The sequence below is a fragment of the Solanum pennellii genome, chromosome 4, assembly GCF_001406875.1.
Source record: "Solanum pennellii chromosome 4, SPENNV200".
Classification (NCBI taxonomy): Eukaryota; Viridiplantae; Streptophyta; class Magnoliopsida; order Solanales; family Solanaceae; genus Solanum; species Solanum pennellii.
Genome location: NC_028640.1, coordinates 33,527,037 through 33,599,125, shown reverse-complemented (window position 1 = coordinate 33,599,125; position 72,089 = coordinate 33,527,037).

Sequence of the window (72,089 nt, the reverse complement as noted above, 5' to 3'; positions counted from 1 at the left end):
AACATGGATGCTATCAAATTTTTCTTTTATGAACTTTGGAACATTCATATTATCTTCACGGTAATGTTAGTCAATACATGCCAAAGATATAAGGTCATGCAATTCATACTTTATGCAAAACTCTTATTCATGAACAAGCTTACTAAAAATCCAATAGATTCAAGTTCAAGCCAAAATAAAATGTCAATGGTAGAAAATATCTACAACCTTACTACTCCATCACCATCCCCCATATAGGGTAAACCCACTTAGGAGCAACTTAACCCCACCTTAAGAGGATCTTAACTAAACAACCTTGGTTTTCATCACTTAAAAGTCAATACAGCGTTAGAAGGAATTTATAGTAAGTTATCATAGGAACACAAAGGTATTCTGAACTTTATCACATATTTAATTTATCCCCAATTACTAAATTAGGTCATTTAATTTAGCCACATAATGTTTTCATACAATACAATAGACGCCAAGGTCATACATCATCAGGGGAAACAATATAAGAGACTTAGTATTAAGGACTGTCTTTTCTTTCAACATTAATGTAAGGTAACTTCTAGGTCAATCAAACCCACATCATCACCCTACAAAGATAAGAGTACTACCTTCAACTCCAGGGAAACACCAATTCCACAACATAAAGGGACTCACAACACAATAATTAGTTGGAAACAATTCTACGACTCATCATGCCATAAGACTCTCATTCTTCATTCCAAATAGAAAAATCTCCTCTTTACATTCATTATCATTTTCATATACATTAATCCTATAAACATTTAAACATCTAATAAAATAACAATTTAGTTGATTTCCCAAAAAAATTACAGTGAACTGCCGCTCATTACATTGAGCATGTTTTTTGAATTCCATAAATGCAACATTTACGCAATTGATAGGAAAAGCATGACAATATGAGATACAAAATATTACAAACTAATCCTACAAAAGCATGTATACAATCATCACACCTAGGATCAACTCTATGCAAAGGACTCCAATCTATACTAGGCAACTTATCATAGACCACATAGAATCAAAGGGAAACATTGAACATCTTTAACTACATAATCTTAGGGTCGCATGCTTCCATAAGTAGTGACTAAGTATTTCAAGTTCAATTCGTGGAATAGGCTACCATCATGCAAAACCATTTAGGAGAACATCATTCCAAAAGAACTCATTTTATACATAATAACTTCAAGCATAGTTTAACTATATCATGACATAAATTTCTCAATATAACATGCTATTTCACATAAACTTCATATATAGCCATAATTGGCATCACATAATTAAAACATACAAAAATTCACCTTTACACATACTCATTCAAACCATAAAACCAAGATAAGTATATAAACTCACCTTTTCTCCCTCAAGCATAGAAAACAATCTCATCCATGCAATCATATCTAAAAAAGCACCAGACAAGAAAACATAAGAGAGAGATCTTATAGAGTTCGGTTCTATGGCACTATATGAGAATGATGAAGAAGGGAAACTCTATCATCCTATAGCCTTTCGTACCATTTGATATGTCGCGACTCACCACAAATGATACAAGACCCCGCCATCTATTATATAGTAATCACAAAAAGCAAGCCCTATCTACTAGACGTGGCAATATGAGACTTCTTGGACCCTAAACCACTTTTAAAACCTCGTTGTCTGATTCCACATTTTGAACAACATGGGAGCACCCCCTAGAAGTAACATGGCGTACTTGACCTCTCGAAGGTCTTTTACAAGCCGATAGTTGTCATTCATCGCATCGACATACTAAATTTAATGGAAATTTAAAACTTGCCAGATCTCCTAATATGATAGAAACTTTACTTCATATACATATAAAGTATAAATCATAAGACATAGATAGACTCTAAGTCTCATTGCCATCTTAGACTCAACAACATTATAATACATTAGAGACACATCCCATAAAACACAAACATAACTACAATATATAAATCTTTACAGTAAACCATAATATAGTAAATCCGTGTACTTAAGATTCCGTTCCCTGAGCTTGGGAATCACATATCAAGCTCCATAATCATATAGACATCCTTTAACCATCCATAACCTAAATTTTTTGTGAAAAATATATAAGAATGGGATTAGTACATGAATGCATGAAGTATGATAACCATACAAAAACATGTATTTAAAAGGGATATATTTTTGAAATCATATTTCATGCCTTTTTGACAAAATCTTTATAAAACCTTTAAACAATAGAATGATATACTTCATATAAGCATAATCAAAGGCCAAACATCATAGAAAATCACATATAGAATTTATGTCCCATTTGAGGTCAGTTTATAGTGAGCTCATTCTTCTTAACAGTGAAGTCATTCTTTTATTTCATTAGCCTCCCAAGTAACCTTTTAGTGATATTTGGTGCAATGCATCACATTATGACAACAAGGAAAAGCATACATACTACTTACACAAGCCAATACATATCATCATAGAAGTATAGTACAACATAGACATAGTTAAGTCAAGACCTTCTTCATATAGTCAACAAGATCAATATCATGCATAAAGAATCTCTCATGCACATCTTCATAACAAGTAGACAATTACTATAATGTCATGCTTAAAGAACACATACATTGTGACATGCATTAGAAAACCTTCCTAGAACTCCGTAACGAGCTACTTGTGCAATGTCTAGATGGGTTTATTACTTCCACCTATCCTATGTAACCTCCCTTATGTCATTCTATTTAGGGTCCTAGTCATTACTTCCATTGTCCATTTTACTTTAGGCAAAGTATAGCCTTAACCGACATACACCATGTGATGCTAAACGTTGAACTTGGTGTCATATAAACCCACACCGAAAGGAGGTGGTCTACAGGCCAAAGTAGAATCAAATGTGACATATCTAGGTGGATTCACTAGCTAGTATCCTATGGTGGCAACATAGTAATGGAACTTTAAGGTACATGTGAAAACCCTCTTTATGTAAAGATTAGGCATTGTAATTATTAACTTATGGAAACCCTATATATGCCAATTGAGCTATTGTGGTTATCAACCTCATGAGATTTAGGGTGACCTACCTTCCTACCATAGGAAGGGACACACAATCATATTCATGTTCAGTTAGTGCTAAGCGAAGTTCCATTCATTGAAAACCTTTATTATATTTCTACTTTATAAAACATATATTTAGGAGTCATCCTTGCTTAACTCATAGGTCATAGAGTAAATTTCATCAACCTAACTCATGTAAAGAATCCCGTCACATGAACATAGCATATGTAAAGCATCATCTAGTTTAGGGTAGCCATTCCATGCCCCTCTCTTGACTAGGTCTTCATACACGTGTGTGTGCATACATATATGTGAGCAAACTATTCACATGACATATTACTACACACATGTTCATACATACCTATTCATACATATAGAAACCAAAACTAGAACTATCCTATCAAGGTACACATGTGCAACGCATTAGCAAAGTCCCATAACCTTGCCACCATACTAGAACACCTATCAAGTCATCCAAGCTAAGGAAAAACATATCATGCTTGCATAAATATCACCTTAACATGCATAGTAGTAGACACTAGTGATTATGAGAACTACCTTTCATTTATACACCATGACCTATACTACTTGTAATATGCATGTAAAGTGAGTATATGTATAAATTGGTAAACTTGATCACATAATGTCTATCAACAATCTGTTGAGGCAGTCATCCTCATAGACAATAATACTCTTTACAGCATAAACCACACAACACACAATAGCATAGGAGACAATCCAACTTCATATTACACTTAGTAATCCTAACTTGTGCTATTCATGATTTAACATAAGGGTACATAGGTAATGGATTATTAACCATTATTATCTTATCGATGGAAGAAACTATAATTTACCCTAACATGAATATACACATGCTTATACAATAGCAATACAACCTAGATTACAACTAGAATAGGAAAGTATGAATAAACTTCTCATAGTATCATCATAAGCACATATTTATATGATCATCAATTTTCCTTCAAGTCTATGGTCAACACATATATATTGATGATAAATTAAACATCACCACCATAAGTGGACCATACCACACAATGACATACAATCTTCATCAACTACATTAATATAGAAGAGTAGAGAGGAAGAGTAGACCTTACTAATTCTTCAACCCTTTTGACCAACATTGGTCAATACACCCTTTCATCAATAATACATATATAGGGAAGTAGATAATGTACTTTAATCATACATGAAGTCATGTATAAGATACAATAAGGTCATAATACAACTAGTAAAATATATTAACATACTATAAGTTAGAATAATATAGACCATTACCCAATTTCACTTACATGGATTATATATCATATTTCATTAATCTAATATATCAAAGGCAATAGCTAATCACACACTTAGTCATAACAAAATCATTCTTTAAGAACTTCAAGATCAAACTTCCAACATATGCATTAGGCTTATTAATTTTCAATATTATAGAGGAATTAGCAATTACTATCGATTCCCTAAGGCCTTGATCATCAAGCGTATATTACCAATAAAATAAATGTTACGAAGTAGCACCATAAATCTTTACGAAAAAGGAATCATTCTTTATCTACCAACAATTCGAGATCACATCACATACATAGTACTAAAAATCGATAAACTAGAAGATAAAGAATGAGATAGTCTACATCCTGTATCGATCATAGGATCACTCTATGAATAGGTCAATTCTTAGATCAACTCCGATCAATTCTTATTAAACTTAACCATACATGATTAATAACTACAATTTAATCATAATATAAACTATAAACAGTATCTATGATCATCATCACGTAATCGACTTCAACATTTAATCATAAAAAGGCAATGTTAGAGTAAATTTCTAGAGTACTAAGTTAGGCATGTTCAATCCTACATACATTGATCCACATGGATCCTTCAACATCAATTCAATATTAATTCACGTAAATAACAGTAGATATAGATGATTGAACATAAGAAAATCACAATTCAACCATTAAAAAGCCATTATCACAAAGCTGCTAGGCTAAATTGATTTGAGGAAGGAGCATGAATTCATCATGCAATTAGAGTTAAATAACTTTCAAACCACTGTTTTGACTTCAATTCATCATTATTTAATCATTCAAAACATTTTTAGAAAGAAACCATGGCTAGATTGAAGAAGAAGAACTTTGATCATGAAACCTTCTTTGAAACTTGAGATTAATTCTCCATGTGAAAGGTTACTTAGAGATGAAGGATTACCATATATTTTTATAGTTGAAATCCTCCAAAAATTTCTGATTAAATCATGACAATCCAATCTCCGAGCTGTTCTTGAGCTTCAATAACAGTGGAGGTCCAGATAGAATATTTTTGGAGGGAAAGTTTCAGTTTGTGTTAGTTGGTTTGGGAATGGGCATATCACGTTTTTGATCACTTAAATACACCCTAAATCATGTTACGTCAGGTTAGCACATGGGGTGAATTTTCCATTCACCCCTTTAATGAAACAGTCCACAAGCAACAGGTTACAGGCCACCATTGACGAAACCATCTATTTGTCATTGGTCAGTCGACATGCGGTGCATTGGCTTCCGTCGATTGGTCCTTGGAAAATTTTTGGCTTGACAACTGCCCAATATAAGTACAAATAAACGATACCTCACCTCGGTCCGTTGGTTGAACAACAGGCCGTCGTTTGGTTCGTCTATTGACACTACCTAGGCAGTGTCTTGACCAGCCTTGGGTCCTTATTGTGGGGCCACTGCGGGGCCCTCTATAATTCATACCCAAACATTTCCAACCTAAATAAAACTCTTAACAATATCAAGACCTCCCACAAGAGTTTCAACAAAATCAAACACCTTTAACTCGTCCAAATAGGCTAGGCCCCATCAAGATACACTTTGAGCATCTTAAGGGCTATCTTTCGAACGCCTTGGACGTTCTTGGTCGTTTGAACTCCAAACTTCTATAAAATCCATGTAATATCTATAAAAATCATTATAAATCATTTTAATACTTACACATGGACAAATGAGGGATATAGGCGAGTAGTCGTCGAACGTTTTAATCATCCCTTGACGTTGGACTTCCAAATCCCTTCAAACTTTAAACACTGCCTCTAAAGCATATTAGAAGTAATTTTATGAACTTAGAACCTTAAAAAAAACGTGTTAGGATATAGACACCCTATCTAATTTTAAGGTCTTATATTCTTTGTGTGATTTATATGAAATGGATGAACTAAGTCTCCTAAAAGAATGTACTACTTAGGGTAGGTGGTGGTATGGGATGATATCTATCAATTGAACTGAGTAGACCTTCCTAAATAGGAGTCTTGGTGTGTTCTAACATGTTTTCTAAATGAAGTTAGATAACTTAAGGTATAATTTGAAGGAAGTATCTTAAAATTAAGTTAAGGAAGTATGTTAAAACTATGTTTTATGTGATGAATTTAGGAGTGATTAATGTAGGGTGCTTAAAAGGGAATCATCAAGGAGCACTAAGTGGTATTAGTAGTATGGGATTCTACTCTCACATTGTAGTTTCTGCAATTTATAGGTCCTATTGGAGAAGGGTACTTACATGAAATCCTTCTTGCATTAATTTCTTTAAAATATCTATCCAAGAGTATGGATTTGTTCTCCTGGTTGAAATAAGTCTATGGTAGGTAGTATTGTGGATCGCTTTGGTGTGTAATGAAGGGGTTTTATAGGCGGTCCCTTCTTGTCTCACCTTAGGGAATCTTAGGATAACATGGTTAGTGAAACCTCATGGTAAATGAGTTCACTATGCTTGGGAGAGAATGATCATCGTAATGTTATTCACTGCCTTCACTATTAGATCTCCTAATGTTACTGTAAAGCGTGTTTTTCTTCTAAAATTTTGACTACTTTATGTGCTAAATGATGATTCTTATGCTATATAAAATCCTAAATAATGAAGGTTTTATAAATTTGGCATGAAAGCTTATTTTACTAAAATATCCTTTTTGCATATTTTTGCGTATGTCATACATAGTACATTGTTTTTGTACTAGCCACATACTTTTATATACTTAGTAAGGATAGGTTGTAGGCGTTTGAAGACTAGAAGACAAAGCTTGGGAATTATCCTCTCAATATTAAGTATGTCCTCTTATATTTGACGACATAGTTCTATTTCTTATTTTCTATTCGAAAGACTTATTATGCATTTTTCATTTAATGTAAAGGGTCGTGTCCCTAAGATATTTATATCGTGTCTTTAAGTTGGCTTGTCAATCTTTAGATTTTACGAAAGATGTTCTCTTTATTAATTTATTTTGTGAAATGTTCTAATTCCCACTACTTTTTATGTTTTATGAAATAAATGATAGATAAGTCTTGTACAAGAGCTACGAAAGGTCAAGTACGTAGTTTGTCCAACCCATGGGTTCTCCCAAACTTCTGTGGGGTACTTTCGTGTCGTTAAAAACATGGTATCACAGCATAAACTTATGGGAAAAAATTAGGGTCTAAAAGTCTCACAAGGCACGTCTATTAGAGTCTTCATCATTTGTTTGAGTCGCGACACAGCCATGGATTAGAGGCTATAGGAATATATAGTTTAACATTCTTCATTACTCTTGAATCGTAACATAGAACTTAACTCCAAAAGATATCTCTCTTATGTTCCCTTGTCCAGTGGTTCTCTAGGTGTGATTGCTTGGAAAGGGAGATTTTTCTAAGTTTAAGGGAGAAAAAAGTGAGTTTTTATGATTATGATGGTTTTGTGGCAAGAAGTGTAGATGTAAAGATTAGATTTGAGAATTGTGATGTGATGCCATTTATGGCTATGTGTAAATTATAAGTTTGATGTATTATGATGTGAATTTTTATGATTGTGTAGTTCTAAGCATGGTAGAATTTATAATGGTTTAATGAAGTCCTTTTTTTAAAAATGACATATCTTATAGTTGTGTGCAATGATAGTACAAGATCTAAGGTGTATGTTTGAGAAATGTTAAACGAATGTGGTAATGTTGTTAGAAAGAAAGAGTTTCTATTCCATTATTTTATATATAAGGTGCCAAGGGTTGAATCAGGTTATGTTTAAGAGAGTTTATCTAAGATTGAATACTAAGAGGAATGGGTTATGCATGACTTCTGAGGTATATGTTTAGTCTTAATTAGCATGAGTTGAGGGTAGTGTGAGTTCTACCTTGTGAGAGGTATGATGGTTCTTTGAAGAATGAGGCCTTGAAGATGGCTTTACCCTAAGTGGGGGAGATGAGTTGAATAGAAAGGTAGTTAGTATCCTTATCTTTTCTTCTATCCTTAATCAATCTTGACACAAAAAATCCTTTATAGTTTGGTAATGGTTAAGTGTCATGCATATTAGTATGAGTTGCATTTCTCTATGTATGAGTGCCTTTGAAGGTGTAAGGTTTTGTATGATCTTGATGATATCATAATTACATTAGGAAGATTGGTAGTCAACCTATATTTCTCATGATAAGGTGTATATAATGATATTGCTTAATTTCTTCAAATTTGTGTATCATGTTATAATGTAATATAGTATGATATTGTCTCTCATGTGGTCATGCCTTCATGATAAAATTGCTTGAAATATGAACTAATTGATTTTCAGCTTATTTCACTGTTAAGTTGTTGCTTTCACTGTAATGGAGTTCAAAATTTGAGAAGTTGCATTCTTCATGAACTATGGTTTCAATGTGTTTAACAATGATGTTTATGAGAAATGTTTAATATTGGATAAGGTAGTTCCTCCATAAAATGAAGAATCACATATGTGCTTGAATTTGGAAGTATCCTTCAAAGGTTGTCTGTGTTGCAAAAGTGCTTATATTTGTGTAATTCTGTTCCTTGAAAATTTTGCGCATTGATCATGAATGTTTGAGAATTGATTTTGTCTGTTATGTTCTGCTAGTAAGTCATTGATGTTCTTAAAGGAGTTTAGTGTCCAAGTGGGGGAGAATGTAACACCCTAATATGAACTAAGGTGAACTAGAGCATCGTGAATATTTCTTGAGTAATTTTGTGTTAGAATAACATACATTGATGTTCTTAGGAAGTGAGTGAAGTTTGGAGGTCAAACATACGAGAATGTCCGTGACGTTCAGAAGGTGTGACTTAGATAGTGTTCATGTGTCTTGATGTGTTTGAGTGAGTTTTCCATGTTCGTTTTAATCAAAAGTGATGTTGCATGATCCTAAGACCTAGATGAATATTCTAAGGGGTTTAACGTCCGAGTAAGACCCCATCTAGGACCCACGAGGGGCCCTAGAAGAGGACCCCAGCATTTGGCAAGTAGCTGCCAAGCAATAACCAAACGATTGCCACAAGGGACGGATCGTTGGTCGAACGACGCCCCATTGACCTTGGGCTTCGATTTCCCATTCATGGTAGGCTATCCTGAATCAGAAAGAAACTAAGTCTCCATCGAGAAACCCCCACCAACGGATCTTTGATGGGTAGACGGTCCGTCTGAGTGGACTCGTCGACGGTGCCTGTGAAACCGACATTCTTCTGCCAAGGCTTGGGGTGTTTGGTAAATTCAACCCAAGTCTTTTATGAACCTTGGGAGTTATTTTAGGGTTTATTAGGTATATTAAAATATTTTGAACCCTAAGACCAAATTTTTGACCTTATTTCCTAAAACCCACAATCCCTATGTCTTAAAACTCTCTCTCAAGTCTCCATGGAAGCTAGAAGTCAAGGAGGGATAGAACGGACTGTTTGTGGTCAAGTTCTTCATCAATAAAATTTGGGTTTTATTCTATGTGAGGTATGGTTGTCTTCCTTGAACTCACTTCCGTTCAAGGATCCCCTTTCTAATAGATTTGAAAAAGAGTTTTCCAACCCTAACTTATTCTTTCTTTGGCTCTAAGTATGGGTCTTGCATGAAAATGTTTTAAAGGATTCAAATATATTATTTCTAATGTTAGTTGTTAATATTAATGCTAAAACTTCACTGAAACTATGCAATTTCTTTTTATCAACTTTTGACTTAAGAAATGGGTTTAATGAACATGATTTGATGATGTTAGAGTTAGAGTTTCCTTATGGTTATATTGTGACTTAGATAGTTCCCTAAGGGTTAGTTTATGAATTATTTTTGAGGAATAGAATTTAGGTGGTAAAAGCCTGGATTAATGGAAACTTGGTTATTTTTTTTAACTCTTATTTTGAAGTGTGGTACTGTCAACTTTTGCTTGCAGTGTTTACTTGAAATATACGAATGAGAATCTACATATGTAGTATGAAGAGGAAATTAAGGCATAATATGTGAAGTATGATGAAAATGATATTGTTCTTGGTTATGTTCTTTTATGAAGCTTGTTGTGTGAAGTATGCTAGAGATAATGTCTAAAGGAACTTTATTAATATGTGAAGCATGATTAAATTTTGAAATATGATGAATGAAGATGCAATCATTTTTATAAGCCAATGTTATGAAAGTGATGATCTATTAGAAAAGTTTTCTCACATAGGTATTTGGGTTACAAATATGTAGGTTAATACTAAGTATTCCGTTTGAGTCATAGGGGATGATTGTGGGATCCTCAGTTCTGTCACTGAATGACAGAACGAGACCCTGATTACGGACCGTCATACCCACAACGAACCGTCATAGGGTCTGTTCCAACACTCCACTATTTATTTTCTCTAAGTTTCCACCAACAGACTCATGCGACGGACCGTCATTCTCACAACCGTCATGGTTTTCAGAGACCCTTGTCCTAAGGGTCTCCAGCTTTTTAAGTGTCCTCCGATGGACATCTACGATGGATTGTCATACCCTAGACAGTCCGTCCTGCACAACCGTTATGGTTGTAAGAGACCCTATTCCTAAGGTTCTACAACTTTTTCTAAGCGTCCTATGATGGACATCTAAGACGGACCGTCATTAACACGACGGTCCATCTTGCACAACCGTCATGGTTTTCAGTGACCCTTGTCCTAAGGTCTCCATTTTTTTCAACTGTCCTCTGAGGGACATCTACGACGAACCATCATTAACACGATGGTCGGTCCTGCACAACGGTCATGGTTTTCAGAGACCCTTTTCCTAAGAATCCCCATTTTTTTCCAAGTATCCTTTAACGGAAATCTACGATGTACCGTCATACCCTCAACGGTCCGTCCTGCACAATCATCATGACGGTCAGATACCCCTATCCTAAGGGTCTGTATAATTTTTCTATGTGCCTCATGATGGACATCGACAAAAGACTATCAATTTCATGAAGATCCATCCTTCTTATCCTTCATAACTATCAGAGTTTTTCCTTTAGGGGTCTCCACATACATGTCGTTGAAGTAAGACAAGACGGACCACATGACTGTTCGTCATCCTCACGACGAGCCATCACTTGGTACGCGTATTTCACTACTACTACATAGATGTCATTACCGCTTTCCTTTTATGTGTATTTTGTGTCATTTTTGCTTGTCTTGTTTGCTCCTTCTAGTACTAATATTGATTCTTTATAAGTTTCTCTAATGGCACCAAAAAAAGATCGAGTTTACGCACGTGGGTGTTCAAAGTTTGTCACCCCGTCTGCTTGACTGGTTATAGGCTTGGGTGATGAGCATGATCCCGAGTACGTGCCCCCAGGCACTGCCACTCCAGTACGACCGACACTTGCAACAAGAGCTACGTCCAAAAAGGTGGCATCCGGCGTAATCACTACCTCCCAGTCTGATGAGGATCACACACTGATCGACACACCTTCTGGGTCAGCTACACAAGAAGAAGGAGAGTATGGTTCCTTAGGAGTTTCGTAGTGAGAGGAAGACTTCGGGTCTGCAGAAGTCCCTACACCCACCACGGCTGCATAATCTGCGTCGTCTGATGAGGATGACAGTCCTGAATTCACTCCATGCTCACCGACTGGTGCTCTCGCCCTGGTTGCCGACCAGCCCAACCGCTGGTGTGTAAACGGGAAATACCAAGTGTATTCATATGCCAAGTTTCTAAATGATAAAGGTGTCATGGCACGGACCCTTACACTGGAGAGGCGGGTCCATACGGAAAGTCTCCCCACCATGCGAGATATCCACAATCTATTCACCAGACACCGGCTAGAGTGGACATCTCGTTCTTTGGGCCGCTATAATGAGGACGTTGTCCGAGAATTTTACGCCTCTTATGTGGATACTCTCCGATTACAGGTCGATAGACGGGATGCCCCCGCCAAATAGGACCCACTTGAGCACGTTAGATTACGTGGCATACTGGTCGTCATCTCCCTACCAGCCATCCGCCGGTATCTGTACGTGTAGGATATTGATGCCAACAGGACCCCTATCACTGCCGAGTTCAACTACCGGTGGCAAATTATTAAAGATGGCCAATTCTCGCGTGAGCCATCGCTAATAGAGGCCACCAAGAGCTGGATTGTCATGCACTTATCTATTGATGGAGAGGGTGCCGACTGGGTAACAGAGCCAAAGGGATCCATCAGGACAGCTAACTTTACCTTCACGGCTATGAACTTATGGTTGATTGTATGCCACTGCCTTTCCCCCACGGCTGTTGATACTATATTTATATGGGATCGCGCAGTTCTGAGGGCGGCGATGATAGACGGGTTTGAGGTGGACTTCGCTTGGCTTCTACAGGCGGTCATGCACGAGAGGGATTTCAAGGTCACCACTAATTACCCTTTTCCGTGCATGATATTTTCCTTATGCAGGTCCGCAGGTGTGCCCATATGGCACATTGATCGGCTCAAGACTCCGTTGGGTACTGTTGATATCGGCCTCATCGGGTATGAGGCCAATGAGTTTGCTCCATGTAGAGGGCCCCGTCCAGAGGTGCCTCCACTTGCTAAGAATCTGGATGACACTGTAGCACATGCTTGAACGGCTACGCAGGCTGCTTCTGAAACCATTGACACTACCCCTGTCGAGTCTATTTCGGGTAGTAGCACTTCCCCTAGCTCCTCTCGCTCAGCCCCTTTCCCCGCTCTTGTCCCACTTGCTAGGGTCAAGAAACTAGAGGCTCAGATAGTTACACTTTTGCATCAAATCCAGCGTTGGATGCAAAGGTCTATTGCTGAGGCGGAGGAGCGCATGGAGCGTAAAATGGCACAGCACACAGAGCGGAAGATTGCTTAGGTTCATCAGCACTTAGACGCTTTTGGGTTGTGGGTGCTAGCCCGGCAAGCCCCTCCGATGGACGTGTCGACCCTTCAAGCTGCGGTTGAGAGTCTGCGAGCAGATATTTATTCGATCCTTAAGGCTAGGGTGCCTAAGTTTGAGGCCCCTTCTGCAGAGAATGCTGAGGACACAGTGTTTGCTGCGTTATTCTGCACTTTTGAGATTACAGCATCTCCCCCTCGAGAGCATGAAAAGAGGCACAGGGGTCGTGAGGAGGATGAGGCTATGGCAAGGAAGAAAGAGCACCGTGAGATGAAGGATGCGAGGAGAGCCTCGATTGCTGATGAGGAAGCGCGTAGGATTAGGGTTGTAGAGTCAGCTGCTGGGGCATCTAGCTCAAGAAATGTGGAGTCAGCGGGAGGCACTACTGATAGTGTTGTTGCGGATGAGGACACAAGTAAGTGTGTCCAGACTACATATGTCATGGGTTCCGGGGAACCGGAACCACCAACTTGCTGATCACCAGCACTTTGCTCCCCATGTTTTCTTCACCTACCACTCTCGTATTTCAATTTTTTTATGCATTGGGGAAAATTGCATATATTTTTGTTGGGGGTGGGATAAATGGCAAGTGACTACTAGGGTGAAGTCTGAGTAGCCGAATTCACGATCTCTTTTGGGGTTTTCTTGTCTGTGTTCTTTTTCCCCAAGAGGCTGGTTGTTTTTATTGTTGAAGTGGCATGTCTATATCTTGTGTACATAGTATAACACTGACGCATGATGTCTAAAACAAAAATGATATCCTTATGTAATGAAAATGATGCATTGCTAGGCACAGTAATTGATAAATGTGTGGCTCTAAGCATGACATAGAGATACACCACTACATGACCCTAAGTCTAAGACTCGAACTAGGTGTCTGATAATCTGGTAGAGTAATGAGATGTAAAGTGAGTGTGAGGAAAATTTGAATAGTCCACTATTTGTACTGAGCTAGAACTTGCCTTGTTAGTCCTGATAAAAGTTATATGTAATAGACAATTATGAAAGGTTCATAGGCCCTTGTTCAATATAGCCAATTTTTAGCCTAATAATTAAAAAAAATAAAAATACCGAATGAAATTAATCCCTCTTTGATCCAAATGATTTGAGCTTAAAATAGACCTTTTTATTTCAACCCAACTGATCTTTTCAGGGAATAATGTGTTGGCCCTGGTCCCTCCTTGGACATGTGGACCTCATCTTATGCCAAAAGCATAAGTTGAGGGTGGCTAATGCAGTAAAATAACCTTTTCGTGGCCCTGCCCCAACTTTGGGTATTGTGTACTTTGACTCGTGGCAAAGCCATGAGGTAAGGGTGGCTATTATGAAGAATGCTCTGGAAAGTGGGGTTGAAAGAACAAAGAGATAGAATGAACAAAAGTAAAGTGACTCAAGAACCAGTTTAAAGAAAAGTGAAATAAAAAAATTAATAAATTCAAGCAACAAAAGAAAAGATTCACTTACACAAATGAAGAAAAAAGGGAAAATAGTAAGATGAAAGAATATAAGAAAAAGGGCGGTATAAAATGATAAAAAGGTAGGACGCTTAACCGATATGTCAAGGAGGGAAAAATGTTACTAAAGTATACCTAAATATACCCTACCTGACCTTGAGCCTATGTTAGAAGCTAAGAAAGTCCTATTGTGATCCTAAGAGTTGTATGGCGAACTTAAGCAGTGAAAATAAGGGCAAGCTTATGGCAATATATATGAATGAGTTGTGAATTTTTTCTGACAGTGAGTGTTGAAAAATAATCTTTATACTCAAACTGAAATCATTGTGTGAAAAATGAGGATGTTGTTTTGTAGTGAGGATACTAGTTACAATACCGGAAATATTAGCACCTCGGTAAGAAATTGAAGAGGATAGGTGTCAGTGCGTGGTGAGTCTATGTCATGGTCTGATTCCACATAATTCAAACCTAAATAGTAATAACATTCATAAACATGATGAGAATGATCGGGATTCATAGCCAAATGATTGCGAAAGCTAAAATATAGATACTCTTGCACAAAGATTTGTAGTGAGTCATAGTGCGTCGCTTGAGGACAAAGAACGATTTTAAATTGAGGGTGTTCATGTACCGATGGTTTCACGATATTTGTAATGCTTTTTCCATAACTTCAGTATTTGTCCAAAAGCTTTTTGGTATTGATTTTTATGTAAGCTTCTCATTATTTGCAAGTTATCTATCCAAAGATGAACGTGGCAGTTTTTGAGCAAGAAATGCAGAAGAGACCACCTACGAAACCCACAACGGTGCGTCGAGCTTGTGACGGTCCATAGTTGGCATCGTAGTGAAGTTGTTGAAGGAAGATGGGGAAGTCTGACCTAGTGTGGGATTACGGAAGTCCACAACGGACAGTCATAGGCACGACGGTCCGTCCTGCTGGTTCGTCGTGATGATCATAGAGTAGTCCAGTACCCAAATTGCAAGAAGTTAAAGTATTATGGAACGGAGACCTCAACGGACCGTCATGCTTGGAACGGTCCATCATAACTGTCCGTTGAGGGTAATGAAGACAGCAGAAGAAAAATTTGTGAAGTATGGGACGACGGAGGCCATGATGGCTAGTCGTGACTACGACGGTCCGTCACGATGTCCGTCGACCCATATGCATTTTGACAGATTTTCAGTAATTAGAATCCTTCTTTTATTAGGTTTTTGTTTTTATTATAAATTGTTCATAAAACCTCATTTTTGGGTTAGACTTTTCGATACTAGACTTTTGGATATGTTTTAGTTTTCTTGTTCAAGTATTGAAAGATTAATTTCAGTTATTGTTACACTTTTTCTGGAATTAATTGTTGGCGCATCTGTTGATTAATCAAGTGAATTTTTGGATTTTATTCTTTATCATTAAAGTAAGTGCATGAATTCTTATATTAAATATATGAATAGTGTGATTATGACTATGGGTAATTAAAGTCCATAACTAGGGTTGTGGGAACAATGGGTGAATAAAAAGGTAAAATCTAACCAAAATAGCAATTCTAGAATAGTGTCTTGCATATATTAATAATTTTTCGTTTAGATGTCTTTTTAACGGATGGCCAACATTAGAACTCGTCTTAATGCTACTTGTCGGACCAACGAGGTAGATGATAGGAAAAGAATTATCAACATAGATTTAGTGTACACTATCTAATAGGCTAGTGTCGATTGGTGCGAGGTAATAACATAGTCAAATATCGAATACAATGCTTAATATGAGGTAAAGGTAAGGGTTAGTATAGCAACACACGTAGCCGGACCAAGGTGCGAAGTGAAGTTTTGTAGATGCAAGACCAAGGAGTTAAAGATACATAACCTTTCACTTTACATGAAAGATAGTAGGAAAGAATTGTTATAGTTAGGATTATTAAGTTAGGAACATGTGGGGAACACTTAAGCCCTAGTTACTTTTATTAATTGATTAAGCTCCAAGATTTATATCTGTAGGCTGTTTATTTTAATTTAGTTAACTATTCTAATTAATTTAGATATAAAAATCCCCTTTTATTGCCTTTTGTTTTTTGGGAAAATAATTGACTACATAATAGTATTAATAGAATAAAGTTAAGTCTGAACTATTTTCCTCGTTGGAACGATCCCAACCTCATTAGTTGGGTTCTTTACATGATACGACCGCTTTACTTCTTATTTTTGAGAAGTAAGTTTGAGCGTATCACATACCGGTGACCACAACATTAATTTTGAACATTTATTCACGTATGACTTATGTATCAATATGCAATTTGGGAAGGGAACCCGATTTCAAACCTTGGACAACACTAAATTTTTTTATATTTTGGTTTGATCCAGACGACTTGGGGACCCAAGATCGAGCTCCAACGCCTTGATTTTATTATTCCTTAATTGAAGACCTCATAATACACAAACCCAAATAGCTCATCCTTCTCTCATCTTTCTCTCTCCCAAAGAAACATCGTTGAATACCAAGCTAGATGTGGGTTGTAGGGATGCAAAAGGTAAATTTTCTCCATAAAACTTCATCAATAAACAAGGTATGGGATTGCTTTAACCTTTAGGACTTCTTCCCAAAGAGGTTCCATCAAAATGATTTCAAAAACATGAAATTCAAATGGGTTTTCATCCAATACGAAATTGATCTTATGAATTGTTTTATTTTTGATTTATTTTGTATATTGTGAGTAAATTAACATGTATTATTACTCAATTATGTGATTTCTTGATGTATTGGTCTAGTTTGTAGAAGATGACTGATTCCCCTTAACCCTAGGTTGTGATCTTGAATTGAACTATCATGTATTGATGTAATTTTCTTGATTAATATGTGAATTACTAGCATATGATGTTATTGTACCAATTTCTTAATAGATTGATATTAATGGTAGTCCGACCATGCTAGTTCTTGAGTAATTTATCTAGGTGGTAAAGTAGATTTTGAACTTGATCTAAGTCTCTAATTCTAGGCTATGAACTAGTGATGCGTTGTTGTATAATGATTTTATTGGATTTGTTATCATGTTTGATACTATAGTGCGATGATATACACCCTTATTGGGTTAATTTGAGGTTTGATGCGAAGACCTTGATGATGGCATTGTGAAAGAGAAAGTCTTGTGATCTTAATTCCTTACTTCAATTTTGGTTACTTGTGATTAAGTGATGCTATTGTATTTGTAAAACTCAAGAAATTCCATTACTGAGACTACATATTAATCTATAAAATAATGTTAAAAATTATGTTTCCATACCTATAATAATGTAATAAGTTCATTTAGAAAAGGATAGAGCAAAAACAACAAAGAAAGTCTTTGACATCCGAAAATTAGCTAATTTGAACTAGTTGACGTCCCTATGATTGGTGGAGGTTTCGAAGTGTAAAATGAGGTACAAAATTTGAAAAAAGACCTTGTATAGGTAGTATGTAGTACAAAGGGTCCAAACGTCTTGTAACGACACCCCAAGGACCTTGACGTCCGGAAAATAGCTAATTTGAACTAGTTGACATCCCTATGTTTGGGAAGGTTTCGAAGTTTGACATGAGGTACAACATTTGCAAAAACACCGTGGATAGGAATTATGTATTACAAATGGTCCAAACGTCTGGTAACGACACCACAAGGACAACCCGAAGGGTCCTTGTGGAGGACCATAACATGGGTGAGCAGGCTTCCTAGCAGCCTTCACAGGGCGTTCTGCCTCAAGTTGCGAGGTGAAGCCTCGAGACGCGAGCTTAAAACGAACCACATTGTCTCAACAACAATTTTCAGAAAATGATAGGATTTGCCCCGCGACGCTCAACCACTTCCCAAAATTGTTAAAATCGTATCTTTGGCAATTTAACTTCATAAAAAGACCCATTTAAGTGCAGGATATTTTTGATATTTTATAGCACGAGTATATATATATTCTAGAGCAGTTAAGGACCACTTTTTACACCCTAAATCAGATTCAAACCAATTTCCCATCTCTCTCAAGAAACACTCTCTTTTTCAAAACTCCATTGAAGAACAAGAAGGGTTTAAGGAAGAAGATGAAGACTTCAAAGTTTTGATCCAAATATTAGTGGATTCTTCATCTTGAAGGTATGGGTTTTCACTCTTGGATTCCTTTCCCCAGGAGGTCCTTTCAAAGATACGTTTTTAAGAAATTCAACTGTAGGGTTTTTACTCTACATAATGGATTTTCTTCCTAACTATGAATATATTCTCGATGAAATGTAATTATTTTCTATGGTTAATTACGCATGTATTGTTGAGTGTTTGACTTATAATGATAAATTTTTCGTGTGAAGTATGTTTATTATAAATTTTATGGTTTCATATGGTGTATACCTACTACTGGATATAATGAAAACGTTGAGATTGGAACTAAGACTTGAATGAACTCTTAAATGACCCCTTCCCTTATCCTACATTACATATTGGTCTTGTATATGATTTTAATAGTGGTTCTTGGTTATGTTATTGATTATTTCACTATATTATGGTTATGAATGTGGTATGTTGAACGTAAATTCTTGAATAAGGAACTTGGAAGCGAGAGGTAAGTCTTTTGAAGTCGTGATTTCTGTACAATGTTTAGGTTAGACTATAAATCATGATGCTAGGTTATTGAAGTATTTATGATGTTTCTATGTGTATATGTTGGGATATGAACATTTTACTTGTGAGATCATGATAAGAAAACTATAAATGCAAGTTACGATATTCTTGTGTATGCTTTACACAAGATAATTATGTTATGTTAATCTAACAAAAGAAGGGTGAGAATTAAAGGAAATTCTAATCTAATCGCAGAGATATCACGATCATGCTTATACATGGAGTTAATCTCATATGACCTATGATATGTTTATGAAAATTGACAATGTAAGACACCAAGATGAGTTAGGGTGTCTAGAGCCTAACATGTGTGTCTTATGGTAATAAGGTCCTAAAATGTCTTATAATATTGTATATAGACAGTGTGTAAACTTTGAGGTGATTTGGAAGTCGAACATCAAGGGACCACCAAAACGGTCGATGACTAGTCACCTATGTGCCTCGTGGGTCTATGCATTTTTATAATTCTTTTTCATGATATTGTCAATATTTAAATTTGTGATAATTATTTCTAATGGTTTTATATGTAATTTCGAGAAGTTTGGAGGTCAAACTACCAAGAACATCCAAGTCATTCGAAAGATATCCCTTAAGAGCTCAATGTGTGTCTTGATGGGGCTTATCCTGTTTTGACTACTTGCAGATGTTTAGGTTAAACTTAATTGGAAGGGCTACAACTTCTTAAGGGTTGTATTTACGTTTGGAACGTTCGGGTACGACCTTTGAAGAGCCCCAAAACAAGGCCTCAAGGCTGGTCGAGACACTTCCTTCCAGTGTCAATCGACGGACCAAACGATGGCTCGTTGGTCAACCAACGGCCCTTTTGGTAAGGTCTCATCGACAGGAATTTACCTTGGGCAGGTCTCAATAATCAAATTTTCTATGTACCCAACGATGGAAGCAAGGAAAGGCCGGTTCTCTGACTTACGGCCAGTAGGCTGGTCCGTCGATGGTGGCCTACAATCTGTAGCCTGCGTTTATTTTAATAAAAGGGGTGAATGGGAAATTAACCCCACGTCCTAATATGACCCTGATAGGTTTATTCAGCTATTTTTTGGTGTATATAAGTCATCAAAAACGTGATCACCTTATTCTAGAATCCTCTTACACGATTGAAGCCTTTCCCTCCTAAAATATTTCCCTTCAAATCTCCATTATTTTTGAAGCTCAAGAACTGCATGGATATGGGTTTTATATGGATGAATCATCAACTTTTAGAGGTTTTTAACTAGACAAGGTTTTGGTGATCCTTCATCTCTAGTTACCCTTCCATCTAAAAAGTTAATCTCAAAATTTTTATAGAGAAAAAATATGATCAAGTGCTTCTTCTTCATTCTAGCCATGGGTTCTTTTTAAAATTGATTTTAAAATCATAATATGAACGTATTGATGGTTATTTACTGATTTTACGTTATTTTAAAACATATTGCATGATTAAACCATGCTCTTTCACAAACTTAATTTTAACCAATGTATGGCTTTGTGATCTTGATTTGTTATCATTGAATTATGATTCTATTACGTTGAAGTGGATATATCTACTGTCATTTACATGAACTGGTCATGGTTTTATGATGAAGGATCCATATGGATCCTTTTATGAATAGTTGAACATGCCTAGCTTAGTATTCTAAGAATTCACTGTAACATGGCTCTTTTTATGATTAAATAATGAACTCGATTGTGTTGTGGTTCTTTTATCTAATGTGTTAGGTTAATATTATGGAATTTGGATATGAATATTTTATGATAAAAATAAAGAAGTCTTTGTTTGAATTAATCTAGGTTCTTCTAGTCTATGGAGTTGCAACTTCTTATCATGACGTTAGGTTAGTTGTTATATGAATTGATCATGGTTAATGTCTATAGCTTCTGCCGATAACAAATTACGAGGATGAATTATATGTAATGAATACAATATGGGTCAATTCATGATTGTTTCAATAGGATTAACCTATATAAACATACGTTCCATGAACTGCTTATATGAAGCATTCTTGAGTCGACCTTAATGGCAATTGTAGTAGTGTCTCATCTAGACTATGAATTAATTAGCTATTTCCTAGAATGTACTTTATTTGTGAAATATGATCTATAATCCATATAAAAGAAATTGGATAATGTCTATGTTCTTCTATTTCCTAGTACATGTGAGATGCTTTGTATTATGTTATAGTATGATCTTGTGGTGACTTGTACATGGTTTCTTTTATGATTAAATTAAATTTAGATACTGTCCTATATATGAATTGTTGATGAACAAGGTGTTGAGAATTATGATCAAAGGGTGAGAAATTTGTAAGAATGCTGATCTCTTCTACTTTCCTTATAGTATTGTAGTTGATAAACCCTTGTATGGCATTGTGTGGTATGGTCCACTTATGGTGTCGGTGTTTACTTTATTGTAATTCTATATGTGTTGACCATGTCCGTGAAGGAAAATTGATGAATATATTAGCATATGCTTGTGATGCTACTATGTGAAGACTATAACTACTTTCCTATTCTAGTTGTTATCTAGGGTGTATGGCTATTGCATGAGCATGTATATATATCCTTGTTAGGGTAAAGTATAGGTTCTGGAATTGATGATTTAAAATATTTAATAATCCCTTACCTGTGTACCCTTATGTGAATGCATGAATAGCACAAGTTAGGAGTCCTAAGTGTAATATGAAGTCTACTTGTCCCCTATGCTATTGTATGTTGTGCGGTTTATGCTTGAAAGATTATTATGTTCTAATAGGAGGGATGCCTCAATATGATGTTTATAGCCATTATGTGATCATGTTGACCAATTTACACACAAACTCACTCACATGCATGTTACAAGTAGTATAGGTCATGGTGCCTAAATGAAAGGTAGTTCTCATATTCACTAGTGTCGACTACTATGTATGTTAACATGATGTTTATGAAAGCATGATATGTGTTTCCTTAGTTAGGATGACTTGATAGGTGTACTAATTTGGGAAAGGGTATGGGACTTTGCCTATGCATTACACATGTGTACCTTGATAGGATAGTTCGAGTTTTGGTTTCTATATGTACATGAATATGAATGTATGGTCATTTGTAACTTTAATGTGTTATGTGAAAGGTTGTTCACATCCATGTATAGACTCACGCACATGTATGATGTTATATTAAGTAGAGGAGCCTTTATAGGTGTTCCCAAGAATACTCTAAACTAGATAGGTGCTTGAGTACGCTTTAAGCATATGAGAATGAAATATTCTAAGTCTATGTTTCATAAAAAATTATAATAAAGGCTTTTCAATAAAGGGAACTTATCTTAGTACTGAGTGAACTTGACATTGAGAGATTTTGACTTTCTTTGGAGGAATATTCACCATTGGTCCCTTATAGAGTGTTGACTTCTCCTAAAGGAATACTCACCTACGGATCCACATGAGGTGTTGACTTTCTTCGGAGGAAGATTCACCCATGTTTTCTCATGAGTTGAGGCCCCAATTACAATGGTATGTATATGGAATATATATATCTTAGTTACATAAACTATGCTTGCCACATAGGATCTAGCAAGTTATATCACCGAATATGCTAGGATATATGTTAATGTTCTACCTTGTCTAGGTAGGAACACCTTTTCTTGGTGTAAGGCTCTACAACACAAAATTCTGTGTTTAGCACCCATGGTCTTAGTTTCGATTAAGGCTATAGTTTCCCTAAAGTAAAATGGACAATGGAAGAAAATGAATAGGACCGTAAACAGAATAACTTAAGGGAGGTTACTTAGGATAGGTGGAAGTAATGAACCCATCTAGACATTGCACAAGTAGCTCCTTAGGAAGTTCTAGGAAGGTGTTTCGATGTATGTCACTATGTATGTGTTCCATATGCATGACATTGTAGTATTTATCTACTTGTTATGAAGATGTGCATGATATGAGTCTTTATACATGATGTTGATCTTGTTGACTATATGATGAAGGTCTTGAAATAACTATGTTTATGTTGTATTATACTTCTATGATGGTATGTGTTTCCTTGTGTAGAAAATATGTATGTTTTTCCTTGTGGTCCTAAGGTGATACATTGAACCAAGTATCCCTAAAGGATTATTGGGAGACTAATAAATTAAATAAAATAGTTCACTGTGAAGAGGAATGAGCTCACTGTAAAGTGACCTTAAATTGGACTTAAATTCTATATGTGTTTTTCTATGATAGTTGGACTTTGATTGTATTTTTATGAAGAATGAAAATGATGTAAATGCTTTTTCTTAAAGTTTTCATAAGGATTTACTCAAAAATTCATGACGTATGATTTCAAGAAAATGTCCCTTTTAAATGCATTTTTTTGCATCGTTTCCATACTTTGTGCATTCTTGTCCTAATCTAATTCTTCTCTACTTTTTACACAAGCGTAGTTTATGGATGCTTAAAAGATGTCTTGAATGGTGAAGATCTTGATAGGTGATTTGACATGGTCAAGGAAAGGAATCCTTAAGTCCAAGGATGTCCTAATGTGTACTTATTGTATAGTCTATTATATATTGTATAGGTTTGTATTACGTATTAAGGGTCGTGTACCTAATGTATTCTAATGTCGTTCAGTCTAAGATTACAAAGAGACTTAGAGTCTATATATGTATTATGAATTATATTTTATATGTATATGAAGTAAAGTTTCTAGCATATCAAGTGGTATGAAAAGTGTTAAATTTTCTGCTAAATTTACTATGTTGATGCAGTGAATGATAACTATGGGGTTGTGTAAAACCTCTGAGAGGTCAAGTACTCCATGTTACTTCTAGGGGGTGGCCCCTGGATGTGACAGATAACTTAATCGTCATTCAAGAAAAGGGACTTAAGCTTTGCACCGAGCGAACTAGATATGAGATGTTTCCCTTCCCTTGTTGGATGGTAGGTCACAATGACTCTCATGAGATTGAGGCTGCCATGTAATGTTGAACTATGGGTCTTTGTTACATCTTCTAGTTCTTAAACTATATTTCTACCATAGAGTATTAGCTAGTGGATCCACCTAGAAAGATATGTCATGTTTGGTTCTACTTTAGATGGTAGACCACCTTCTTTCGATGTGGGATTTTATACACTGGATTCAATGTTCAGCTAACATGGCTATGTTATTTAAGGAGAATGTTCCCTCATGTAAAATGAAATACAAGTAAGTGTACATTGACTAGGGCCACTTGAGTAAATTACTTAGTATAGGTAGGGGTATGGGTCTCTAACTAGACAATGCACAAGTTGACTCTAAGGGATGTCCTAGGAGATTGTTCTCATGTAATATAATAACATGAAAGGTATGATGCTTATGCTAAATTATTTTACTCTTTTATAATGTTGGCTATGTTCATGAACATCTTATTAGTCTATATCTCTATATGGGATGATGTCTACCATGTTACACTTTATATGAACCAAAGCTCTAATTATGGTCTCCTATCTTATCTACTTGGTTGTAAAGGGTTATGGGTCTTCACATGACCATTGCACTTGTAGGCTGGGGATGGGATCCTTGGTAAGTGTTTTGTATGTTATGTTTATATGATCTTTGGATATGAAATATTAACATGACTCTATGATAATATGTCTTTGATTATGATCATGTTATATGTTGATTGAATCCTTAACTTGTATATTTTCTATGGTATGTGCACTGAAGACTTTCATATGACTGAGCATTCTTTCCAAAGAAATTATAAATTATCCTTTTTCTGGCATGTCCTTAAATTTTATATGCATATATCAATACATAGTACATGTGGCATACTAAAACCATTACTCTATATTACTACAAATGTATGGTCCGGCCATTGAAGATTAAAAAGGTCCATTAAAGAATCTTGGAACTCTTTCTCAAAGTGTTGGTAGGTCCTCATGTTCCGTGATGCTATCTTTTCGTATTCTACATTACGATGACTTTAGTAGATTTTAAGAGTACTCGACTTCCAGTACGTTTTTTGGATTCTTTTTTATTAAGACCTATATAAAATATTGACTATTTATTGGCTAAGTCCAAATTTGCACTCTTTAGATGGTTTTATACATGTAAGAAGAAGTTTTAGAATATCATATGCTATTATGAAAGTTAGGTATGAAGTATAAGTACACTTCACATAACTATGTAAAAGTTTTTAATTTTCCAGAAATTTCAAACTGATGACATGTTATGACGAATGTTAAGAGGCTTGTCTAAGTCCTCAGACAAGACGACGATGCCCGTTTGATCTGGGATGTAATCGTCGGCTATGACAGTATTGAAGTATACATTATATTAAGATTGATAAGATTGGTGTATTGTTGAATTAAAAAGTATTAACTATGGATTGTGAGTTGTTTTCTAAGATGTAAATGTTATAAGGGTGGTGATAACTTACCAATGTGCCTTTTTATGATGTTACCGTGTAAATGTGCTAATGTCACAACCCAACCCTAGGTGAGGCGGACAAGTACCCTATGAAAAAATGTCTTACAAGTAACATATGATGAGAATGTAAACTACTATGCAAATTTATGATGAGAAACTTTATATACAAAACATGTTGACTTGCTGAACCAACACATGTGTGACAAGTTAAACTATGAATACAGATGGTAGCTTTACAATGTCTACACAGCCTCTATTGGAATCCGTGCTATGAAAATACGCATAGTAAAGGCTCGGCAAAGACCCGAATCAACTTGGAGCTCACCAACAATTGTTGATATCATGTTATTCTATCGGGGAGATCTACTTTTGAATATTTAAACCTGCAACATGAAATGAAGCGCCCCAATAAGGGACGCAGTACGAAAGAATGTACTGAATATGTAAGGAATAATACAACCATGTGTGACATGAGAGATCAAGTGAAACTAAATATCAATAGATAAGGGTTAGAGACCATATTTGCTTATACTTATGGAATTTTGTATGTTACATTCTTTTCTTATTTTTCTGTGCCTTATAATTTTTGTAAGTCATATGCTACAAATGAACAGTTGATCAACGGTATGAGCGGAGGACTAATTCTATGCATTTTAACCCCTGGGATGATGAGCTCATATTTCAACAAATTGGGATCGGCCCATGCTAGACTTTTGCCCCTGAGCTGCAACCCTTCCATACCAATTGGGATCGGCCCATGCTAGGCTTTCTCCCATGATCTTCCACCTTTCCATACTAATCGTGATCGTACCATGCTACACTTTCGCCCCTTATCTCCCACCCTTCTATACGCTAGGATTTGCCCCTGGGCTGCCACCCATAGTTATACAAATTGCTTCACTTAGATGTTTTTTAATCTTTGAGATTGTTTCTTTGATGTTTATAACTCATTTAAGACTATACTTTGTATAATAGTAACTCTTTTGAGATTTTTTTGTCGGTAATAACTCATTTGGGATTGATGTTTTGGTAATCATAATCATTGTTGAGATTTGGAACTATGAACCAGTAGTAGAAGGCATACGAATAAGGACTAACGATAATGACGATGACTTGGGAATCAAATGTGACACCAACATTATACTTCTTCTATGACTCAGTATGCATTCTTGATATCTCAAACTTTAGCACATAAGTAGTGAAGACATATAAATTTCATTCAAGAGGTTTGAACTCTGTATCATAGCCAAATATGCACCAACTAATATAAAAGATAAGGCATACATGAATGTGGAACCAAGGAAGAATGTGGACAATTTCAACTTAAAGACGGATAGATATTCCAAGTAAGTACATACATATAAATGTACAATTGAACAAGTAGACATCTTGTGAGGTATCATAATTGTCTAACACAATGGGAGTAATAACCAATAAACGAAACACATGAACATGTGAAAAGATGACATATATAATGGAATAGACTGTTGAAGCAAGTTGGTAAGATATGGGCAGATCGTGTTTCCATCCTTTGAACATATGTACCATGTGTAATCTAGGATCACTTTGACATATATAAGGGAAATACGTGCCAGGAGTACTTTGACATTGAAACAAGTTTAAACCTTTCATGCTAACACTTGGTAGAGCAAATACACACATTTAGTAACAGTCATAGTAGAGCACTAAGAAATAAGTGTTGGATTCATCCAAAGGAAATAGGAAATCAAATATCCTGTACAACAATGGATATCATACTGAATTAACCGCCTTCCTTTCAGGTTATTTATCTACTATGGAGTAAATACTAAAAATGAATATTAGTTTCTAAACAAGTTTGGGCTACTTGATCACACCAAAATAGTAATTGGCGGTATATATATAATTGATCCCATACAGAGTTCTTCCCATCCATTTTCCCCTAATCACTTTTATAAGGTCCTCTGAAAACCCTCAGGCTTCATCACGTCTAGAAAACAGTATTAAAGAAATGACAGGGAGTAATCTGATGCAACACTTAATGAAGTTGTGTATCACTACACTAAAAATTTTCTATCCTCTAACTAGTTTTCATGACATCTCTACATATCCAGCCAGATACTCTTGTTTTTATGGTACACAAAACAGTCCCTAAGCCTCACAATGTTGAAATAACATTATGAACTCATGACTTCAGATAAACATTTCGTGAATTCCAACTAACATTTTGATTCTCAAACAAGCTCATTATCGAAATTGAAAGGGACTCCACTCCATGTATGTCCGAACAATCACCTCCAACCTGAACATTCACCATGATCATACCATATATAGGCAACACTCAGCATTTCATTAACACGTACAAAATTTTTCAAATAATGTAAGAACAAGAGAGGGATGGAAATTTCCACTCTTACCTTGCTAGACAGAAACCTCAATTGCCAAGACCTGGATTCTTTAAGGTTTAGGTTGTCCTCTTCCCTTTCCCTTAATTTTTATTTATATTATTCACTTAATTCCTTAAGATGGAGATATTCTACAAACTTGTACTTCAAAATCACCTGTTTCCTTAAGATTCTAATTGTGAAGTTGTAGAACAAAACACTTTAGAGCTTCTATGGCTTTCCTTGGGAGTTATTTTCTTGAAAATGAGTGATGAGGGAGAGGTAATAAGCTTGAGTGCTTTCGAGGTCCCTTTTTGACGTTTTCACTTAATCAATTGGCGAAATAATATGGTCCTTAACTTTTAAGCAAGAAGGTGCATCACCTCCTTATTTTCTAGCATATGTTTTTAAGTAGTTGGAAAAACTACTAGCTCTTTTCACTTCAATTCAGTCCACTTATTCTACTGAAGTGAATAACCTACTTGCTCTTTATAACTTAAAATTTAGTCCACTAATTCTAAATAGGTGCATGACCTACTTACCTTTTTTCACTAAAAATGCAGTCCACTAATTCTGAGTAGGTGCGTCACCTAATGGTCACCTACTAGCATAGTTTAGTCAAGGAAGCACCTCAATTGTTTTATATCATCTTCCCCATCTTAAGTTCTATACAAGCCATAGCACTAAATACATACTTGACCACTTTGACTTCTATATCGAATACTACAGTTTACTATCCCGAGTTCAAATTGTTTTTGAGTTCATTGATTCGTCTATGTGTTGGAAGGAATGGGGTAATACAACTTCAAACAAATTCTATTGTCACCACTAGCATAGGAAACCGAGTCCATAACTATACCACAAGGAAATTTTTAAGGGAATATACATAGAACAAGTTCACGTAGAATAAGGGGTGTTACATCCTCCCCTCCTTATTATCATTCGTCCTCGAATGATGGGTGAAGCTTATTGTTTTGTTAACGAAGGAATTTGATTTGGAGATATGTGAGTGTTCGCATCATAAATAAGACTGTGCATATTACAGACTAATCTAAAACATGTATTGAGAACTCTAGCTTAAAGTCTCAATAGATATGGTTCATAAAATATTAAAATGACAAGTTAAACCGCTTTATTAATTATATAATTTATTGATGATACACAAATAGAACTCATAGAAATAAGGAATTTAATACTCCTACTAAACACAAGACATGCAAATGACATATCAAATAAACAAATGGTAGCAGGACTTATGATCATATAAAGGGACCACATGATATCACATCCTTATGTTGATATTTTTTATGAGGTGGGTTAATTAGGATCACTACCATCTTCTTTCCCAAGTATATTTTGTTATATTCTAATCCATCCCCAATACTTCAATAGAGGTTACACATTTTGAGTTTATCTTATGGGCCTTAACAATCAAGAATAAATATAGTAACTCCCAATTTTTTGAATATGGAATGGACGGTTAAAGTCATAGGCCTAACCTATTGGGGTAGTACTTTCCCTTCTTTTTTCTCTCAAAATGCTTTTTCGAGGCTCATCTTATAAAATTGCATAGCTATTTATATAAGCTCTAAATTTTTATGCCGCACCTTCGAATAGGGAATTATGCTAATTTATATACCTATGATTGATTAAATTTAAATATATATGTCCAACCTTTTCTGGTCAATATCTTCATTATACAATGATACAAGGAAATGTTTTCGCAAAATTTGCAGAACTCAAATGAATAAGCACAAAGGGGCATAGTATACAGATGAATAAGTCATATTGGACATGACATATAGGCATACTAGCCCAAAAGGGAGCGTAAAAGGTATACATAAATTAAGATATATGAATACATGGTGTTGATGTGCATACAAGCTATAATGTAGCGTGTGAGTGAATGAACTCTAGGAATGTATCAATGGACTATATCATCGCATGATACATGAGTACATAAGCTAAGATATGTATACTATATTCCATGTAGACATATAAGAAAATGAAGTACGGAGCACAAATCACATTGACCAAGTGTGTTGTATCGCATAGATAGGTGGACTAACACAACAATAAGTACACATATGAAATATGAGTAAGTGAATCACATGAAACATGGACAGAAAAGCTACAAGGCCTTTAATGTTTAAGCAAGTAGGCTACAAAACATGTAAAATATATAGAAATGATTTATGATGGATATGACACATCAAAAAGTGTTATGTGATTAATATAACCCAAGAGCACTAATTTTGCCCATATAATATGATCAATAAGCCTGTAGTACCCACACAATATGCACAAGTGACATGTGGAAAGTAACCAGTGCAATAAATAACATGTAGGGAAAGGTCCTACGAAAACATATGACGATAAACAAGGGTGCTCCAAAGAGGATAACACTTAGATGAAAGAATATTATGCCATTTGGTAAACATGTGAGAAATTAATCTATAAAGGACAAATTTCATACAAATATATGAGTTATATAACATGTAGCGTATCTGATTCTATATCAAACCATCTTTGGAAACTATGAGATATCATATAGAACCACTCTTTATATTAAGATAAAAAACATTGTCTTAAGACTTATGTTACGGGTAAGATGATTCTTCTCATATTTCTTACTCACCTCAAAACACATATAGTTGATTTCCATATACTCTCTTCAATCTCCTTGGAATTCTTATGAATGTTCTTCTATTGGGACTTTTCATCCCTTTAGGTCAATATAAATACCCCAGTAAAGATAGAAAAAGAAAATCATCAACAGCTCATTTTTGGAGTAGAAGTCTGAGGTTAACTTTGACTTTATTACTAGTTTGTGTTATATCACGCTCAATGTCGGGTTCCCTTTGAGGGTTAAAATATAAAATAATTAGTGAAGATTGAACGCCCCATAAAACATGAATACTAATAATGTGTAAATGTCAGGTACCTATAAATTTATATCATGATTCATAAAATCATAGAGTGCTCCCTTTGGGGTTAACTAGATAAAGGTCTTGCCATACCAATAGTTTTTTTAAAAAAAAAGTTAGGGTGCTCCGACTCTTTTCCCATGCAATATAGCAAATAACAACAACTAGCATATGATCAATTTTCCTCTCCCTTAACTAGACTATGATTGATGAATTACTTCATGCATATATTTAATGAATCTTCTAATAGCTCTATTCAATTTGATGAAACTCTATACATGTGTATGATGATCTACTTCTCCTTGGTACTAATGATGTGGATGAACAAGGCCCATGTATATTTTATCTAGGTAACCATTCTATTTACCTTTTTTTTCTTGTTGTTATAAAGAATTCAATCAATGCTAAACTGACTTCTCTATCAAACAAAGGTTCACAAGGTTGTTCCCATATACAACATTACAATTCGTTAGAGTTGAAAAAATTGATAACATTTTCTTGCCTCATACACTTACCAATCAGTATTTCATAATCACCCATATCACTCCTCTATAGCATCATCATATCACTCCTACTCCTATATTTAGGAAATTTTACATATCCCATTTTTCAACTTCATTCTCACATTCTTCCTATCTAACAAGTACCTTTTCATCAAAACTAGTAGCTTCAAGCACTCTGATCCCACTATGTATAACTTGACTAATTACAACTTAGGTCTAACCAATAAGTTTTACTTTTGTTAACCTTATTTTTGTAGTGACATCCTTATTTTTTGTAGCAAAAACATAAATCATAATAGGAACTGCCATACATATATCATTTTCAGCAATTGACACACTTATCTGAAGTTTTATAACCATAAAAAGAATACAAATGTTATTAGTTCTTATTCGGGGTTGTAGGCACATACCATATAAATGCCAAACATTAACATACTCTGGAGGACATACGGTAATAATTTAAGCCTTGCCAACCAATTTGGGGTATTTCTATTAACACTATTGAACTGATACATCCACCTATAAAATTGAGAAACTCGTTTAACTACATGAATTTCGAGAACATGTTTAGCACTAAGAATTCTATGTATATCAAAGACTAAGAACAAGTATCCTCTGTAGAAATAGATCCTATAAGTAAGGAGGAAATATAGAACTCAAGAGCTGGTTATATACTCCTAAGAAGATGTGCCTTGAAATTCTAAAACATATATATGTAACTAGGTAACAAATCATTTTTGAACAAACATGATGCAAATGGTACCAATACAACTTTAGATGAAAATTTACACCAAAGATGGTCGAATAAATGAACTCAATCTATTAAACTTTTGGTAACTTGAGGTCCTTTCTGTATATAAAAGGCTGACACATTAAAAATCTACCTTAAGCACAATTAATATGAATAGCATGATATGGTACAACTGGAAATTGTCTTCTTAACTTGACTCAATTGCAGGATCAAGATTATGAAGGAATGTAACTTCCCTAAATGTCCAAGCATCCCCCAAATGTACCATCCTATAAACATATATACCATATTAATCTAGGATCACATTGATTTAAATAAGGTAATACAGGGGTACTTTGACAATAAAACAAGTTTAAACCTTGCATGCTAACACTTGGTAGAGCAAAAACGCACATTTAGTAACAAACTCATAGTACAATTCTCACTTTAATTTACGAACTGCATTTATGGATCAGTTACTACCAAGAGCACTAAGAAATCTTACAAGTGTGGATTCATGACAAGGAAATAGGAAATCAAATAGACTTACATACCTTCATGCACAACAATGGATATCCAATGAGTTAACTGTCTTTCTTTCGGATAATTTATATACAATGGAGTAAATAATAATACTAATATTAGTTTTTAAACAAGTTTGGGATACTTGATCAAACAAAAATAGTAATTGGTAGTGTATCTATTATTGATCCCATCTAGATTTCTTCCCATCCATTTTACCATAATCATTTTTGTAAGGTCCTCTGAAATCTCTCAGGCTTCATCAAGTCTAGAAAACAAAATTAAAGGAATGACAGGAAATAAGCTCATGCAACACTCAAATAAGTGGTTTATCATTACTCTTACAATTTTCTATCCTCTAACAAGTTTTCATGACTTCTCTACATATCTAGCCAGACCCTCTTATAGTTGATCGATCGAACTACGATGATTGGAATAAAGACAAACAGACATCCGTGCGAAAGACAGAATGGCAAATATTCTTCTTGCATTTTTCCTAAACTTCGTCAAGCCTATCCGCTCATTTGTTCCAAACCAGAATTTCTAGTTTCAAGATCGCGCTTTTAGTACGCATGTGGTGCTAAGAATCACAATGTGGAAATAGCAATACGAATTAATGACTTTCGATCAACATCCCGTGAATTCCAACAAAAATTTAGATTCTAAAAACAAGATCACAATCAAAATTTATAGGGACTTCTCTCAATGTATGACACAACAAGCACCTTTTTCCATAATATTAACCACGCTTATAGCATACAGAGGCAACAGTCAACATTTTATTAACACATACAAACTTTTAAAAGTAATGTAAGAGCAAGAGAGGGATGAAAAATTACACAGCTTACCTTGGTATACATAAACCTCAATTGCCAATACTTGGATTATATAAGGTTTAGGTTGTGCTCTTCCCCTTACCTTGATGTTAATTCATATTGATCACTTGAACTCCTTAAGATGTAGATGTTCTACAAACTTGTACTTTAAAAACACCTGTTTCCTTTAGATTGTAATGGTGAATATGTAGAACATAACGCTTTAGAACTTCTATGGATCTCCTTGGGAGTAATTTTCTTGAAAATAAGTGATTAGGTAGAGGTGCTAATCTTCAGTTCTTTATGGGTCGATTTTTAATATTTCACTTAATAAATTGGAGAAATAATATGGTCCTTTACTTTTTATCAAAAAAGATACATCACATCCTTAGTTTCTAGCATATGTTTTTAAGTAGTTGGAACAACTACTTACCATTTTCACTTCAATTCAGTCCACTTATTATAAAGAAGTGATTCACCTACTTGCTCATTTTAACATTAAATTCAGTCAAATAATTCTAAATAGGTGCATCACCTACTTGCCCTTTTTCACTTAAAACGCAGTCCACTAATTTTAAGTAGGTGCATCACCTACTTATCATCTGCTAGCATAGTTTAGTCAAGTAAGCACCTCAATTGTTTTACACCATCTTCCCCATCTTAAATTCTTTACGAGACCGTATCACTAAATAAACAGTTGACCACTTTGACTTCTACATCGAATACCACCTTTTGCTTTCCCAAGTTTGAATTGTTTTTGAGTTCAATTTTTCGTATATGTGTTGGAAGGAATGGGGTATTACAACTTCAAAATATTCTATTGTCACCAGTCCCATAGGAAACCGAGTCCATAACTATACCACAAAGAAATTTTTAAGTGACATATACATAGAACTAGTTCACGTAGAATACGGGGTACTACAACAACCCTCACTTATATGAGCTGTAATGGAAGGACAATACACATGCAATTCTTATTGACATTCAATGATGATTATCAAAGGATATAACCTATTACCTATATTAAGTTATGATGATTGATAAAGACATTAAAGACATTTCAAAAGGGACTCTAGCTTATCACCGAGTGAACTAGTGTCAGGAGTGTCCCTTCCCACATAGGGAAGGTAGGATCACTAATGTAATCATGTGATTGGATACTATAATGCATTTAGAATTAAGATGGTCCGAACTATATCTCCTATTTCTTGAACGATGGTTCTTCAGTAGAAATAATAGCTAGTGGATCCACGAAGTTCCTATTTTCATATTTTTGTACTAGCTTGGGAAGTAGTCTTCCTTCCTTCGGTTAGGATTCTATGACACCAGATTCCACATTAGCACATGTTGTCTATGTCGGTAGGGCAAGATGTTCCAAAAAGATAAATTAAACTAAAGGAATGAACTCTAAATAGAATGACCTAAAGGGTTAGCTTAATCTATGTAGGGGTATGTGACTTTACCTAAATATTTCACTAGTTAGCCTTGAGGGAAGTCTTAGGAGGATGTTCTTATATATGCATATGCTTATAATCGTACATGAGATGTATATGATAATTTTGCATATTGATGATACTATATGATGATTTGTTTCACTTATGAAAATGTGTTTGGTATCTATTTCTAAAGTGTGATGATATGTACCCTTAGATGATAAACTATATGAAGTTGTACATTGGTTATTATTCTTGTTGGGATTACTTGATTGAGTAAGATTATGGGGCTTTTTCTTGGTCATTGCACTAGTTAACTTAATGAGGGTTCATGGGGAATTATCTTGCTTTGGTGATTATGTTATGAACTCTTATCCATGCTTGTTGCTATTATTAACTTGATGATAGAGTTGTCTTGACTATGTGTTCAATTATCTGTTATGCATGTTGGCTTACTAGACTTAGTATTGGTGGTGTTGTGATGTACATGCTCTTGACTTATTGAATATGTCTTATTTATTGGTATTGTCTTCTTGAATGTGCATAAGGATTTTCAAAGTAAATTGCATACTTTAATAAAATTCCCCCTTAAAGAATGATTTAATGATATGTGTGCATATGGTCTCTTAGTTAGTACAAGTGGTGTACTAACCCCATTTTCTCCCTTTTTCCCAAATATTTTTGGTTTAGGTCATTAAAGTGCTTTTAAGAAGTCTTTGACAGAACACTTTGAATTCTCACTCATCCAAGTTGGGTAGGTCCTCACTTTCCGAGGGCAATGCGAATATCAACCTTTTTATGTTGATCTAGTTATAAGACTTTTAGTTCTTTCCTTTTCATTTGAGTAATGAATATTGTATAGACTATATGTGGTTTTAGTACATTTATGTATGAGATATGACCAATTGATGTAGTCATTTTTTATATGGTTATGATTTGAGACATTCGGTTTTAAGTGTTATATCTTATATATCTATGTTCAATAAAAGTAGAAGACTATGTAATGTTCCTATACGAAGGGTCTATGTATACTTGATATGACTATATTATACATATGTGAGAGGTCTATGTAAACCTCAAAGAGATATAGAAAAGTTTTAATATTTCCGCATTTTTAACCTATGAATGTAATGATGTAAGCAAAGAGGCTAGTCTTAGTCCTGAAAGTGGACGACGACGCTAGGTTTGCTCCCCGAATGTGACCTAAAACATCATTTTGTATCCAATTTTATGAAGAACCCATGACCCCTCTAATTTCTTAAAGTTAGCTTGTAATGTGGGTCTTGTTATCTTCATTTCATGTTTATAGAATTATGTTTAGATTATGATGAATTGCCTAGTTCTATATTACTTTACGTCAATTGATTATGAAGTGTTAGGAATTGAACAAGATGAGCATTAGCTGGGAGATTCGGTAAGTTGACCTATTACTCTTATTAGCTCAGAATGTCCATTCAATTGTGATAATTGGTCTTGTCCATTATGTTGGTGGTGTTTACATTCTTGTACATGTTGATGTGTTATGATCATGGCCTTGAAGGAATTAGATGCAAGAAGAATTAATATGATCATTCCTTATTTAGGAAGTTCAAGGACGTAGCCTTGAAACTAGTATAATGTTTAAGTGATCATTCCTCATTGACATCATTGACTCAACATCCTTAGAGTACATTAGGGTCACGACCATTATAACATAAAATATTACTAATCTATTAACTTTACATAAACATAATATAGGAAATCCTTTAAACATAAGAATCTGTTTCCTTGAGCATGAGAAACACATATCATGTCCTTCACCTTAAAGTCATCCTTTAAGCATCTATAACCTAAACTCTATGTAAAAAGGTGAAAAAATGGTGTTAGTACAAGAATGCACTTAGTATGGAAACCATGCAAAAACATTCATTTAAAGAGGATATTTTTCTTTGAAATTATGCATCAAGCCTTTTGTGAAAACTTCATAAAACTTAGAGACCATAACCATAAAATAATGCACATACTTCATTTAGGCATATCAAGTAGTCATAACATCACATAAACCCATACATTGAATTTAAGGAATAATTGGCATAACTTTACATTAACTATGTTTCCTTTACAGTAACCTTTTTTCACTTTAAAGTAAACTCTTTTTCTTATTAATTCCTTAACTTTCCAAGTTCTAGTTATACTTGGTGCAATATATTAATAATGTCCCATTACACAATAAACACTCAAACATCACTTAGAGACACTAGGTACTCATACATATAACATTCATTAACCCATCACATACATTTATAAAACCATTTCATATGATATGACATATACTTCAAAAATTATCCAACATACTTTATGGACCACATAGAAGAACTCATTACAATACCATATATAAGTCAAGACATCCAACATCATCATAGTAAGACAATAGTCAACATTAACATACTTGTACTTCACTTCACAGAGACATAATAAAACCCTAATCATAATCTCGTTCAAAGCCTACTAGTGCAATTTTCATGTGTAGTCCCATAACCTCAAACATACTGAGTAAATCTAACAGAGACTACAAGCCTTAACATGTACTTCATACATCAACCATGATACTATTATAAACTACATGCATACCAAGTAGGACCTTAGCCATATCTTTCAATAGGACTTATACCATGTATATCCTAACAAGAAGTAGATAACACTACAATATCATGCATAAGGAACATAAAGAGCTACTTGTGCAATGCATAGGTAAGTTCATTACTCTTACCTATTCTAAGCAACTTCCCTTAGGTTATCCTAGTAAGGATTCATTACTTTACTTACTTTTTCCATTTTACTTTAACAAAACTATAGTTTTAAATGACACAAAGACCATGGGTGCAAAACATAGAATCATGTGTTGTAGAACCTCACACCCTAAAGAGGTGCTTTACCTTGTCAAGGCAAAACATTAGCATCATGCTAGCATAGTAGGTCCTATCACTTGCGAGATCCTATGGGGCAAACATAGTTTATGGAACTTGGAGGCATATATGTAAACCCTCCTTATGCCTATTGAAGTATTGTAGTTATCTACCTAGTGAGGACTATAATGAACAATCCTTCCCACATTGGGAAGGGGCACCCTTCATCTAAGTTCACTTGGTTCTAACCTAAGTTCCCCTTATTCAAAACCCTTTATTATAATTACTTGATAGAACATAGACGTTAGGAGAGTTAACCCCTTATATTCTTTGCTCATATGTCATATATGAGAGAGTCCTTTCATCAATCTAAATCATGTCAGAAAACTATACACATGGACATAGAATAATCAAGTACCATCTAGTTTAGGATACAGTTGAGATCACCTTTGAAGAGACCCACTATTTACTAGATCATCATCAAGCATCACGGAAATGCTTTAATGTGTGTCTATGTGTACATATATCTGAGAAAACTTTTCACATAAACAGCTTTTGACCACACACGTTCATACTTGTACTTTATTCATGGATAAGTGTATAGGTGTAACTATATGAGCAATCCATTCATATAAACACATTTAGAAATTTTGCATATTCATACATTATTATACCATATAATACATGTTCATATCTCAATCAGGTATTCATATTCATATACATTGATTACAACCCTAGGAAGTATCCCATCAAGGCACACATGTGCAATGCATAGACAAGGTCCTATACACTTGTCCATACTAGTCCACCTATCATGTCCTCCTAGTTAATGGATATGTAACATACTTCATGGACATATATTTTACATGTATAGTAGTAGACATTAGTTCATATACGAATAACCTTTTAGCAGACACCATGAACCTATACTTGTAAGAAAGCATGAGGTGTGAGTGTGTGTACATTTGTCAACATGATCACATAATGTCTATGAACATAATATTGAGGAAGCCACCCTTTTAAGACTACAATTCACATCCATGCATAGACCACACATCACAATTTAGTATGGGAGACAAGATAACTTCACATTACATCCAATACTCCTAACATTAGTTAATCACATATTCATATAGGGTTAAATAAATAGGGGTCATTAATCATTATTAATTCATTAAAAGAGTACCTATACGTAACCCTAACATAGTAATCCACATGCTTATAACATTACAAACACAACCTTGATCAAAACTAGAATGGAAGACTAGGCATATACTTCATATTTGGTGATCATAACCACTAAGCCTTCATAATACAATTTCCTTCAAGGCCATGTTCACATCACATATATATGATAATAAGGTAAACACCGCCACCATAAGTAGACCTTACCAGACAATGTCATAAAAGGACATTAAACTAGCATTTCTATATAGCAGTATAAAGATTAGGGAAAACATACAATTTCTCAAAGCTTTGATCATCATTGATCAGTTATCATATTTCATCCACATTTCAATTTTGGGCAGTATCTAAAAGTATCATCACTTACACAAAATCTTGATTAGATTACTATAGGATAAAGATCACATTATGTAGACTACATGATCAATTCATAGAAAGTGGGGAAACATAGGTCAATTTTACCAAATCTTCAAACCATGATTCTAATTGATCAATTACACATAATTCACCATCAATTTACATCATAGGAAGTAGCAATAATAAATTTATCATAATTGAATCACATCACAATCATCCTAACATCAAGATCATAATAACCACCACATAGGCTAAATTGAGATTTGGGAGGGACATAGCCTCATCATGGAATAGGATTGAAATTCACTTTAAAAATAGTAGCTAAACCATTATTTATCATAAGTATTGTTTTGAAATCATTTTTACAAGGAAACCATGGATATATTTAAAGATAGACAATTTGATCATGAATTCTTATTGAAAACATTCGAAGGAACTTCACCTACGACCCACGAGGGGCCCTAGAGAAGGACCCAAGACTTGGACCAAAAACTGCAAAACCACTGTCAACTAACGAACCAGCCGACGGCTCGTTGACTTGGTCCGTTGATTGGACCTGCATCTTGCACAACCTGGGACCTGTTGTACCAAACCACGATACCACACCAACGGGATTTCAATGCATCGATAATCGTTCTTTGATGGGCGTCGATGGTGGTCCCGTAAAAGCTACTGGATACAGCTGCCTTAGGTTCGAGTATTTTGGAAATTTGCCCCAAGTCTTTTATGAACCTAGAACGATATTTTTAGTGTTTTTAAGTTATATTAGATTATTTTTAAGTCCTAGACCTAGACAAGACGCCTCACATCAAATATTCAAACTCTCTCTCTAAAGACAAACTCTCCCAAGTCACCATTAGAAATAAGACTCAAGGAAGAGTTAGGAGGGCTTGTTGGAAGTGTTTATTCATCAAAATTAGTGGGTATCCTTTTCATTGAGTTAAGGCAGTCATCCTTGAACCCTATTTCATTTATAAAAGATTTCAAATAGGGTTTTAAGACTTTATCTTCTCCTTGTTTTGATCATAAGCATAGGTCTTCAGGTAAAAGTGTTTTAATTGTTCAAATAGGTTGTTTCTAGTATTTTTTGATGATTTTAATGTCAAGACCCTAATGAACTAAATTTATGCATATTTCAAACTTTTAGCTTAAAAAATGGGATAAATGACCATGTTTGTGTAGGGTATGAACTTTGGTTTTCTTATGTTGTTATTATGGTTTATGTACTGCCCTAAGGGCCATATTTTTAATGAAATACTGAAGAATTAGTTATAGGTCATGAAAGCTTGGTTAAAGAGTGAGTTTGTTATATTATGTAACTCTTATTTTGAAATTCTCTTGAGTGCTATGGTCCACCTTTTTGGTGGCTGTATTTACATGATATATTTGGATACATACATACATATATATATATATGTGTGTGTGTGTGTGTGTGTGTGTGTGTGTATGTGTGTGTGTGTGTGTGTGCGTATGTGTGTTATGAGTATTTCTTTGAAGGCGTAAGGTATTAAATGAAGTGATAATGATGAGGTTCATGTTGATATGTATTGAGAAGCTTGAATTGTATGTCATGCTTAGATTCTGCCTAAATGAAGTATGTGTATATGTTGAGAATGCTAGTCTGTGAGAAATGATAAATAATGGTGTAAGCGTGTTAAGAATTCAATGTTAAGGAAAGTGATGATATATGTGAAAGGTGTGCGTACAAGTACTCACACTTATACTTTGAATGATGAATGAATGATTGAAGTTAAAGAATGTGAATGAAAAGAGGAGTTTTGGGGTGAGCCCTCATTGTGAGTTTAGATGAAGTGTTTAGTAACAACCTCACTACTTCGCAAGAGCTTTCTAATTTAGGTTGGAGGATGGACACCCATTAAGAGTTGAGATAGAGTGTCCAAAGTTATCCTTGACCTTTAGTAATGAATGTTTAAGACTCATTGAGGGAGTTATGCTTAATACCGAGAGGATTTGAAGAAGGAGTGGGTTCACATTGTGAGTAAATATGTTGTTTCTAATGTACCACTTGATATGAGTACTCCTCTTTAGTAGAGAGTAAGTTACTTAGAAGCAATATCCTTACCCCTTAATTATGCGCCCGCATAGGTGTAAGTACTAGAAAATTCATTTAAAAGCTAAGAGAAAGACGCCACCCTAGGCAAGTGGGGAGCCCTAATCCGATAAGGGTAGTATGGGGATTCCATGTATATATCTCATGGTCTATGTCATTTAAACCTATTCCCCCACAAAAGAACGAATGCACTAAGTCTCCTAAAAGAACGTACTACTTAGGGTACGTGGTGGTAGGGAAGTTATCTATCGATTGTAGTATGTAAACCTTCCAAAAGGGGAGTCTTGGTGTGTTTTATATTAAATGTATGAACTAAGTCTCCTAAAAGAACATACTACTTAGGGTAGGTTGTGATATGGGATGCTATTTACCCATTGCACTAAGTAGATGTGCCGAAAGGGGAGTCTTGGTGTGTTCTATCATGTGTTGTAAATGACGCTAGGTAAGTTAAGTTCTAATTTTATGTAATTATGTTAAAGCTATCTTTTATGTGATGATGTTAGGAGTGACTAATGTAGAGTGCTTGATTCAAGGGAATCCTCAAGGAGCACTAAGTGGGAGTAGTAGTATGGGATGCTACTATCGCATAGCACTTAGTTTAACTTATATGTCCTATTAGAGAAGGGTACTTACATGAAATCATTCTTGTATGAGTGTCATTCAAATGTCTAACCAAGAGTGTGGACTTATTTTCCTGGCCGAGGTAAGCCCATAGTTGGCAGTGTTAAGGATTGCTTTTGTGTGTCTTGAAGGGGGTGTATGGGCTGTCCCTTCTTGTGTTATCTTAGGGAATCTTAGGATAACTTGTTTAGGGAAACCTCAAGGATAATGATTTCACAATGCTTGGGAAGCATGGTTCACTTTAAGGTTTCTCTATGTTTCACTGTTTCACTATAAATGGACTACTGGTACTGTAAAATTATCGTTTGGTTCTAAAATTATCACAATTCTTATTTTTATGATAAATGATTATTTGATACTATTTTAAATCTATAATCATGAAAGTTTTACATATTTGTCATGAAAGTTTATTTTACTAAATTGCATATTTTTGAATATGTCATACTTAGTACATTGTTTTGTATTAACCCCATGCTTTTATATACTTAATAAGTATAGGTTGGAGGCGTTTGAAGACTAGCATACAATGTTTTGGAATCTATCCTCTCAAGATTGGGTATGTCCTCTTATATTCGAGGACATAGTTCTATTTCTTAAAATCTATGGTTAAGACTTATTATGTATTTTCATCTAAAGTAAGGGTCGTATCGCTAAGATATTTATGTCGAGTCTATAAGTTTACTTATTAAGACGAGATCAATCCTTAGATTTTATGGAAGATGTTTTCTTTATTAATTTATTCATGAAAAGTTTTAATTCCGCAATACTTTTTATGTCTTTTGTAATGAATGATAGTTAAGGTTTCTACAAGGCCTCCGAAAGGTCAAGTACGCAATTGTTCCAACCTAAGGGTGCTCCCTTTTTTAGGGGTATTTTCGGGTCGTTATAGACTTGGTTTCAGAGCATAAGTTATGGGAAATAGTTTAGGGTGTAAAGTCTGACAATCCACGTCTAGTAGGTTCTTGTTCATTGGTGTGAGTCGTGACACATCCATAAATGAGAGTCTATAAGATGATAAATGTTTTACTTTCTTCATTATTCTAATGTCATGTCCTAGACTTGAGTTCTATAAGATGTCTCTCTCAACCTCTTCTCTTTGTGTTTATAGGACATGAATATGAGGAGAGAAATCGCTAGGGGGGCGGAGGAATGTCTAGCTAATAAGAGGATCCATCCCCGTGTTGACCAAGTCCTTATAGTTGACCAAGTGAAGGTGAAATGAGGCTGTTCTCCCTCCAGAACCTCAAGGTACCCAAGGACCTCATATTCCCCCTATGCCTCAAGCTCCTCAAGCTCCCTTTGTCGAAGGGGGATATGACTAATGCAGAGTTGGGGGATGCCCTAATTAATTTTCCCCAACTCATGACGGCTCAAGCTCAAGTCGTGACGAATCATTTTGTTGCCCATGGTAACCGACGGGATAGATCTCAACCTAATGTTAGAAGTCCTACTTCTAGGATTCAGGATTTCATGATAATGAAGCATCCTACTTTCCATGGAACTAATGTGAATTAAGTTCCACAAAGCTTCAGAGATAAGATATTCTAGGTCGTAGATGCTATGGGTGTTACCCCTAGGGAGAGAGAGAAGCTAGCCGCTTACCAACTCAAGGATGTGGCTCTAGTGTAGTTTGAGCAATTGAAGGATGAAAGACCTTGAAGGGATGGTCTGGTAGATAGGGAATTGTTCAAAGAGGCTTTTCTATATAGGTTCTTTCCTTTAGAGTAGAGTGAGAAGAATATGGTATACTTCATGAATCTTCGTCAAGGGGGAATGAATGTGAAAGAATACCCTTTGAAATTCACCAAGTTCTCTAAGTATGCCCCAACCATGGAAGCCAACCCTAGAGCTAGGATGAACAAATTTGTGATGGGAGTGTCTAGCTTGGTGAAAAAGGAGTGTCGTATGATAATGCCCCTTAATGACATGGATATCTCTAGACTCATGGTGTATGCACAACAAATTAAGGAGTCCAAAATTATGGAGATAAGGCAAGAGGGGAAGAAGCCTAGGTTTGATGAATCTAGTCAAGAAAAACCTAAGAGGAGGTTCTATCACTAAGATTCTTACATATAGAACAAGTATAGAGTTTCCAACCAAAATTCCCAAGGTGGTGGGCATACATTTGAGACACCTATGTGTACTACTTGTGCGAAGAAACACTTGGGTTAGTGTCTTGCCGGAACGGATGTTCGCTTTGAATGTTGTAGTTATACTCACAAGATAAGGGACTTCCCCAACATCAATTCAAAATGAAAAGGGGTCAATCAAGCTCATCTATATCGTAATTCTCCATAGAAGAAACCTCCCTAGGGGATAGGAGCTACGAGGGAGAACTAGTCCTGATTTGATAGTCTCGGTATGTCTTAAACCTTTATGATTGTTATGTATATGTTATAAAATAATTTTATGTGATTTTCTTTTCCTTATGTTCATGACTTCTTTATAAATTGCTTAAAGGAGAAATTGTTGAAAATCATGCATGTTTCACTATGTGAGGATTGATGGTCATTGTAAAATTTTGAACTTTGAGGAAAAATTTCATTTTCATGAATAATGGTTCATATGTGTTTAAAATGATGTTTATGAGCATTTCTAATGTTGAAGAATGTAGTTACTCCATAAAATGAAGAATTAAGTGTGTCCTTGAATTTGGAAGTTTCCTTTTAAATGTTGCATGTGTTGCTTAGCGAAGTGCTTATAATGGTGCAATTGTGTTCCTTGTATGTTTTGCGCATTCATTATCAATGTTTGAACCTTTATTTAGTGTGATAAATGCTTCATGTAATGTCCTTAGTGTTCTTAAAAGAGTTTAGTGTCATTCGAGGACGAATATTGTTCTAAGTGGGGGATAATGTAACACCCTAAAACGAACTAAGGCGAACTAGAGCTTAGTGAATGTTTCATGAGTTAGTTTTGTGTTAATATGAGTTATATTGACTTTCTTAGGCAGTTTGTGAAGTTTGGTAACGTTTGGAGGTCAAACGTCCATGACGTTCGAAAGGTGTGTCTTAGAAAGTACTTGTGTGTCTTGATGTGTTTTAGTTATTTTTACGTGTTTGTTTTAATCAAAATTGAGGTTAAATATTCCTAAGAAATATACAACTTTGTAAAGGGGTTTAAAGTTTGATTAAGACTCCACCTAGGACCCACGAGGGGCCCTACAGAAGAACCCAAGACTTGGACCCAAAACTGCCAAAACAGTCTCAACCAATGAACCAGTCGACAAATCGACGTTTCATCGACTTTATCCATCGATTGGACCTGCATCCTACACAATTTTTGAGCTTCACTACAAAACCACGATCCACCATCAACGCGACATCCATGCATCGACGGTCCATCGTTGATGGGCGTCAATGGTGGTCCTGCAAAAGGTGTTGGACGCGGCTACCTTGGCTTGGTGTGTTTTGTAAATTCACCCCATGTATTATATGAACCTAGGACAAAATTTTTAGTATTTTTAAGTTATATTAGATTATTTTTAAGTCTTATACCTACACAAGAACCCTCACTTCAAATATTTAAACTCTCTCTTTAAAGTCAAACACTTTCAAGTCACCATTGGAGCAGAGACTTAAGCAAGAGATAGGAGGGCTGGTTGGACGCGTTTCTTCATAAAAGTTAGTGGGTTTACTTCTTATTGATGTATGGTAGTCATCTTGAATGCTCTTACATTCAAGGAGTCATATCTAAAATATTTCATAAAGGGTTTTCAAACTCCATCTTCTCGTAGTTTTATACTAAGTATGAGTCTTCATATAAAAGTGTTGTAATGGTTCAAATAGGTTGTTTCTAGTATTTTTTTGATTATTTAAATTTTAAAACCCTAATGAACTAATGTTTATGCATATTTCGAACTTTTAGCTTAACAGATGAGTTATATGAACATGTTTGTGTAGGGTATGAACTTTGGTTTTCTTATGTTGTTATTATGGTTTAGCTACTGCCTTAAGGGCCATATTTTGATAAAATATTGAATAATTGGCTATAGGTGATCAAATCTTGTGTAAATGGTGTATCTCTCTCTCTCTCTCTCTCTCTCTCTATATATATATATATATATATATATATATATATGTATGTATGTATGTGTCGTGAGTGTGGCTTTGAAGGCGTAAGGTGTGAAATGAAGTTATAATGATGAGGTTCATGTTCATATGTATTACAAAGCTTGCATTTATATGTATTGCTTAGACTATGCCTAAATGAAGTATGTGTATATGCAGAGAATGCTAGTGTGTGAGAAATGATGAATAAAGGGGTGAGCATGTTTAGAATTCAATATTAATTAAAATGATGATTGATGTGAAAGGTGTACATACACACTCAGATTTTAAATGATGAAGGAATGATTGAAGCTAATGAATGTGAATTACTTAGTATCAATCTCCTTATCCCCTAACTATGTAACCACATAGGTGTCGGTATTGTAAAATCCATGTAAAATCTAGGAGAAATACCCCACCCTAGGCAACTGGGAACCATCATTTGATAAGGGTAGTATCGGGAATCCATATCTATCTCTACTGGTCTATGTTTGTTAAAACTATTCCCCCACAAAAGAATTAATGCACTAAGTCTCCTAAAAGAACGTAATACCTAGGATAGGTGGTTGTATGAGACGTTATCTATCCATTGAACTAGGTAGACCTTTCGAAAAGAGAGTCTTGGTGTGTTTTATATTAAATGGATGAACTAACTCTCCTAAAAGAACGTACTACTTGGGGTAGGTGGTACTATGGGACGCTATCTATCCATTGCACTAAATAGGCCTTTTATAAAAGGGGAGTTTTGATGTTAAGGAAGTATGTTGAAGCTAGGTTTTATGTGATGAAGTTAGGAGTGACTAATGTAGAGTGCTTAATCCAAGGGAATCCTCAAAGATCAGTAAGTAGGAGTAGTAATATAGGATGATATTCTCACATTGCACTTAGTGTAACTTATAGGTCCTATTGGATAAGGGTTCTTACATGAAATACTTCGTGTATGAGTGTCTTTAAAATATATAATCAAGAGTGTGGACTTGTTATCCCAGCCGAGGTAAGCCTATGACTGGTAGTCTTAAGGATTGTTTTAATGTGTCTTGAAAGGGGTGTATGGGCTGTCCCTTCTTCTCTTACCTTAGAGAATCTTAGGATGAATTGGTTAGAAAAACCTCAAGGTAAATGATTCGACTATGCTTGGGAAGAATGGTTCAGTGTTACGTTTCTCTATGTTTCATTGTTTCACTGTAAAATTACTTCGGTTACTGTATGTTCTAAAATTATGAGATTCTATTTTATATGATAAATGATCTGTAACATTTCGTAAATCGAAGACGTGTTCTAGAGGCTAAAATAAGTATACTAAGGTTTAGACATTGTTTGAAGGTCCACTTTAATAAAAATGTCATTTAGGAGGTCTAGAAACCAAAATGTCCAAGAACGTGCATGACATCCAGAAACTAGTTCAAGGAGGTAGTAGTGTGCATTAGCTTATTTGACTACCTTTTAGAAGTTGGAAAATGATTAATATTGGTTTAGGGTGAACATGTGTTTATGTTGATTCATGGTCAAAATGTAAGTGTACGACTCCCCAAGAACCAACCAAGGGCCCTTGAGGAGGACCCTTACAAGAGTGGACAAAAGTTGTCAAAAGTGAGTGTCACCAACGGATGCCATAGAGGGGATATTGGTGAATCGACGGGGCGTGATGGTCACTTTCACAAAATAATGGAGGGGTCATTTTTCATAGCTTATGAACTCACCTACAGATGTGCAGCACGGAAGAAGGGACTAGCTGTTTATGGACAAACGATCCGTCAATCGTGGTCTCGTCGATGAGGTCTGTGTTTTGATGCATGTTTTGACTTGATCCTCTAATTAGTTGACTTAGTTACGAAGTTAATTAATGATTAGGGAAAGACCAATTAAGTGAGTTTACCCCCTATATAACGTCCTAACCTAATTAAGACTAACTAAACTCTCATAACTCACAAACCCAAAACTCCCTTCCTTCTCTCTCTTTCTCTCTCTAGTGAAGAACACCATTGAATACCAATCTAGGGGAGGGTTTAAGCGATGAAAAGGGACAATTTTATCCATAAATATTAAGGTATGGGATCGAATTCACCATTGAGGCCTCTTTCCTCAAAGGGTTCCATCAAATTGATTTCCGAAAATTAAGTTTTCATGTGGGTTTCATTCAATATCGAAAATTATGTTATGAATTTATTGTGTTTATGCTTTTGGATATTATGGTTATATTAACATGTTTATAACTCAATTTTATGATATATCTTGATGGATTGGTCTAATTTGTAGAAGATGACCCTTACCCATTAACCCTAGGTTTTGATCTTGATATAAAATAGGTTGTATTGGTTCAATTGGCTTTGTTATTGGTTGAATTACTACTAGATGATGTTTTTACACTAATCATGTATGAATTAGGGTTATTTGTAGTCATGGTATTTCTTGATAATATGATCTAGATTATGAAGTATATTGTTATTTGATCTAACTATCTTGTCTTAAGGTATGGTCTAGTATTGAATTGTGAAGTAGTGATTCTTCTAGCTTTTTTATCATGTTGGTTATTGACTTATGATGATGTATACCCAAATTAGGTTGAATTGACGGTTTTTGGTAAGATATTGAAGGTGAACTATGAAGAAGACTTGGTAATTCTTATGATCCCTATCCTTTACTTCAAATTATGGTTAATTGTTATTAAGTCATAATGTTGTATTGGAGTATGCCTTTTATTAGGATTGATAGGATGGTATGATGTTGAATTTAAATGCCTTGACTATGATGTGTGAGGTGTTGGCTTAAGATATAAATTTATAAGGATGGTGAATGATTTACAAATGTGGCTTATCATGATATGAAAATGTTAATGTGCTAGCCTCACCTATATCAATTATAATGAAATGACAATCTTATGCAATTCTTATTGAGATATTATGATGATGATGTTATACAAGGGTTATAACATATGACCTACAATAAGTTATAATGATTAATAAAGACATTAAAGACTTTTCAAAAAGGGACTCTAGCTTAGAACTGAGTGAACTAGAGTGAGGAGTGTCCCATCCCATATAGGGAAGGTAGGATCATGAATGTACTATTGATATTGGAGACTACAATGCATGTAACATAAAGAGGGGCCCAACTATATCTCCTAGCTCTTGAACTATGTTGCCCCAATAGGAACACTAGCTAGTGGATCCATGTAGTTGCTATGTTAATGTTCTAGTACTACATTGGCAAGTGGTCCTCCTTCTTTTAGTGTAGGCTTCCATGACACTGGACTCCATATTAGATCATGTGGTCTATGTCGGTTAGGAGAAGATTTTCCCAAAAGGTAAAATGAACTAAAGGATTGAACTCTAACTAATATGACCTATGGGGTTTAGCTTATTATAGGTAGGGGTATGGGACTCTACCTAAACATTGCACTAGTTTTACTTGAAGGGAGTCTTAGGAGGATATTCTTATGTATAAAAATGTGTATAATTTTATATTACATGTATATGATGAACTTGCAGATTGTTGATACTACATGTTGATTGGTGTCACTTATGAATATGTGATGATATATATTGTTAAATTATAATGTTATGTACTTTTAAATGTTATGATATGTGAAGTAATATGTAGCCATTATGCTTGTTGGGATACTTATTGAGTAAGGTTATGGGGATTTGCTTAGTCATTGCACTTGACTTTATAGGGGTTCATAGGTAATTATCTTTCTTTAGTCATGTTTATAGGTATTCTTATTCATGCTTGTTACTATTATGAATTGATGATAGAGATTCTTGGCTATGTATTCAACTATATGCTATGCATGTTCACTTGACTAGATTTGGTGTTGTTTTTCTTGTGATGTACGTGCCTATGACCTACCGAACTTGTCCTATTTATTGGTATGGTCTTGTTGAATACGAGTATGTGTTTTCAAAGTAAAATGCATTTCTTTATGAAATGTCCCTTTTCTTAGCATGATTTAAAAGTATGTGTGCATATGGTCTCATACTTAGTACAAGTGGTGTACTAACCCTATTTTTTCCTTTTTCCCAACATTTTAGGTTCCGTTCGGTTGAGTGGTACTGAAGGCGACTTGAAGAAGTCTTGGATCCCTTGATCATCCAAGTAAGGTAGGTCTTCACATACTGAGTGCGATGCAACTATCTATCTAATGGATTTCTATGAGTTTAAAACTTCATGTTCCTTTCTTTTCAATTTAGTATGAAGCATTGTATAGTCCATGTGAGGCATTCTTTCATATATGTATGGGTTATGATAAATTTCTTACACTCTTATTATATGGTTATTAGATGACTATTATTTTTTGTATACTTATGTGCAATAAAATTAGAAGACTAATGAATCTCCCTGTATGAAGGATCTATGTATACTCAATATATATATACTATGTGTATGAAGAGGTCTATGTAAACCTTCGAGTAGATGTACTAAAAAGTTGTAAATTTTCCGCTAAATTTTACCTATGAATGTAATAATGTAAGATAAGAGGCTAGTCTTAGTCTTTAAAAAGGACGACGATGCCGGTTATGTCTAGGGGCTATTCGTGGATGTGACAAACTTGGTATCATAGCATGAGGTTATATATCGTTGTTTCGATGTCTCTCTCAACCATGTCGATGAAGGTTCATATTCATAATTGTGAAGCACTCCACACTTATGAATAGGCATTTACGAGTGCTTAGGATACTCTCACTTCCTTGAATGTCCAATATCAAGCCTTTAGGGTGTTAACTTTATGTGCTTTTGCATCTTATCTTCTTATTATGATTATAGTCAATGAGTACTCAAAGGAATGCGGGACAAAGACATGAAAAAGAGATTGCCAATGCGGCAGTTCCACTTCGTAGTGATCAAATTCCTCCTCTTGAGGAAGATGTGAATTATATCCAAGCCCCGGTGAATCCTCCCCCTTTGACAGATGAGAACATAAGGGTCGCTCTCCTTCAAATGGCCAAATCATTACTATCCAAGCACAAGCCGCCACTACTCAAGCCCATGCCATGATGGCCCAATATAATTAGGAGGTTGTAACCCGAGCTCATCAACAAGTTTCTACTGTGGCCTCCCGTCTTAGGGATTTCACAAGGATGAACCCTCCTACTTTCTATGGGTCCAAGGTTGAAGAAGACCCCGAACAGTTCATCAATGTAATCAACAAGATCCTCTATGATATGAGGTTGTTTACTAGTATGAAGGTTGAGTTATCCACCTATTAAATCAAGGATGTGGATCAAGCATGGTATGTCCAATGGAGGGACAATAGGCCTTTAAAAGGTTGAATCGTGACTTGGGAAGTGTTCAAGAAGGCTTTTCTTGATCGGTTTCTTTCCTAAGGAGAAAAGGGATGCTAAATTTGTGTAGTTCAGCAACCTTCGCCAAGGAAGTATGAATGTTCATTAATACTCCTTGAAATTCACAGAATTGTCAAAATATGCTCCTTCTTTGATTTTTGCGGTCCTTGAGATAAAATGAGCCATTTAATGACGGGGGTGTATGATAATTTGCAAAAGGAGTGTCATTAAGATATGCTACATGACAACATGAACATTTCTCATCTTATGATTCATGCCCAACATGTAGAAGAGGCAAGGCTAAGAGGAAGATTAGAGATGCTAAGAGGGCAAGATCTTTTGATTGTGGTTCTTCAAAGTGAAGTCTTGAGATACAATACAAGCTTAGGGTTAAGAAGAGGGTTTATAATCATGTTTCTTCTAAGTTTCCTAAGTCTAAGGAGTATAGTGTGTCTAACCCTAAGCCTAAGAAGGGAAAGGATACTAGTTCACCAACCGAAAAGCCAACCTGTAGAAACTGTGGCAAGAAGCACTATAATGATTGTTTTAAGGGGACGAACTATTGTTTTCGGTGTAGTATAAGTGGGCACAAGGTTAGGTATTTCCCTAATGTGAGGGGTCAAGACAAGGGTAGTGGTCAATATCAAGCAAGTGGTTCAAATGAGGCTTCATAGAAAAACCACTTCTATGCTCTCCGCTCTAGAGATGAGCAAGAGACTTCTCCTGATACGGTGACCGGTATGTTGAATTTCTTCTCTATTGATGTATATTCCTTACTTGATACCAGTGCTACCTTATCATTAGTTACTCCTCTAGTAGCTAAAAATTTTGACATTGTGCCCGATAAATTACATGAACCTTTTATAGTGTCTACCCCGGTGGGTGAGTCGGTTGTTGCAAAAAGGGTGTATAGAAATTGTCTTGTAATGTTTCCCAATAGAGTTTCTTAAGATGAGCTAGTAAAACTTGATATTCTTTATTTTGATGTCTTTTTTGGTATGGATTGGTTGCATGCTTACTTTGCCTCTAAAGATGGCAGAACGAGGGCGGTGAAGTTTAACTTTCTAAATGAGTCCATTTTATAGTAGAAGGGGGGATAATCTATCCCTAGAGGTCATATAATCTCTTGTTTGAAAGCAAGAAAAATGAATCTCTAAAAGTGTTTATATCATATAATAAGAGACCAAGTCTCTAATATGTGTTAACCCAAAAGGAGTTTAATCTCCGACAAAGAAGGTGGTTTGTTTGGTTAAAGATTACGACATAAATGGTCTCTATCACCCGGGCTAGGCTAATGTGGTTGCGGATGCTATAAATTGTATGACCATGGGTAGTGTGTCTAACATAGAGGAATCCAATAATGACCTAGTGAGAGGTGTTCATAGGTTAGCTAAATTAGGTGTGAGGTTGAAAAATTATGTAAATGGTGGTTTCGTGGTCCATCATAACTCCAACTAATCATTGGTAATTGAGGTAAAGTCCTAACAACACCTTGAACAATCATTTATGGAGGTGACGGAATTGGTTATTGGTAAACTTAATAAGTCATTATCCTTAGGGGAGAATGGTGTATTAAGGTATAAAGGAAGGTTGTGTGTTCCCAATATAGATGGATTGAGGAACCGGATCCTTGAGGAAGCCCATGGGTCCCCTTACTCCATGCATCCGGTTCAACAAAAATGTATCATGACCTTAGAGAAGTATTTTTGTAGGAAGGTTTGAAAAAGGACATAGAGGAGTTTGTTGGTAAGTTTCCACATTGCAAACAAGCGAAAGTCAAACATCAAAAGTTGGGTGCCTTGCTACATGAAATCCTGGTTCCTACTTGGAAGTGGGAAGATATCAATATAGATTTTGTAGTAGTTTAATCTGTACTCAAAGGCAATATGACTATATATGGGGGATTGTGGATAGATTGACCAAGTCTTCTCATTTCATTCTCGTCAAGTCTACTTATTCGACGGAAGATTATGCAAGGATCTTCATAGATGAGATTGTCTGTTGCCATGGTATTCCATTATGCATCATATCGGATCGGGGTGCACAATTCACATCAAGGTATTGGAGATTATTCGAAGAAGGTTTGGGTACTGAAGTGAAGTTAAGCACCACTTTTCATCCTCAAACGGATGGTCAAGCGGAGCGCACTGTTCAAACCCTTGAGGATATGCTTAGAGATTGTATTATTGATTTGAAGGGAAATTAGGATAAGCATTTGACTTTGGTGGAGTTTGCTTATAATAATAGTTGTCATTCAATCCATATCCATAGATCCTTATTAAGCCTTTTGTGGGAGGAAATGAAGGTCTCCTATCGGATGGTTTGAAGTAGGTGAGACTTCGATTCGTGGTCCTGACTTGATTTATAAGACTTTGGAGAAAGTTCATATTATAAGGAATCACTTGCCAACGGCCTATAGTCAGCAAAAGTCTAATGCCGATCATAGGAGAAGGGATTTAGAGTTTGAAGAAGTTGATAAGGTGTATTTGAAATTTTTGCCTATGAAAGGGGCGGTTAGATTTGGCAAAAAAGGTAAGTTGAGTCCTCGTTATGTGGGTCCCCATAAAATCTTGCAAAGAGTTGGTAAATTTGCCTATGAATTGAAGCTTTCTAGTTAATTGACTTTGGTTCATCCGCATTTCCATGTTTACATGCTTAAGAACTGTATCGGTGATCACGAGTCTATTCTTCCTATTGAGGGTCTAAGTGTTAAAGACAACCTCTCTTATGAGGAGGTTACGGTAGAATCCTTGATAGGCAAGTAATGAAATTGAGGAATAAAGAAGTGGCTTCTGTAAAGTTGTCATGGAAGAATCACCTAGTTGAGGGTGAAACATGGGACGACGAGGCCGACATCAAGTCCTGTTACCCTCATATATTTGATAACTAAGGTTTGTAGTTCTTACTTATAATGAAAATAATGATTAAAATTGATGTTTCTTTCATTTTTAGTGAAGTTTTGCAAAAGGTGCATTTCTGATATCATTACACTGAATTACAGTTAATGTGCATTTTTACTTGAATTTTATTTTTCAATTTTTCTTATTTGAGTCAATTGGTACATTTTCATATGGTGAATCTTTATTAAATGGCATGTATCATGTTGGTAGGTTCAAATTTTGCATAATTGACTCATAAGTGCTATGTTGAGTTGTTGATGTTGTGAGAAGGATATTCCTCATAATGTAATGTTGATTTTCATGTGTGGTAATTGATGATTTTTAAATTTCCTTGTGTAGTTTATATGGTTGATGTTTTTATATATTGTTGTTTGTTGGGCTGCTAGACTTGAATATATACCTTCCTTCTAAAGAAGAATGTTCCTAAGGGGGGATAATGTAAAATTTCGATAATCCAAGCTAGTTCTATAGCCTAACATAAAAGTCCTAAGGAATAGACACTGTTTTAAGGTCCATTTTAATGATTATAAGTCATTTAGTAAGTCTAGAAACTGAAACGTCCATGACGTCCGGAAACTAGTTCAAGGACGTACTAGCGTGCCTTAGTCTATTTCACTAGCTTTTAGAAGTCAGAAAATTATCAAAATTTGTGGAAGGGTTTCTAACATGTGTTTAAGGTTATTTGTGGTCGAAACGTCCGGGTACGAATCCCCAAGTACAAACGAATGGCCCTTGATGAGGACCCTTGCAATATTGGGCAAAACCTGTCAAAAGATAGTTTCACCAACGGATGCCACCGACGGACTGTTGGTGAATCGACGGGGCAGGAATGGTCACTTAGCAGAAATCAAGGATGGGTCATTTTGAATGAACTTACGTATGGATGTGCAGCACGGAAGGAGGGACTGGCCGTTGATGGACTAACGATCTGTCAATCAGTGTCTCGTTGAAAAGGTCTATATTTTGCTGCACATTTTGACTTGTTCCTTTTAATTACAGCACTTGGTTTGGAAGTTATTTAGGGGTTAGGTAAAGAATAATTAAGGTATTTTAACCCCCCTATATAAAATCCTAACCTAAATAAGACTAACTAAACTATCATAACTAACAAACCCAAAACTCTCTTCTGTCACTCTTCTTTCTCTCTCTAGTTAAAACACCATAGAAGACCAAACTAGGGGAAGGTTTTAGGGATGAAAAAGGTAAATTTTCACCATTAATATTCATCAATTAGTGAATTATGATATCTAATTAACCTTTGATACCTCTTTTGAAACATGTACTCGTCTAATGAAGAGCCTATTATGTTTCAAGAATAGTTATTGGGCTAAATAGGCATTCCAATGCCCAATATTGAGTAATATTGGGAGTATTAGAGAATATTGGCTTAAGGGTGTTAGCCAATTTCTATGTATTAAAATATATTTTGATGTTCGAATTCCCCGATTCATGATTGTTTAGGAATTATTCCTGCTATGAAGACCATAAAATAAAATGCTTAATTCCTTAACTTACAAATTAGGTACTAGGCATCCAAGTGTCAAGCCTAGGTACCATAGCACATGATCATTTAAAATGATCATGTATAGTAATCAAATGCCAAGGATATAGTGAGGATCCTTGGGACAACAAGAAATGAGTAGCAACACATGCTCAAGCACATGTGCGAACCGGCCAAGGGACAAGCCGAACCGAATTCGATTACGGCGGTTGGGGGGCAGGTGTTCACACAGCTCAAGCCATGTGGGGCCTAGATTCCTAATAAACTCTAGGCTATAACTAACTTACATAATTAGATAACTAACCTATGACTAACCTAAATTAACCAACTAGTGTGACCAAGATCCTAAAATCTAACCGGCTGACACTATCCGGGTAACTAACTCAAGAAACATCCTAGTACCTAACCTAGGATGGTCCAAAGGGGTTGATAATGGTCCTAATTACTTAGGGGTACTTTAGTAATTACCCTAGGTCACTTAAAAAATTAAATTATCAACTTAATTAATTAGTTAAAATTCATGGTCGAACGCGAAAACCTTAGGAAAATTTCAGATTTGGCTAAGTGAAATGTTCTCCTATTTTTAGTCAAATTAGGAGGGGCGTTTTGTTAATTAGTTAATTTATTTATTTAATTAAGTTAATTATTCTAAGTTGAATTAGTCAATATCAGTTCCTATGAAGTAGACTCATGATTAATCACTCGAAAAACACGATTTTAAAACAGTAAGCAAGCGGGAGAAATACAAAAAATTTCTCTCAATTCTTCTTAGGTGATTTCAATGCAATTCTTCAAGATCTTTTGTGCAAAATATGGGGTGATCATCATAGATTGCATTCTATAGTAAGGTATGGGTTATATCTCTTGGATTCCTTTCCCCAAGAGGCTTTTCAAATGTTTTGAGTTCAAGAGATCTGAAACTACGGTTGTTCCTAATGAATTCTTTGAATGTCCATCTCCCTAGTTCTCCCTATTTTTGACTTCTAGTAGTATGTATGCAAAATCTAGAGCATATTGTTGGTATGACGTGCTAACTGATCATTATGTATAGGTTGCTATGATTTAATAACGTCGAATGAGACCTATAGGTTAGAACCCTATGATTAATGCCTAATTGTGTTCAAAAAGATGAAATTGTGATAACTCGTTTATGAAATTCAGGTTACTGTTTTAAAAGTAATGATGGTTTTCGAATTACTCTTTGTGTTTACAATAGATATGTTTGTAATTGTTTGGAATGCAATTTTTCCTAGAAGAAATAAGATGTTAATCAAAGATAATTCAGGAATCTTCAATGCCAAATCAACTTTATAGCTTGGCCAAAAGCACTGAATTGTTCTTTTGATGAAAAGTTGGCTTAATTAAAATGATGAAATCAGTATAGGATATACATAAAGTTAATTGGCATGGCTAGTGATAATCTCATAGTTTTATTTATGCCAATAAATTGGCTTAAAATGTTATTTCCAAAACATGATATAAAAATTGCCTAATGACTTAGTTATACCAAATTAAGCATGACCAATGTAACCAAATGAATTCATAACCAAGGGTATGTCAATTATATGGATAGTCCCAATATACCCTATGCAAATGAACTATGAATATAGTAGTACATTGAATAAGTTTATAACTTTCATAAACAATGGTATAAGGCTACCAAATAACATTGAGGAAGATAAGGTGAGTAATGACATAACTAACAGCTTATGAGTTATGAAATTTACAAGAATGGGGTGTTAAAGGAATTGAGACAGGTCTCACTTGCACCTAAACGAAAATTGTAAAGATACTCACGTAAGAGGATGTTGGAAATCGTGAGACAAGTCTCATTACCACCATGATAACAATGTAAGGTTTAAGTTCACATTCATCAAGTAAAAAAAACAATGACAAGTTATCCATTTAATTAATCCTACCTCATGTTAGAAGCAAGCTTGCATAATTTATGAGTCAACTCTAAAAGTTAAGAAGTATATGAAATTGAGCAAAGCACCGATAGACTAGCAATGAGCTTGTGCAAGCACATATAAGCCTTATGAGATGAGGCTACCACTAAGGTGGATTAGTAGTCTCCGAAATCTCCTAGTCATTGATCTATGTTGCCAACATAGGACCTATCCAGTGGATTCCACCTATGAGAGCTAGGTAGTATTCAGTTTCACATTGGCAGGTGAACCACCCCTTTTCAGTGTGGGGAAGACACAGATTTCATGTTTAGCTCACATAATCTATGTATGTTAATGCTCAAAGAAAGTATTCGGTTTAGCTTTAGTCGTGACCCACCTCTTTTTGATATGGGGAAGACACTAGACATGATTTAACTTTAGCCGGTGAACCATCCCTTTTCAGTTTTGTCCAGACACTGGATTTCATGTTGACACCCATGATCTAGGCTCACTTTTATCGGTGAACCACCCCTTTTCGGGGTGGGCAGACACTGGATTTCATGTTAGCTCACATGATCTTAATGCTAAAAAAATTTTTAAGAAAGTAAGAAAGAAAGAAGAAGAAATATAAGTTCAAAGTGAACTAAGAAAGCAAGAGCTTAAGAATATCAATTATCAGTGTTTGATAAGAATGATGTTTTAACATGTTCTGGGCATAGCCAATAAAGATTGGCTTATACTGACTTCTTATATTATGCAAATGATCAAATAAATGGACATAGCCAATAATATGAATATATGTGCCCCAACAACTTTGTATTATCAAAAATGATCAAATAATGGGCATAGCAAATAATGATTGGTTGATAAAGACTTCATGCCCAATTTAACAAGAATGGAGGAAATAACTTGTGGGTAGAGTAGCCCAATCATTTCCTCGGTATTTTGGATTACTTACTTGATTAATTGTAGGTATGGGACTACAATGAATCAGTGCACTTGTAAGTAAAACATAGGATCAAAGAAGATTATTGAACTACACAACAAAAAGAAAAAAAATATTGGAAAATAAACCAAGGCATGGCGGAAGAATCTCTCGGCCTAAGGGAGCAAAAATATTAACTTTTGTTTGAGTTTTTCTAAAATAATGTTCATGATTCCAAGTTCTTGTGTCCATATACAAAATGAGTTGTGTGATTTATATGCATAAAAATATATCATATTCATAGCATGATTCATAAATAACGAATTAGGAAAGTAAAGTGACTTAGCTTTCCATAAATGGCTTGTTGCTATAGGAAGAGCTTTCATTGATTATGCATAGTCCATATGTGTTTATGTGCATACACCCATACTTAGTACAAGTGTGTACTAACCCCTATACTATTACTATTTTCATAGGTTCAGGTTCTTGAAGAAGATTGAAGATACGTTGAAGCGGTTCGGACTAGTATCTCCAGACCTTATGTTTATCATTCTAGCTTTAGTACATTAGACATAGCTAGTCGATGTTATCCATAGCGTTTCATTTCAAACATTTATTCAAGCATTTGTAATAAGGTCGTTTGGAAAACTATTATTATATTATGTATTTATTTTAATTGTTTAATCTATTATAGATTGTTGTTTTGTTTGAGTTGTAATATATCAATCTTATTCAGTAATTATATGAAGTCTAAGTATATACTTCACTATGTTTTAAAAATTTATAAATTTTCTGCAAATTTAATTGTATGATTGTGATGAAATCTAAGAAGAGGTTTGTCTGCGAACTCTTATAGGTTAACAATGTTGGTCTCATCTAGGGTTTAGATTCCGGGTGTGACAAACTTGGTATCAGAGATGAGGTTAAATTACTTAGGAACTAGGGCTCAAAACAACCATGTTGCGTAGTTTCTAATTCATGGTTGTGAAGTGCACCACAATCATGACTTAGGGACTAACTGATGGTAGAAATATTCCCTTCTTCTACTCTTTATCGTGCGGAAATTTGACATTTTGTGTCATTCTAGCATTTAACTTCATTCTTGTGTGTGTGTGTGTGTAGAACAATGAATACAAGGAGAAACGCTGGAAGAAGAGTTGAAGAAGAAGAAGTTGTTGTAGGAAACTATGCTCTTCCTCAAGCCCAGGTGTTAGAGTACAAGTGCCTATCAACACGGCTGCGTTGACGGATGGAGAAGTGAGAGAAGCACTAGTTAAAATGTCCCAAGCCATCACAACTCAGGCACATGCTATCACAACCCAGGCCACTAGAGAGGGTGCTCCTAGTGAGAACCCACATGCAAGCACCATGGATAACAGACTGAGGATTTCACCAGAATGAATCCTCCAGTCTACTTTGGGTCAAGACCTAATGAGGATACCAGGAGTTTGTGAATGAGGTCTACAAAATTCTCTGTGCCATGGGTGTTAATGAAAAGGAGAAGGCTGAGTTCGTTGCATATCAACTCAAAGATATGGCTTAGGTGTGGTACAAAATGTGGGAAGATGGACGAGCACCAAGAGAAGTCCCATCACTTGGTACTTTCTCAAGACTGCATTCCTAGAAAGGTATTTTCCCAAAGAGAAGGGAGAGTATAAGGTTGAGGAGTTCATTAACCTACGATAGATAGGTATGTTTGTCAAGGAATACTCCTTCAAATTTGTTAAGCTTTCCAAATATCCTTCTTCCTTGGTGTCCAATAGCAAGGATGAAATGAGCAGGTTTGTGACTGGTGTATCGGAGGATATGGTGCAGGAATGTCAGGCATCCATGTTGCATGATAACATGGACCTTGGTAGGTTGATTGTACATGCACACCAGGTAGATGAGAGTCGTTTAAGAGAGAGAGGCCGAGAAGGCAAGAAGCCTAGGCCCTTGGATCAAGCTGGTTCTAGCACCGGTAGGACTTCGTTTGGAGTCCAGAATAGGCCCAAGTTCAAGAACGGGCACCAGCACTCAGGTAATCCTACTCCTTCTAGGAACAACAATACCAAAGGGTTCAGGTCTTGCCCTAAGAAGGGCAATGATAGAAATACTCAGCATACAACAAGTCGTGTGGTAAGTGTGGTCGTTTGCATAGAGGTGAGTGTCTAGTAGGTAGTAATGCCTGCTATGGGTGCAGCAAGAGTGGGCATGTGATCAGGGACTCCCCACATGCGAGGAATCATTACAAGGCAGATACTCAGCCTTGTCCTAATCCTAATGCTGCAGCCGAGCCTCCCAACAGAAACAGATTCTATGCTTTGAAAGGTACAGAGGAGCAGGAGAAGTCAGCTGATGTGGTCACTAGTACGTTGCATGTCTTCTCTTTTACTGTGTATGCATTGTTAGATCCAGGATCCACTTTGTCATTTGTTACTTCTTTAGTAGATAGTAAGTTTGAATGTCGTTTATATGATGAATGTCTCTTAGTGAACTAATGAATGTAATGACTTAAGTTAAGAAAGTATGTTAAATGAATAAGTACTTATCTAGAGTAGTTAAAGGTTATCTAGTTAAGGTGTGAAGGGGGCATAGGAATGATCACTTCTTATCTTTCCTTGATAAGTCTTAAGAATGACTCTAGTAAGGGAAGATGATTGTTTATGTGGACATGATCCAAATTTAGGTATTCATAAGGATTGCCTAGGTAATCTTGGATAGGTCATAATGGACATTATCTTCTTGATTTACTTAAGTTGGTCTTTGGATAACCTTGGTTGGGGAGAATATCATGTATATGTGCAAGCTAATGTATTAAGTGAGAATGATTCTGTCTTAGGCAGCCTATAGGATCTCTTAATTGCGTGTTTAAGGGATTGTATGGGCAGTCGCTTCACAACTCACACAAGTGAACCTTAGAATCACCTTCGGTAGGAGGGTCTTATGATGATATGTTTTTATGTCTTGTAAATTTATGTTGATCTCATTATGGGTGGTCTTAAGGATCATTTAGGTGTCCCTAGAGTTGGTGTATCGGCGGTCTCTGTTTGTATTACTTAAGTGAGTCTTAGAATAGCTTTTAATGAGGGACTCATATGTTAAAAGGTGTGTCAAATGAAGATTAATATCTTCACTGTAACAGTGAATCGAGTTCACTGTACAGTGAAGTGAGTTCACTATAACTTTTCCTAAAATGTGACTATTTCCTTAAATGATTTTTATGTGTTTCTAAGTTGTTAAATGTTGTTATAATGCTTATAGTATGATGTTTTTATCAAAATTAATGAAAATCATTATTATTTATTAAATGTCGCTTTTTCATGGTTTTTGCATGGCTTCCATACTTAATGCCTATAATGTGGTAACCCCTTCTTTTCCTTTTTGACTAAAGTGTAGGGAATTTGAAGACTTGGTGTCCCCTGGAGGAAGGATAGATTTATAAGGCTTGAATATGAAGTATTGGTGAGTCCTCATCGATTGGAGGACAACATCCACATGTACCTTATGTCATAGTTTTTTTTTACTGTCTTGTATGGGATTATTCCAAAGTGTTGTATACTCTAAGATTTAGATGGTTCAAGGAGATGTAACCAAGGTTGAATGTTTAAAAAGAAAGTCTTCCACTTGTGTAATTATTAGGAAATCAGTTTTTCGTGTGTGAAATTTCTATCGTTAAAACATATATAGAAAGTCTTCTGCTTGTATACTCTATGTTTTATGGTGTACTTGTGGGTCGTGGCATTTATATGATTAAATCGTATTATGTATTTTCATTTAATGTAAAGGGTCGTGTCCTTAAGATATTTATGTGAGTCTTTACGTTGGCTTGTGAAAACGACATCAATCCCTAGCTTTTATGAAAGACGTTTTCTTAATTAATTTATTTGTGAAAAGTTTTAATTCTGCACTACTTTTCATGTCTTATGTAATGAATGATAGATAAGGCTTGTACAAGAACTCCGAAAGGTTAATAAGCAATTGTTCTGACTTAAGGGTGCTCCCTTCTTCTAGGAGGTACTTTCGGGTCGTTACAATTTCATTAAGAGCTCATTATGCAAAAACCTTTAAGTCAGACAAAGGGAAGTTCAATATCACTCAAAAAGCAAATAAGCACTCATACTTCAATGCACATAGACTTGACTCAAGTAAACCAATAAGAATCCTTATCATTTAGACATTGTGCCATGATGGCTATACTCAACCTTACAATGATAAGTTATGTTTAAGGACGAATATCCTTCTCCTCAACATACTTACATGTCTCATGAGTTCATACACAAGCAATGCACAAAGGTCAATTCATTTTAAATAAGAAGTTCTCAACTTTTAACCAAAGCATGGTCATACATCATATCTAGTGAAGTAAAAATGGTGAGTCATACCACACACATTACAACAATAGGTAGTCATTGCACATGGTTTCACTTTCTAGCAAAACACTACCTTTCGTAAACATGCATCATTTAGCGAAAACTTTTGCAATGCAATTTATAGGCACACACAAGGATATTGGCTAGTCATGCTTTCACTTCTCAAACCATAAAACCAAGATAAGTATCAAAACTCACATGTTTCTCCATCAAGCATAGAGATAGCACCTCATCCAACAATCACATCTAAAAGACCACCGGACAAAAAAAATAAGAGAGAGATCTTATAGACTTAAATTCTATGGCACAACATGAGAATGATGAAGAAGAGAAAATCTATCTTCTATAGCCTCTCTCTCTCATGGATGTTTTGCGACTCACCACCAATGAAAGAGACTTTACTAGACGTTCCAATATGAGACTTTTTGACTGTAAAACCACATTTATAACCTCATGCTTTGATATCATATTTTTCATGACCAGGGAGCACCCCCTAGTAGTTACATTGCGTACTTGACCTCACATAGGTCTTAAACAATCCCATAGTTATCATTCATCGCATTTTCATAGGTAAATTTAGCTGAAAATTTAAAACTTTCATAGAACATCACATCCTAGAACATCACTTCAATTATATAGATAAAATATCACATTTACATAGTAAGACTCTATGTCTTTTTCCCATCATAGAATCAACATCATTAGAGTACATTAGGGACATGACCCTTATAAAAAATTATTATGTGCAATTGCATAATTTTACATAAAAATAATGTAGGAAATCCTTGAAACATAAGCATCCCTTTCCATGAGCTTGGGAATCACATATCAAGCCCTTCACCTTAGAGACATCCTTTAAGCTGTCATAACTTACACTTTGTATAAAAAGGTGAAGAAGAATTGTTTTAGTACAAGAATGCACTATGTATGACAACCTTGCATGTAAGCAGGACATTTTTCTTTGAAACCATGCATCATGCCTTTTTATAAAAACTTCATAAACTTTGATGCCATATACATCATACACTTCACATACTTGATAGCCATATACAATAGTCACAACATCACCTAAACCCATAAAATGCGTTTAAGGTATAACCGACATCACTTCATAGTAATTACCATTTCCTTTACAGTAAGCTTCTTTTTCCCTTTACAGTAAACTCTTTTTTCTTTTTAATTTATTAACTTCCCAAGTAACCCTCTAGTGATACTTGGTGCAATGTATAGATGATTTCCCATTACACTATCCACAATCAAATATCACCTTAAATCCTCTAGGTACTCGTACATACAACCTTCATTAACCCATCACATAAATTTATAAAACATTTCATATAACAAGATATATACCTCATATTTGACCTAACATACTTTATGGACCACATAGAAGAACTCATTATAAAACCATATACAAGTAAAGACTTCCAACATCATCATAGTAAGACAATAGTAAACGTTAACATACTTGAACTTCACTTCAAAGAGACATCATAGAACCCTCCTCATAATCTCATTCTAAGACTTCTAGTGCAATGTACATGTGAAGTCACATAACCTCACACATTCTAAGTAAACCTACAAAGACACTACAAGCCTTAACATGTACTTCATACATCAATCACTATACTATTGTCAACTACAAGCATACCAAGAAAGAACTTTATCATATAGTCTCAATAGGACTCGTACCATGCATATCCTCACAACAAGTAGACAACATTGCAATGTATGTAACATCGTGAGACCACACCCTCGATGATATGGAATTCTCGGAGTGCAACCGGCCTACTTGACCTCTCGGAGGTCTTGTACAAACCCTTTCACATCGTTCATCGGATATAAACATATGATAAGTAGTTCAAAATTAAAACTTTTCACAAACATTCTATAAGGCTTTAAAAACTTTTTCATATTAAACTCATAGGAAATACTAAGTCTCATTTCATCAAATCTTAGACACAAGAGTACTTTAAGACAGAACCATACATAATAGAAATATAGTACTACGTAGTCTATAACAATACTTTGATAAAGGAAATAAAAGACATCTACGCCCTCGAGTCAAATGAGGACATACTTCAACTTGCTAGAACGATCTTCTAATCAAAACTTAGATCTCCAAAAGAACCTTCACCTATGAATCACTTTGGAGATAGATAAAAGAATGGAATTAGTACATCCACATGTACTATGTATGGCATAATCTATAAAAGTCATGAAAATGGACATTTATATGAAATATGCATGTTTTTCATTTAAGTATCATAATATAATAATAATAACAACATTTAAAACCTTAGAAACTCATAAGGAATCACTTAATTAATTTATGACATTTTAAGGAACAAATTTCCAGTAAACTTCTTCACTGTTTTGAACTTCTCCTTCCAAAGGCTACCAAAATACTTATTTAAGTAAATCAATTAGATAACGTCCATTATTCACCTCTTCAAGATTATCTAAATAATCCTTAAGACTATCTAAGTCTTATATCCTGTCTACATAATCAACCATCTTCCCTAAATAGAGTCATTATTAAGACTTATCTAGGTATGATACAAAGTGACCATTCCTATGCCCCCTTCACACTTAACTAGACAACCCTTACCTACTCTAAATAATTACTTATTCATTTAACATGTTTTCTTAACTTAAGTCATTACATTCATTACTTTATTTAAGACTCATTCATCGTATAAGGACATTCAACTAATGGTCTCCGACAAGACCTAGGGACTCTAACTAACACCTTCACAACCTATTGTGCAATGTCTACATAGCGTCCCATACCACCACCTAGAGTTTATAGAACTTCTCTAGTCGTATTAGGTATCCCTTATGATGTGAATAGGCAATAACCGACATAAACCATGATAGCTATATACGGAATCCGGAGTTCTAACCTACTATGATGACGGTGTTCTACTTGCCAAGGGTAGAACTAAGACACATCCCATGTAGGCACATGGTTAAGGAATATGACGGGCTTTTATGCACTCTAGTCTCATTCTCAAGTAGAGCTACACATTGTACTCTAATCTCATTATGAAGTAAAACTACTTCTCATACATACTCACTCGGTGCTAGCCTTTGTTGTCATAGAGTCATTTACATTAAAGGTTCATACAAAGGGGTTTCATATCTAGTTCAAAACTCAATCACATTCATCCTACCAAAGAGGTCCACTAGGGCTACATTACAATGGTGACAAAGATAGCTCATTATGAATTTTCTAACGATGATATGATTTTGTTCCAACAAACTAACACCTAAGCCCATCATTTATTACAAGAAGGATACCATTATGATTTAGACTTCAAGCTTCATAGCCTTTCAACTAGGTTTATGGTTCCACGTACATGACCTTTGTAACATCATTTAAGGTCTCACATATCATTAATTCATACATGAAAGGGGTGCACTAAGCTTACCTGGTTAAGACATCTCATATTCACATATCATTCATACATGTATAAAGTAAGGGGCAAAAGTCTATCAAAAAAGACACAACATTCTTCACATTATAACATATACCATATCATTCCCTAAAGCACTTAAGAATGACCCTTGTCATCTTTATGAAATCCTAAAAATTACTATAACATCATCAATATAACCATCATAGACTCATATAGTCAATTAAGAACAATCTTGCATCAACTCTAAGACTAGACTCATAAAAACATACTCATAGTCTAACATGATATCCTAATATACGTAGAAAGAACATATACTTTCACATTACTTCACATGTCTGTAGATATGATCATAATTCACATCAATCAACTACACAAATCATCATAGTACTTCAAGTAGTTTGTCGACAAAGCCATGATCATTTACAATATATAGAATAACGTCAACAAGGCCACATCAATTGCAAGTAAATCACATAAAACCACCACCATAAGTGTACCATAACAATAAAAACATAATTGAAGTCTAATTAACATGAAATAAAGAGATTTAGGTCATCGTACAACCAATATATTCTCACCACTTCAATGCATAGCTAAATTATCCAATTCCATACCATAAGGCCCTTGTCAATAGCCACGAACATCAATTCAATACAAAACTATAATACTCAATGGATGCAGGTAAATTCAATATAGATTTGGCAATCTAATACAACCTATACATCAATTGAATACAATTCTCAAATCATTCGATAGCCCATAGAAAGCTACAGTTGAATTCATAAGCATCTAGTCAATATCACTTAACCCTTAAAGTAGTCAAAAACTAGGGTTCATCAATTACATGGGTTCATAGGTTAGTTGAGTTAAAATCATCTTATTAAAAAAATTCAATGAACAAACAGTGCTTTAAAACCTTTAAGATAAGAACCCTTTGATAGATCATAAAATTGGAAAATTCATCTACGAAAAGTTTAGAAAACTCTTTCAGTTTTGGTCTCCTTGATGAATAGAGTGTCAAGGATCAAAAACTATACTTCTCTGATGTTAATCCACCAATTTGATGAATAATCACCACTCAAATCTCCAATCCAAGCCCTTCCGTGAGTTTTGGCTCCTATGGAGTTCTACAGAATTTCTAAGGGAATTTGGGTTTTGATTTTTGAAGAATGAATTCTTCTAAGTGTTAAAGGTTTATAAACATGTTCAAAATACCAAAAAGACCCTTTAGTATCCTCCCAAAGTCTTATTTGGAAATGGATTGAATTTACCAATTTACCCTAGACATTACAGTGAACTGCGCACAGGAGACACAGCCTCGCAGACGGATGGCCACCAACAGACCGTCTCCCAACAAACGGACCATTCTGTTGGTCCGTGGTTTGGGACTGTGGCTGGTACTTCTCTAGCATTCTCCCACGCCTATGTACTGATCCGCGACACACATTGATGGGGCGTTAACTGGCCCATGAGCCATCTACTGCCTCCGTCGTTTAGGGCTTTCTTGGCAGTCTTGGATTCAAGGAAAAGGTCCTTCCTCAAGGACCCTTGGTTGGTCCTTGGGGACTTTTTCCCGGAGGTTTCCAACCCTAATAGGTTTGTATATGATTTTAGGACCTCTCACATTAATTTTATCAAGAACGAACACGTAAACCTTAATGAAACATGCAAAGACACACAAGGTCGTTTCAAGACAAACCTTTCGAACGGCATGTATGTTCTTGGACGTTTGACCTCTAAACATCAAGAAATATTACTATCTGACTATAAACACTAGAATAACTCATATAAGAACCTATTAACACATAAAACACACATATAAGAACATAACCACATACGAGGCATATAGGTGACTTAGTCGTCCAACGCCTTGGTCGTGCCTTTACGTTTGACTTCCAATGCACCTCAATCTTTAGACACTGTCTCAGTAAAACATTATAGACCATTTTAGGACCTTATCCCATCATTAAAACCATGTTAGGCTCTATCTTCACTTAATTCATTTTCAAGGTATTACAATCTGCACCACTTGGATAAAATTCGTCCTCGAATAACACTTGCCACTCTCCGAACACTTCCAGGAATAGAGATTCAGTTAAAAACTCATGAACACATCATATAACACCTTATAAAACACAAACATCTGGGAAAACATCAATTTCACTTAATCTAGAGACATTTAACATGACAAGAAACTAGAATAAATTCTATAACTTATTATGCCATATAACTCACATCCTTCATTCCAAATAGAAAAACTAATTTTATATTTATTATAATGCTAATATACATCATTCTAACAACCATACAACAACTTTCGACCAAAGCATGAATTAGTCAATTTATGAAAATTTTCACAGTGAGCTGCCAGTGCATTACAATGAACATGCTTCAAAATTTCAAAAATGTTTCATTTAGGCAATTCGTGATGGAAAAATGCTAATATGCAAGATAAAATAACATAAACACATCTTACAAAATAATCATAACTGCATAAAATACACAATGCAAGGAATCAATGAAATTCAATTCTAACAAGACCCCTAAACATTATGCACATGCAACATTCTTCTATGACTTTCTACTCTCAAGATTCATTTGAATAGAAGAAATGAGAGAATCAATAAAAAGTCCACTATTCACCATACTCCCCCACTTAGAAGGAACTCATAACACTAAAGAGATACAAGGATTTACCATCATCATCATCCCCATCCAGCTTTGCTCTAGTCCGGTGTCCATAAAAACACCTCTTATTTGGAGCATCATCCTTTGGAACATTAGGAGCAACTGGCTTAGTATATCTTCCTTTACCCGCAATGGTAGGACAATCAATCACATTTTGAACATCCTTACCAAATCCAAAGCAACTCCCGTTACCCAATTAGAGACTCCCCATCATGCCTTTTTCCACAAGTGACACCCATAGGCTTTTAATTTTGAGAACCACCTCGTCTAATATTTCACCCTGTGGGCACTAGGTGTCATGACCTAATAGTACCTTCTAGAAGTTAGGTTGAACCCTCGATTCGTGAAAAGGCGACTTTACCCTTTGGTGTCTTATACAAGCCCATTAACTATCCTTCATTACATAAGACATGAAAAGTAGTGAGGAATTAAAACTTTTCTAGACATTTAATAAAAACTAGTCTTTTGTAAATATTTAGAGAATGTCATCGTCACAAGCAAACTTAAAAACATGACACAATATCACAGGGAAAGGGCCCTCTACATTAAAAAGAAATACATTACAAGTCTTTAAATAATAAAGTAAGAAAAAGACTATGCTCTAGAATATATGAGGACAAACTTTGTCATGAGAGAAACATTCCCAAGATTTTCCTTTTAGCTTTCAACCATTATGGCATATGGCAAAACATGCAAAAAGGGACATTTAGTAAAATAACATTTCATTCCAAATAATAGAAATATTCATGAATTTAGAAACAAAACAACATAGGAAATATCATTGAACACTTAATAGAAGGATCTGATAATTTTAGAATTTATAGAACACATTACACTAACATAAAGACTGTTAAAGTGAATACATTACAATGAATGGCATAATGCAAATCATGTAAACCCTTTTCCATTGATGTTTACCTTACAAATGTTATCCTAAGATTCCCTAAGGTAAGACAAGAAGGGACCGTCCATACACCCCCTCTAAGTCACACAAAAGGGATCCTTAAGACCATAAACCATAGGCTTACCTCATATGGGAATCAAATTCACACTCTTAACTAAACATATGTCAAACATTCGTTCATGTAAGTACCCTTCTCCAATAGTACTTATAGGTCACACAAAGTGCAATGGGACTGTAGCATCCCATACTACTACTCCCAATTAGAGCTCCTTATGGATTCCCTTGGATTTGAGCACTTTACAATGACTTAACCAAGTACAGTCAAATATACAAAAAATAACAATGATTTAAAGAGAGACCGAAGATAATGATCTTTTAAGGTATTGCCAATGACGAAGTGAGCTCATTTCCATAGGATTTTCCCCACTAAAGTTATACTAAGACTCTCCAATTTAAGACATGAAGGAAACGTTTAAACACTTCCTCCAATGGACACCAAGGAGATCCTTAAGACTACTCAGCAAAAGCTTACTCCACATGGAGAACAAGTCACCACTCAAAACACAAGACATTAGAAAAACACTCAACAAACCACCAAATACTTCCCTTTAAGAATGCCTACTTACTGAAATGGATAGATGGCATCCCATACCACCACCTACCCTTAGTAGTACACTCTTTTAGAAGGTTTGACACCAAGTCTTCCTTTTTGGAAGGTCGTTCTTAGTGCAATGGATATATAGCATCCTATAACACCGCCTACCCTGAGTAGCACGTTCTTTTAGAAGACTTAGTTCATTCAATTTTTTTCTAGGGGTTAGCTTAACTGACATAGACCAATCGAGATAAACATGGAATCTCGATACTTCCCTTATTGTAGAAGGGTCACCTTACATTCTTAGGGTGAGGTCTTACTTTAACTTTTACATAGCTTGCCCATTAGCTACACCTTGGGAGGTAGTGTGTTGCTACTAAGCACTTCATCTCAACTCACGAAGAGTGTTCACCCCAAAACTCTTTTTTTTCTTCAAATTAGCTTCATACAGTCATTTCAGTGTGTGTGTGTGTGTACATATGAGCACACCTTGCACATAAATATCATTACATTCACATTAGCTTCTATACATGCTTTAGACCTTCATTCATCAAATCACACACTTTGCATGCTTCACCTAACCATATACTTCATTTAGGCATAATCTAAGCTAAACATGCAATTTAAACTTCACAAAACACAATACAAGACCTATATTCAATATCGCTTCATTTCACATAATAGGCCTTTAAAGGCACACGCACAAAACATACTAAACATAACCAAATTCATCACGTAAACACCACCACTATGAAGGTGGACCATACCACTCAAGAGCATTTTATAACTAAATCTTAATCAACATAACAAACTTACCCTTTAATCCAAGCTTCCATCACCTATATCAGTTTACTCAATAATTCATCATAAATTAGCCCTTAGGGCAGTACCTAAACATCAATAACAACATAAGGAGACCAAAGTTCAAAGATTACAAAACTAAGCTCATTTAACCCATTTCTTAATCCAACATTAGATGAAAAGCTTTAACCTTATTTCATTGAAGTTTTAACCTTAAAATCATCAACTAACACTAGAAACATCATTATTAAGTCATTTAAAACGTTTTCATGCAAGACCAACATATAGAGTTGAAGAAAAAAGAAACTAGGGTTGAAAAGGCTTTGTGAAATCTTTTAGAAATGACTCCTTGAATGGAAGAAGGTTCAAGGTGGATACCATACCTCACATTGAATAAACAACAATAATGTTTAAAGAATATATGACCACCAACAACCCTCCTTGTTCCTTCTTGACTTCTAGCTTCCGCAGTGACTTGAGAGAGTCTTCTAAGGGAGAGGGGTTTTGGGTTTTAGGAAATGAAGTTTAAATTTAGGTCTTAGGGTTTGAAACACTTTAATATACATAGTAAACCCAAATATTATCATCCAAGGGTCCTAAAGACTTGAGGTGAATTTACCAAATGCCCCAAGACATCACATGAAAGGGACAGCTTTTGGGCCAGTCTCCATCAACAGACCAACCAACGAACCTTTTGTCAATAGACGGACCGTTAATTGACCAACGGCCTGTCCCTTGGGTCCTAGTTTGGTCACTGTTTTGGAATCTCGTTG